General features: G+C 41.1%; 4 protein-coding genes across 7 annotated transcripts in view; all 4 read right to left on the reverse strand.

Annotated features, from left to right (window-relative positions):
- Positions 1 to 11,577, reverse strand: part of foxk2b (forkhead box K2b) — a 14,529-nt gene extending 2,952 nt beyond the window's left edge. Inside the window, exons 1-9 of the mRNA XM_077556427.1 lie at positions 11,077 to 11,577; positions 5,637 to 5,831; positions 5,339 to 5,492; positions 4,889 to 5,035; positions 4,620 to 4,813; positions 1,571 to 1,779; positions 1,230 to 1,475; positions 946 to 1,122; positions 1 to 856 (exon numbers count right to left, since the gene is read on the reverse strand). The exon at positions 1 to 856 is cut by the window's left edge and continues 2,952 nt beyond it. Coding sequence (XP_077412553.1) covers positions 681 to 856; positions 946 to 1,122; positions 1,230 to 1,475; positions 1,571 to 1,779; positions 4,620 to 4,813; positions 4,889 to 5,035; positions 5,339 to 5,492; positions 5,637 to 5,831; positions 11,077 to 11,372 — 1,794 coding nt within the window. The 5' untranslated portion in view covers positions 11,373 to 11,577 and the 3' untranslated portion in view covers positions 1 to 680. The remainder of the gene's footprint in view (positions 857 to 945; positions 1,123 to 1,229; positions 1,476 to 1,570; positions 1,780 to 4,619; positions 4,814 to 4,888; positions 5,036 to 5,338; positions 5,493 to 5,636; positions 5,832 to 11,076) is intronic.
- Positions 11,578 to 14,704: 3,127 nt separating this feature from the next.
- On the reverse strand, positions 14,705 to 19,420 carry tmem238l (transmembrane protein 238 like). The gene has a single exon (XM_077556429.1). It carries the CDS (start codon positions 19,019 to 19,021, stop codon positions 18,326 to 18,328), a length of 696 nt encoding a protein of 231 aa, XP_077412555.1. The 5' UTR covers positions 19,022 to 19,420; the 3' UTR covers positions 14,705 to 18,325.
- Positions 19,421 to 19,496: 76 nt separating this feature from the next.
- Positions 19,497 to 22,432, reverse strand: pirt (phosphoinositide interacting regulator of transient receptor potential channels). Its single transcript, XM_077556430.1, has 2 exons — positions 22,217 to 22,432; positions 19,497 to 20,488 (listed from the first exon to the last, which is right to left on the reverse strand). Exon 2 carries the CDS (start codon positions 20,483 to 20,485, stop codon positions 20,078 to 20,080), a length of 408 nt encoding a protein of 135 aa, XP_077412556.1. The 5' UTR covers positions 20,486 to 20,488; positions 22,217 to 22,432; the 3' UTR covers positions 19,497 to 20,077.
- Positions 22,433 to 24,609: 2,177 nt separating this feature from the next.
- shisa6a (shisa family member 6a) lies at positions 24,610 to 59,149 on the reverse strand. 4 transcript variants are annotated; one of them, XM_077559645.1, is made up of 9 exons: positions 59,090 to 59,149; positions 57,260 to 57,987; positions 48,373 to 48,533; positions 46,569 to 46,658; positions 45,195 to 45,263; positions 29,455 to 29,520; positions 29,122 to 29,142; positions 28,025 to 28,153; positions 24,610 to 27,901 (listed from the first exon to the last, which is right to left on the reverse strand). In XM_077559645.1, exons 2-9 carry the CDS (start codon positions 57,814 to 57,816, stop codon positions 27,282 to 27,284), a joined length of 1,713 nt encoding a protein of 570 aa, XP_077415771.1. In that variant the 5' UTR covers positions 57,817 to 57,987; positions 59,090 to 59,149; the 3' UTR covers positions 24,610 to 27,281. The 4 variants fall into 4 exon arrangements, with proteins under 4 accessions (XP_077415771.1, XP_077415770.1, XP_077415774.1 ...); XM_077559644.1 differs by having other exon boundaries at positions 46,569 to 46,661; XM_077559648.1 differs by lacking the exon at positions 29,122 to 29,142.
- Positions 59,150 to 72,089: the final 12,940 nt, after the last annotated feature.

The raw sequence follows: 72,089 nt of genomic DNA on the forward strand, positions 1-72,089 counted from the left end.
AAGAAATTGAGGAGCTTCATGTAGTAATTTATAAGCAAGTATGAGGATTTTGGGGGGAGGAAGGTTAAATTACTTGTCGATTTTCATTACTGTTCATAGGGGAAGGACACTGTGGGCAAGGAGAGCTATCGATTTTGAATAGATGTCTGACAAGACAAAATGTTTTATTATTTATGCTTGAATGCAATAGTGTGCTATTAATTATCCTCAATTCTCTGTTAATTCCCATAAAAAGTTTGCAATTCGGAATATTCCTTTACTTCCCAGATTAACTTCCAAAGGAAATGTATGGAAAGCTTCCCATGGAAATGTACGCAAAACTTTCCAGAAAACAAAATAATAATAACAACAACATTTCCAGAAAGGAACGAAAACTTTCCGGAAATGTACTGAAAAGGTTCTTGAAATTTACTGAAAACTTTCCAGGAATTCAACAACAAAATTCCAGAAATGTTTAAAAAAAAAATGTACCCAGGGATTTTCTAGAAATTCCCGAAAAATTTTCAGAAATGTATCTGAATTTTGCCAGAAATTTTCTGAAACTCTTCCAGAAATTTTCCACCCCTGTGGAGCCCTAGAGACAGGTAAAAGAAACGACGCGTGGTGATGGTGGTGGTGATTGGGGGAAGGGCGCTCTGCGGTGCTGGGAGGGGGTGCGGTGGGCTTTTCCGTTAAGGAGCTTAGTTGTTACCGTTGTCCGCTGGCCTTGCCTCGTCCTCCATTTTGGCCCGTTTGGCATCCGGCGGTGCGGCGGCGCCTGCCTGCTGGTCACCGTTCTGCCGCTTGGCGGTGGGCAGCGACGCTGAGGCGGAGGCGTGGTCAGCAAGCAGGTGAAGCGGGCTCGCCACGGACAGACCTGAACGGCGACAAACCAGCGTTTAGTCCACTTTTCGCGTTGCGAAGGTGACTAAACGTAGCGAGTCGAAGTGGTGCGCGTGTTCTGACCGCTGCTCTGTATGGCGGTGGTGATGCTGTGGTTTCCGTTCTGCGTGATGGTCTTGATGGGCAGCTGGTGCTGACCTAAGATGGCGATGGTTTGCAGCGGCCCGGACGCGGCCGAAGTCTGGATGATGCGTCCCAACGCGCCCGTGGCCATCACGGTGGGCACCGCCTCCACTTTCACTGAGCGGACACATATTCCCGCACGTTTTGAAGGCTGATTGGTTTGAAGACCAGAGAATAGAATTTCGGTCGAGTACCATTGCTGCATCACGTCACACCTGACCCACCTTTGACGTCAGCACGTTCCCCGTTCTCCTGCAGTTCACTCTTGCCGATAACGGCAGCCGGCTGCGTGATGACGGCGGTGGCGCCGGCGGGGATCTGCTGCAGCACGTGGACCGTCTGGACTGTTTGGACCGGCTGAGAGGAGCTGGTGCTGACCGGCGACGCCATGGTGTAGGTGACCGGCTTCATGCTTTGAGGTAGCTGACCCTGCAGCGCGATCAGCACCGGCTGGTTGCCGACTGGAGAGCCTAGAATGGCGTCGTCGGATTACAGATTACGATGGCAGCGATTCAACATGATTTTACCGATGATCCCATCCATTAAACACAATATTGAAACCAACCAGGTGTGTTCTGTGCAAAGCGAGCTTCTTGGATCACGGCCAGCTTGGGTTGGACCACCGTGGTGGTGGGGGCGGCGGGGGCTACTGAGGACGAGGTGTCCATCTCCAGGGGGACAGGCGAGCCCTCTCGGGACAAGCTGTCAGGAGTCTGCACGCCGCTGGAGTGAGCCGACAGCACCCCCGAGTGGTTGGGAGAGGCTGGGGCACTCCTGGGGGAGAAGAAATATGCGATCAGTCTAGTTTCCCCAAGATAGAGAAAGAATTTCTAGAATCTAAAAAAGCACTTCTGGCATCCTTTTGCTTATTCACAAATCCTTATCTTTGGAAGTAACTTTTGAATGGAAGGTCATACAAGGATCAGTTGAACTTTTGCCTCAACTCATTCACTCCGAGCCATTTTTACTAAAGCAACCCCCCCTCTCCCTCCCCTTCAACCCCCTCTTCTGTGGGCCTTGCAAAATCAGTCAAAACAGCCAGGCTGTTTTACTGGATTTTGACTGATTTTGCAAGGCCCACAGAATATTGTGTTCTATTGCTATAAAAACATGGAAGCTACCAAAAGACTCTTCTTTCATCTGGATTTTTTTTTATAACTCTTTTACTGCCAAAAACGTTAAAATGACGTTTAGTAAAAAACCTACGGAGGAGCGCCAAAGACGTTCACAAGTTTTTTTGTTTTTGTAAACTGGTGGAGGAAAGCCTTGGCCAGCTGTGCTGAAAGTATCAAGCAGATCTAATTAGTATAATGCCTATTTTTGGCCCCTAGATGGCAGCGATGACTCTCTTTGGACAAGATTGGGTAGGCGTCAGGAGAAGACATGAGGCGGAGCTAGAGTGTTGAGGGGACAATGGCTGAGGAAGCCATAATGGCGACCGGTTGCAAGCAGCTCACGCTTGAGCATTTTTTTCAAAGACGAAAAGCATCGACCAATGCTAAAGAGCACATTGATGACGACGATGATGATGATGGTGACTCCGAGGGTGACGCCGAAGTTGCAAGCGTTGACGCGACGGCTATGATCACGTCATAAAGCCTCACCGGCTAGCGATGCTAACGCCGGAAAACGCAGAGCACAACCGAGCACGCTCAGGCGGACGTTCAATCGGACGACGGAGAGTGCCCCGAGTCCAATGCATATTCATCGGAGAAGTGGGTACAGTCTGATCACGGAGAAGACACTGGTTATGGACTACGATGCCACCATGAATGGAGCGGATAAGATGGATCAACCACCCGGTATAGGAACTGAAGGACATGAGGAAGCCAGACGTAACACCACCGCAACGTCACCGTATCATGATCCTGAGAGTAGACTTGATGGCAACATGGCCAAACACACACTGCAGTATATACTTGCTATTCCCCGGAAAAAAAAGCCAGCAAGAAAGTGTAGTGTCTGCACGCTAAGGGGCCATCGCAGTGAAACTAATCTGTTGTGCAAATCCTGCTGCGTCGCCTTGCACGCAGGGGAGTGTTACAAAAAGAAAAACTGTATTCGAAACATCCACATAATTGTAAATAATACCACAGTTGCACACATTTGTAAATAGTTTGCCAAATTGTTTTGTCAAATTGTTACACTGTTGAATGCAAATAAACGTATTTTGCTATCAAAAAAACACTTTCTCATTGTTGGTGGTAGTGTTTTACAGAAGTAAAGCACTGTTTAGGTGTTTGTGGCATCATTCATGGGAAAAAAAGGTGTCAAATTCACTAGACTGCATGAAATATCGTTTCACAAAAAGCTTGATTTCTCCGTATTTTGTTTCAAAACAGAGCATTTGGGTGAAACTAACCATTTTCTATTGTTGATTACTGAAAAACGGAATAAGGTAGAAAGAAACTTTTTTTTCTGATGAAAGATGAGAGTCCAATCTTTCATTTGGTAGTATGTGTGTTTCCATAGTCCAAACAGAAAAATTTTCACCAAATGTCAAAAAAGTGACCATAAAATGTCAAAAAAGGAAGCGGAAAAGCAGAATTAACATGAAATTGCCAACAATGTCAGAGAATTGAACAAAAAATACAGAAAAGAAAATGTTTAAAAAGTAACCATAAAAAGTCCAAAATCAAAATAATTCCGAAAATGCCTCAAATTTGTTAAAAATGTCAGAAAATTGAGAGCAAAAAAAGCCAAAAAAATGTTTTAAAAAATACATATAAAATGTCAAAAAAATTGAGAAAATAGGCAGAATTTTTTTAAATAAAAAATATAATATGAAAAATTACCAATAATAATTTCCAAAAACAGAAGAAGAATAGCTGATGCTGCTGTCCTATTTGTGTGTTGTGGTGTTAAAGGGATACTTGACTCATTGAGCTATTTTCACCAGTAAAAAGTTAATATATTTTCCAGAATGAATAAGATAACGTCATTATTTTTTATGTACAGTTAATACTTTTAAAAACCAATATTTCCGCTTGCTGTCGACTGAAGAGGACATCACCTGTGCTGAGGAAGTAGGTAACGACCAATCATAGCTCACCTGTTTTCTGGGTTTGGTCAGCGAACTGAGCCATGATTGGTCGTTACCTATTACCTACTTCCTCAGCACAGGTGATGTCATCTTCAGTCAACAGCAAGTGGAAAAATGTGTTTTTAAAGGTATTAATTGTACATGAAAAATAACAAAGTTATCAAATTCATTCAGGACAAAATATCAACTTTTTACTGCTGAAAATGGCTCAATGAGTCAAGTATCCCTTTAAGCGTTCTCTTCAATTTAGAGGCTGTATCAAATCCTTCTGTATGCTCTAGCATAAAAAACGTAGAAATATCTTTTTGGGACCATGGCAATATTTAAAATAGAACATTTTTATACATTTTTGGGAGCAAATAAGTTAACATTTTTAGGGGTTAGCTTTCCAACAGTACCAACTGTGGCCTTCTACGATGTCAGTTGGTTTTCCTAGCCAAGATTTTGGCAGTCCTAGGGTCCACAATTTGTTACTGTTTAAAATAACTTTTAAACAGAGGTACAAGGGGGTATCTTTTCAACGGTACGCATGTCCTTTTGTGTCGTTTGATCTTCCGAGTGCCAGTCTCACCTGGAGGAGAGCGGTCCATGCGGGGTCCTGAAGCAGGGGACGCCGCGGGGCCGTCGTTTCCTGAAGGCTTGCTCAATCAGCTTGCCCTCGGAGCACGGGTCTATCCTCCAGAAGGAACCTTTGCCAGGCTCCTCCTGCGAGCGTGCCACCTTGATGAAGTAGCGGTTGAGCGACAGGTTGTGGCGGATGGAGTTCTGCCGGCGGAAAGAAGGGAGGAAGAGCATTAGCAGGGCCCATCAGTCAACTGGAACGCCGTCAATCAAACTGACCTGCCAGCCCTTGTCTGCCGTTCTGTAGTAGGGGTAATTCTTGGTGATGTGGTTGTAGATCCCGTTGAGCGTCAGCTGCTTGTCCTGCGCCAGCGTGATGGCCTGAACGATCAGCTGAGCGTACGAGTAGGGCGGCTTGGAGTCGTCCTGACCAAAGAAAAACGTCCATTTCAGAGTCGTGTACAAGCAGATGTGGCAAAGGCCCTCAGTTGCCGTGTGCCACGTCAACAATATTTCCATGACAGCAATTACTACACTGTTATCCCCAGTGCTTTATAGGCCTGGCGGGCTGCCTTGCTTCAAGCTGGCTAAGCTTTACAGAGCACGCACAAAAATAGAAAAGCTTTTCAACAAATGGCCAAGAAGACAAAGTGTGTTAAATTTGTTAAAAACACGTGAATATGTCGGGTTTCGCTGCACTCGTTTAGGATGCAGTCCACGGGGACTCACCTTGGGACTGTCCTCGCCCGACGCATCCTTGTCATTCTCGGGCTGAGAGTTGTCGTTGATCAACTGCAGTTCAGCCGAGCTCACCATGCGGCCCCCCATGCGGTACCCCGACGAGCCGGCCCCCCGAGGGCTAGACGGGCATGAATTTGCGGCGCTGATGAGACACCAAGAGACAACGGTCAAAAACGGTGGCTGATCCAGACACATGCAGTCAAGGTAACATGACGTGATGTTATACACGTGCGTTGTGGTTGCATGTCGGGGGATCACGGATTCACGGGGGTAGCGCGGCGGTTACCTGATGGTTCCGGTGGGCGAGGGCAGCGGACTCATGAGGTGGGCGAGGTTATCGGGAATGTTGATGGTGAGCGGCGCAAATTGAGGCTGCACCGGCTTGACGGGAGACTCGGGGGCCTCTCGCCTCGTCTTCCTGCCGCTGGACAGAGCCGTGAAGGTGATCTTGATGTTGGTGCTGGGGAACCTGAACGTGCACCTGAGCGGACAGGAAAGGAACAGATTTTTACAATTCATGATCCTCTGGATATTTTTTATTTATTTAGCACTAATACCAATCTAAAATATGCATGTGAGGTACCAACGTTATTAAAGCTACTGAAGGCAGAAAATTCCATTTCGAGACGTAATTGCCACCCGTTGACGAAAAATTAAACTGAGCCCTTCTTTACATGCACAATGCGCACATGACGTCACATCCGCAGCCAGAGGGTGACCCGAATCCAGTCTGAAAACTATTGGCAGGAGACTTGCAGGAGTGCCCATTGTGAACAGCAAAGGTGTTAATCTACTACCGTATTTTCATGACTATAAAGCGCACTTAAGTCTTAAATTTTCTGAAAAATCTACGGTGCGCCTAATAGTGAGGTGCGTCTTTTGTGTGCAACGAGTTCCAAAATCTGTAAATGTTGTTGTGCAACATCAGTAAGCGCCCCACTTGACTGTCTGTGTGGGACACAGTGGTGTGGAAACATTTCTGCCCACACATTGCCTACATAGAGGAAATCCGGCCCTGGTTGAAGACTGGCAGGAATAAGAACCCAAAAGACTCAACTGAAATATGACACGAGTCTTTCGGTTTCTCATGCCTGCCAGTCTTCAACCAGGGCCCGGCTTCCTGTATATAAGATACAATTGGGCGTCTTGGTGCTCACTGCTTTCGCTTTATGGAAATGCTAGAGCGAGTTACGCCACAATTTGTGAATGGATTGTGCATGTTTGGGCTAAACGTGTCTGCTTGCACTAATCGAGCTTTCGCAAAAGCCGGCATCATTTCTGAGGAGCCGCACGGTAACAAGACTGACTGACAATGACGAGAGGGAACCTGACGTGTTTGATGGAGAACTAGCCCAGCTGATCGTTTCAGATCCAGGAGATGAGGACTTTGAGGGATTTGTGGATGAGGATGGATCAAAAGTAACTCTAGTACATTGTTAAATACTTCAATAAAGTACAACCAAACTCAGTTTTGCTCCGCTGCCTTTTTTTAAAACTACTACATGTTACCATATGTTTTGAGCTAGCGTATGTTTAAGCACCCACAACTGCGCCTTTTAATGCGGTGTGCCTTATGCTCGTGAAAATACGGTAATTAGCAGATGTTTCCGAGTCATAAACGGTCAAATAAAAAGGGTTGTAAAGATATTTTTGTGCAAATTTTTACAAAGAGCAGCTTTAAAGTCCATTTGGGGTTGCCACGCTCATTTTCTACTGTAGTATGTGTGACCTTGAATGTGTGTGGTGTTAAAAGGAAAGGCCTGGCCTGGTGAGTGATGCGTGCGTCATGAAAGTGTGCTTGGCTGTCGTTAGCCGAGGTTCGGCAGTCAGCATGTTGGGCCCGTGCTCATTACGTATTTATTTTGTCACCGTTTGCCCAATAAAACAATTGAAAGTGCAGCGGCTCCCGTGTCTATCCTTGACCACCTGCGGGGGGGATTACAATACACTTTACTAGCAGTAGTAGGCTATACTAACAATGTTACCTTGTGTCAGCAATCATAGACGTGCAATTGTGCAAGCCAGTTCTACTTCTGCTGAGTCGATAGACGCATCAATGTGAAGTTTCGAAGGAGAGATTTTGTGTGGACTTATTCCCGTAATCATTGGAAAAAGCGTTGCACCACAATTTTTTGCGGGGGCTTGCACTTAACATTTTGTCTGTTTATACCAATCACTCAGAATTTCAGTTTCACATCAGGTCTCCAGCATTCACAAGCAAATTGTGCAGGTTTTTTCTGCATTTTCAATACGTTTGGTCATCTAGACTCATTCTAAATCGGAATACATGGCATGTAAACCCGACTACGGTTTCTTCAATATTTTTTCTGTCCCAAAGAAACAATGGCATTGCAAATGAGAATCTGCTCTCAATTGCCTTATTGGGTTAAATAAATGTTTAATAAGTAAATCAAAACAAATAAAATATTCCACCATTAAGGAAGAGTACTTCACCAGTGACTCCATGCAACACTGTAGAGAGGCACTTGTCACAAACGGTAATTATTCATGTCAATATTTGTCGACTGACTGTATTCTCTTCTCAACTGCTATTTTTAATCACACCCGCACACTGTGTTGTATTTTAGTCCATTTCTATAAAAGAAAAGCAACTTTGATGTATTTTTATTTGACAGAATGTGCAGTGTTCCCAATGCATTTCCCTTTATGGAAGAAAACGGTTATTTGTAAGAGTTTTACTCCCCTTTTTAATTTGCGTTTGATTACATCATCCCTGAATAACATGACGGAAGACATTTCTATTTGACCAATCATCCTGACATACGAAGCTTGAGTCCCTCCTTCTTCACAGAACCAATTATGGGCAAACTCCTCTTCTTTTCAAAAGTCAAATTGACACAAACGTCATCATTGGCTCCATTGGCACCCCCGACTTGCTTGCGGAAGATCAACAAAAGAAGACAGGAGAGACTAGAAGGCGGGAATGTGCGGGGGTGGGATAAGAATGCTTGGGTGTTTACATCAGCACGGTGGAATCTAGGCAATACAAACTGAGCTCCGGGACACGGTCGATCGCACCAGTCGCGGCGGGTAAACGTGGATGAGGATTGTTGCAGATTTTATAAGGCATCATGCGACAAACACTTCATTTTGGAGCCTGTACGCATTCACGTTTGTCAATACAAAAGCAAGAAGACTGACAAGAAAATTAAACCTCCCAAGTCGCACATTTAAGACTTAAGGCCGATTTGTGCCAACTGGTAACAACTAAATATAACCTGGATGATATTTTATTTTCAAAATCTTTGGATTTATATGAAATTTGGCAAGGATATTCTATAAATAAACTATTAACTTGTGGGGGGGGGGGGTAATCAGTGAATATGAAATATAAAATACAATAGCAACAAAAGGCATCGCTCATCCTGGAAGAAAAAAATGACCTTGGAATCAACACTCTTAGTTTTTAAATCCCACTGACAGTTCAAACTCATGTAGAAATGTGATCCAAGGGTGGGCAAACTAGATCCTCCAGGACCAGAGCCCTACTGGTTTTTGGAAGGTTCCCTTCTCCAACACACCTGATTCATATGATCAACTCATCAGCAAGCTCTGCATAAGCCTGATAATCCCGTTGATGGGAATCAGTTGTGTTGGAGGAGGGAAACCTCTAAAACATAGGTGTCAAATTCCGGTCCTCAAGGGCCGGAGTCCTGCAGGTTTCGGATGTTTCCCTTCTCCAACACAGCTGATATATGATCAGCTCATCAGCAAGCTCTGCATAAGCCTGATAATGATCCTGCTGATTGGAATCAGCTTGTGTTAGAAGAGGGAAACCTCCAAAACCCGCAGGACTGCCGCCCTTCAGGACCGGAGTTCGACACCTATGCTCTAAAACGTGCAGAACTCCAGCCCTCGAGGACCAAGTTTGCCCACCCTTTGTAGGCCTTTCTATTCGCTTTCCCATAAAACCCATCACCAACAGTAAATATTACTTTCAAACAGACGTGATTGTGTCATAGTTTGAAACAAGCCTTCATCCCAACAGATGAAGTCAAGTGGAAAGTTTGACTATCCATGGAAAATGGAATTTATTTAGGGCATGTTTTATATTTTGCATTCTGACTCATTGAAGGTATTTCAAGCTCATCGTAACTTAGAAAACAACCGAGCCAAACATTTCAATTTAGCTATTAAAAACATATACTATACTTGAACATTTTTGGTGTATTAAAGAAACAAACATGGTGATGACATTCAGAAAGATTACAACACAAATTCTAAGTGATTCCACTTACTTTTCCATAACTCATCAAAATCTTGTAATGCTTTCTAGTAGCCATGGTGCAATGGCATACACCCAAACAGGTAGACTGGAAAATACGGTTACAGTAGTGCATAGTTTTACTACACATGGAAAAAAACATTCATTTAAGACACTGACACATATGTCAGTCTACTGGCTTTTTAACAAAGAGGCCCAATTACCAGAGATAATTACCATGATGTGGCGATTAACCAAGCAGAGCCGTTCACAGCAAACTAGCATTAGCAGGAGAGATGCCGGTCACGTCTGCCCTTAAAAATGCCATCACGTAGAAACAAGACACACCAAACAATAGCAATGACCAGTCAGTGGTGGTCCCATTTTTTTAAATAAAGGGATGGAAATGAAAACAATGTCATACAATCCAGCGATTAATCAAGCAATTTTTAGTGGCATTGCTATTGTAATCTAAAAAATTAACCAGGCCATGACAAAAGCTAATAAAAACAAAGGAAAAGCATGTGTGTGCAAATTTCTTATTATGCTTAAACATAAAAATAATCAAGACTTCTTTTATAGAGGACTCTGGAAATCAGAGAAAATTTACTGCTGTTGAGAGGCTGGAGTTAAGAGGATTTGGACAGTTTTTCGTTAAACAATGTCTCGAAACGATTAACTGATTATCAAAACTATTAACTGTTGCACATCTAGAGAAAATACTACAACACAGAAATGTGATTAGCATTTACTTTTTCATAAACTCGTTGAAAGCAGCTGTCAATTCATTATTTTCATCAAGATTTTATTTTTGCAACGCTCAAACATACACTGAGTGGGAACTTCTTTATGAACATTAGTCAGGAATGAAAAAGTCATAGTAATATAGAAGTCACTGAAAGCCAAAGCAGTTGTGACAAACGCTATTAAAAATGTTAAATGATATGCCCTCTTAACAAACACTTGTTTATATAGAAGGGAGGTTTAAAAAAAAAATAAATAATAATAATTAAGGCCGGGGCGTGCGTGTGCGTGCGCACGCGTGTTTGTGTGACCCGGGGCGGAGACGTTTGGTTTGTTTACGTCCAGCGGCTCCATTCACAAAAACACACCACCACCCAGCTAATGCTAACGGCAGGTTAGCGCCTCCGTCCACACATTTGACACAATAACGACAACACGGCTACCAAAATATAATCTGAAGTGGATTAATAAACACTCCTGAGCCTACATAGGCCTCCAGCCACACACGCGTGAGCTAGGCCGGGCTAGCTAAGCAGCAGCTAGGTGCTAACGTGGCTAACAAGAATGTCAACAAAGACGATGAAGGATACACATTACGGCTAGCAAGCTAAAACACGTGCTGCCCCCGACCTTAAAAAAAAAAGCGAGCCCCCACATCAAGATGGTTGTTTCTTTATTTTCTCGGCTAGCCTGCGTGGCTAACTACCTTAGCATGCACATGTTCCAGGCAGGGTGAAGGGGGCGAAGCGCTACTTACATCGGCGGCAGCTGCAGCGGAGCGGCGCCCCGGCGGAGGAAAACCCCGTCCACGAACACCCCGTTCTTGCCCAGGCAGCGCAGGTAGAAGTCGCCCGCCCCGCCGGCGCCGTCATCGCTGGCCGTGAAGATCTCCAGGTGCCGCCGCGAGATGAAGCTCGAGTGACCCATGCTGACGTCCACGGAGCCCTGCGACGAGTTACGGCCGATGCTCACCGTGCGCTTCTTCATCAGATACTCGAACTCGCGGCCCTCGAGCCGCGCAACCGGCCCGGATGAGCCGCTCACTGCAGTCATGGTGAACGCGAGTCGGCTAAATGAACTAGACACGAGTGGGGGGTACGCGGTGGAGGCCGAAAGCGAGCCGACCTACAAACGGGGCATCGAATTTTAAAGCGGAATTTGGAGGGGAACATGCGAGGCCAGGGACAGCGGCTCCGACCCACCGCCGAGAGAAAGGCTTGCGTTGAGACGTGCTACCTAACGCCAAGGAGGGGGCGTGAATGTGGGTAGATTGACGGAGCCGTCAGCCAATCGTGTGCGAGGACGGCGATGCAGAGCTAAGGAATCGACCAATCGCAGGAGATGAGTAATCCGAGGGCACATTCAAGATCGGTTGGGGGGCACTATCTGCACATATGGGAGGACGTGAGGCAGCACAGAGAGACACAGTCTAACACCAAAACATAAAAAAACAAAACACCAAAATCCATCTGGATATGCCCGTGCCATTAATCGTCAAACCAGCAGTGAAGGAAATAACTCAATACAAATATGGAGTTATGTCTCTAATGAAGTAGATGTTTCGGCTATCTGCACGTACCTGTGTACAGTATTTATTTATTTACGACCCCCCCCCCCCTTTACTCCCTAGTCTCTACATTCAAGACCGTTGAACATTTTTCTGTCAAACGAGTAATGGGGTAAAGTGACCTAGTCCCCAAAAAATGTTACTGCAAGTGGATTTTTTTTCTTCAGGTATCTGTTGTTGTTTTTACACATGTATTTTCTTTTTGACGACTTTTACTCACTAAATTTGCAATGGCTCTTTGAGTATTGCCAAAACTGCGATACAAATATAATTTTCAGTGGTGGTGATGATGATATCGTTTTCAATCGGGTTAGCCGAAAAGGGAAACTTAAAAATGTAGAATACTTTTTAAATTGTTGATTGTAATTTAGTATATTTTTTAAAATCAATAATGAATAGTAAAAAGCTCAAATGTGATGAGAGAAGGTTGCATTTTTACGAGAAAAAAATACTAGGAAAAGTTCATAATTTCCTGCATATAGAATGTAATCTGAGGTGTATAAATATGTATTCATTACAATACAGTTTTAATTTTACATGAATATTTTTATAGTAAAATAAATATGTAAAAATTATTGTCAGAAAATATATTTTAACAATTTTCTGATGGCTGGAGCTAGGATGTTGGCTGGTTGCTTCCAGCATCCACTAGAGGGCGCCACACACCTTCCTCATGCTGTTTGGGTTGACGTCATACCAGTTGGACCACTTTTTGCCAACAGAGCGTTAACGATAACACATAACTTCCTCCTAAGCATTTATACTCTTCATATTTATCGTATTCTTCGACTGTACTAAACTTTTTTTTTTAAATCAACACATCTGTGAAAGTGTCAGTCAAAACACTGAACGTTATTAGAGTTTTTACATTTTTATGTAGGCCTACCTTATGAAGTGACCACCAGTCAGAAGTTTTGAATTAATTTTGCATATACAGTATTTTTACAATATATTTGATTTAAAAAAACAAACAAACTGAAAAATACAAAAATGACTGGACCAATAATTAATTTTCTATTTAAAAATAAATCATCAAACAATTAAGAGAATTAAATGGCCAGTAATATTTTTAAATAGTATGGCTCTGAAAAAAACAAAAAACAACAACTTAGTGACCAATTAAAATAAAAAATACAATAAACAATAATCATTCATTAAATCGTTTTTACTATTTATAATATTAAATAGGATTAATGACTTGGTTAATAATAATTAATAATATCTATGAATTACGGCACTTTTTTTCCCAAATTTGTCAATAGCAGCATTGAATTGAATGACATAAAAGCTTATGAACATTTGTCGTTAAGACATATTTCCTTATTTCACTATCAACTGTTCTCGTATAGGCTGTAAAACATCAGTGGCCTATATCAATGACCTTTCACCTGCTGCTGGCGCTGGCCGACTTAAAGCAGATGATGACTTTGTCTCTGTTAGACTCGCTTGTATTTCATCTGTTTTTTTCTTTCTTTACTGTTCATCTGGTGACAGCACACTTAGCATTAGAGCTAATACATGTCACCAAGCTCTCACAAACCACACGTCCATCATCATCATCATCATCATCATCATCTGAAATGTGAGGAAGACGATTATGATCGGCACCATGGCGACCATTCAGGCCTACAAACACAACAGGGGTGTGGAGGGGGCGTTGGCCTCCCTCAGGGATGATGAGCGAGCAGTAGTTAGATGTGAACGAGAGATCCATTACTCCTCCGCTTCCTCTCCAAATGGAGACCATTAATAATTCTCCTCACCATGTCTGGGAGAAGTCCAGGCGCCGTGCGTGTCTGTTGAGGCGTGGCCGAGGCATTTTGCTTTCGTTGTCCTTTTGGGCTGCGTGTTTGTCAACACGTGTTCAGCGTGTTTTCTCTAAGGGCCAATTGACCATAGGTGATAAATTTCAGGTTACAACGTGTTAAGCTTGACTCCTGCATTGAGCTAAAAAACAAAACAAAACAATTCCTTGTGGTTCAGGTGGTGTCCTTTTGGCGTCTTGAAAATCAAAGTTCCTAAGCCATGTAACAACGCTGCTCTTCTATAACACTGTCAAAAAAAGTGTTAAAGTGTTAAAGGGAAGTCAACCCCCCCCCCCCCAAATTTTTGAGAATAATATGTTTTATGCAGTCCCACTATTCTAAATGTAGTATTCTGATTAATGTTGCGTTAGTGAAATATGAGTTAAGGAGAAAGAATCTAGCCATTTTTATCTATATCAGAAGGCGGCCATTTTGCCACTTGCTGTCGAGTGAAAATGACATCACAGTTGCTCAGGTGTCAGGTAACAATAAACATATAACATATTGTCAAGAAATGTTTAAGGTTGACTTCCCCTTTAAGTGGAAGGATTTGCTTGGTTTTGTTTTGCCCAATGCAGAAGTCAAACTGAACACTTTTTACATGATCACGTTCAGGGTAGTTGTAAATCCTTGCATTATGAAGCCATGGCACTTGGAATGCACAATGATGATATGGGAGCTGGAATATTGTTGGGGTGGGGGCTCATTTTAGCACTTTGACCTCAAATGTGGTTTGAGTAAAGTGGTGTGTTGGTGTTTCCTCTTTTCGGGGCGGGTTGATGTTAGTCCTGTAAAAGCCTGCATGGCCGGTTTGACACGTTTTGATGTTACAAACGAGAAAGAACTGCAAAGCCTTTCAAAAGCAGACATGAAGCATGTAAATAATAACAACATGACTTAAACTGACGTTCCCATTTTGTGGTCCACTAAACCAACAAGGGTGCTCACGTCATGTTTTTTTGCCAAAATGATTTGTTGTTTTTTTGGCAAAAAAAAAACAGCACCAAAATAGCAACATTTCTGAACTTTTTACTGACAGTACAAGCATGTCACTATTTTCCATGACGTGTCGTTCCTAATTCACATTGTTAAAAATTCAAATGGAAACGATGACGCAACAGGGGACAATGTGTTAGGATTGACAAATCTCACTCACACGGCCGTCAACCTAACGGCAAGCTTAACGCCAATTTATCAGAGTACACAAAAAGTCAGGAAAAAGGTAAGAGGATGAAATGAAAAACAGGGATGGTGGTAAGGGATAATGATTATCTGTTATGTGGGAGAAGAGTCATGGCACCGTCCCAGAGCCACCAAGCATCACAAACATTCTCTAAGCTAATGCTAGCTACATGACAAGCAGTCGCCATCTTTGTGGAACTTTATAAAAAGAACTGGAATAAGCACTTCAAACGCCTCTAAAATCTAAAAAAAAAATTCAATTTGCGCCATTTAAGCCCAGTTTCAGGGGACACCATTTGAAATGTCAAGATAATTTTCTATAAGTAATAGCAACCAACAACTTTGCTCCGAGAACAATTTTACAGACACAAAGAACTATTTTTTTCCAGAACACATCATCCGATTTTGAGAATTCTTGCTGTGTTGTACTCAAGCGACCTTTCCACATGACTCAGCGTTTTACCAGTCACTTTTGGGAAACCTTGTCACATTGCTACCAACATCAGCTAATAAACGAGATGACCACACGACAATATGTTTTCCATTCCGTTTCTTTTCCCCTTTTCCTATTTCTTTTTTTAATCATTTGGAACATTTTACACATTTCAGTTATTTTTATAGAATCTATGGAAAGTTTGTTTTAAGTGTTGGTAGTTATGTTATTCTCTTTACATCAAGTCACTGAATAAAAAAAAAAAAGTCTGAGGGCTTGACAGGTCCACAGTTGACAAAAATTATTGACACCCGCTGGACAAGGAAGAACAAGTGAAAACCCAATCGTTGGAAGGCAACAAACTTAAGAATGACCGATGAGTGGGCGCTTCCTTCCCTACCAACGTCAATTATTTGAACAATATCTAGAAATGCTCCAGCTCACAAGTCAAGTGTGATTAACATCAATGGGAGCGCCATCAAAGGTGGTCCCTCAATCCAAGTTTTGGAACCTTCTAGATATTTTCTGTAGATCCATCCTTTCCCTTTGTTCCTGTTCTGTGGACGTTCAAGATGACATCCTCACATGACCAAGCTTCCATCTCACCCGCCGACGGATGAAGCCAGGAAATGGTGTCCGGACCTCGTTTTGCGGTCCAGTTGCTCACAGGATGCTGGTTTTGGGCAGGTCGAGCTCCTCCTCGGGCACCAGCAGACCGCCCATGTACCAGAAGATCCACAGGAAGATGCTCAAGAAGATGAGCAAAGGTCCTGAAAACACGAAGAAGTCCCAGTACCTCAGCGAGGCGAAGATGCCCACCAGGAAAAGCAGGATGCCCACCACATCCAGGAGCACGGCCACAGCCAGGAAGAAGGACGTGCATTTGTTGGGCTCCATGGCCGGACGGAGATGAGCGGACGCCAAGTTGATGCCGAGTTGACTGGACGCCGACTGGGCTGCTATGACAGCTCTCCTTGCACGACTCCTGAGGAATCCTGGAGCGGAAGGGCCGGTTCATGAAGAAGTCCATCTTCATTCCTGAGCTGGGCCGACTTGTTTCGCTGCTTCCTGACGACTTTGACTTTTGTATTACGTGACAATCGCGCCGTCAATCAACATAAAATCAGTCAACAAAACCCCCTTAAAACGTATTACAGTCATTCTCTTTCCATCTCAGGGGTTACTTTCTAAAGCACCCACAAATCCAGCCAAACACAGAACATGACACCACCCCCGCAATCCGTGAAATCCACGATATATAAATGGCCAATTTAAATACTCTTAGGAATATTTTTTTTATAGCATTTACAGCACTTCATTTTTTCAATGTATTTAAACACATTTTAAAATAATACAAACCCATTTAAACACTTATTGGGAGACATCAAGAACAATGGATAAGAGAAAAATATTGTACAAACATTGTACCGATCCCTCCCTCTACGTGTTCACAGTAAACAAATGCGCACTAACAAACTTATCTCTCAATATACATCAATAACCGTGCCCAAAGATGTACATTCTTGATGAACATACAGCCGGCCAGTCACTTTCTGGAGGCGTAAAAGGCAGAATTGAAGAGGATTTCTCATTCAATCATCTTCAGCAAAAACTAGGTGGAACTTGTAGTACTTCCTGTATGGAATTACTCCATATATACACACAAAAGACGTAGGACAAAATAAATGAAGTAGCAAGACTGCAAAATAACATGTATGCCATTAAAAGCTTTACAGGCAGAGAAATAAGTGAAATACCAACTTTTGTGTGCCACAAAGGTTGGTATTTCATTTATTGTGTAATTATCGTGCATCTATAATGAAGAAATATCAGGGTCACACTGAAAAGAAAAAAAGTGAAATTATTTTAAACTAAGAGAGCAAATTTTGTCCAAAGAAGTTTATTTTCTTTAAGTGTCAACTTTAATTTCACACAGTGTAGCATAATAATGTGATGGTTTTAACAAAATTTTAGGGTCCGACTACACGGGGAGTTTGCTAACTTGTTTGCCGGTTTAGTCACGTGACATTTGCAACGTTAATTGTGGTCGACAGCAGAGGGCGATGTTGCCCAACTTGGCGGCCAGATGAAAATGTATGAACTAATGTGTTTAATTCTTATTCCACGAACACAATACTGTATTAATAAATCATATTTAGATGGGTGGAACACATACATTTGCTAATTATAAAAAAATATATGGGGTTAAGCTCCTCTTTAAATAAAATAGCTCCGTATTGTAAGAAAACGGAATGAAACAATAAAAGAGAATGGTAAATTAAAAATAGTAATATTTGTGTGTTGGATGAGTGCTTTTAAGAGGTGTGGCCTAGTGAATGACATCAGGGGCTGGAGTGGTCTACAGAAGCTCCTTTCAAGCGTTTTCTCCATAGTTTTCATTTTGATTTTGTGTTTGTCCCGTTCAAAAACGTCTAAAAGTGCATCTGCGACTGCGGCGTTACATTCGTTGCACAATATTTTTTTTCCCTTCACTTGAGCGGCGTCGTTCACTCATAACTCAAATTTTGCCTCACAACACACGCGTCACTCTGCGTGTGCGCCAGGATCTTGGTGTTTGTCGAGTCAACAAGGCCAAACCGGTTGGCCGGCTGTCACATGACTATGACGGAAAATCAAACCGCAAACATGACTCGGCGGTTCTTCATGGAAACTTGGTTGGGTTGGGGGGAAGTGTGTGTGTGTGTTTGTGTGTGTGTGCGTGTGTGTCTGTGTGTGTGTGTGTGGGCTCCCATTAAAACTTTCTTGGTCACGACTATAGCTTTCAAGTTTGTATCCGGGTATCCTTCCGTATTTCCTAATCATTAAAATGTTTGTGCTTGTGGTGTAGTAGTTTTTAAGGTTGTCATTTACATTCATGTGGCGTCACAGGTGTTCACCTCCATCTTTGTTGTCCTGCACATCCTCCGTGTAGCTTTCATGGATTTATCATTCATTCTTGTAGTTTTCCTTCATTATCATAGCCTTTGTTGTAGTTTTTCATGGTTGTGGAGCACACAAGTCAAAGTTGTTCACCTTTATCTTTGACGTCACAGTCCATGCCTCCATCACAGTCTTTACTGTCATATCTTTCCTCCTTGTTATTGTAATGGTTGTACTTTCCATCATTGGAGTTTTCATGGTTGCGAGCGTCACTATCGCATCCTTTATCATATTTTTCCTTCTTGTCGTCGATTTCATGGTCGTACCCTTGGTTATCGTATCCTTTATTGTAGTTTTCCTGGCGGTATCCTTGATAGTTGTAGTTGTGTGGCAGCGTTTCCTTGTTGTTGTAGGCGGTGGCTTTCCCCCACGTGACCCTGCTGGCCTGATGAGGCCTCGAGTCTCCCGCCGACTGGTCGTCGTGCGCGCGCGCGTCATCAAGCGTGCTCGCGCTGGCCGCCGCCGTTGCCATCTTTCGGCTGAGCCTCTCGGACAATTTGCGCACGATGCGCGCAGCCAGGCCGTCCGTGCGGGTCTCACGCGCGTCGCCCGGCCTGACGCGCACGTTGCCCGCGTACCACATGACCCAAAAGCCCAGACTGATGAAGATGACGAGCGCGCCCGTGAAGATGAAGAAGTCGCCATAGAATTGGCCGTCGGACGCGCGCACGTTCGCGAACACGCCGACCAGCAGCAACGTCAGGCCGACGACGTCCAGCGCCAAACCGACAAACAAGAGCGGTAAACATTTGCCCACAAATCTCCTCAGGTCCATGACGACGACGAGGGAGGACGGAACATCACAGGCCGGCAAAGAAAGCGAAATAACGGACGTCGAGGAGGAAAGGAAAAAGCAGGGGGAGGAGGAGGATGCTCACCTGCCACAAAGGAGACGCCGCCCACTCGGTCAATAGCGGCAAGGTGTCTCCACTATCCCGGATGTCAGCGCGGTGATGAGGGTGGGGGCGTGTACACTACAAAGTTGATGCAAATCCTTTAGCCTTCAAAAACTGATATAAATGTCAAATATCTCTTTGGTGTGTGCAAGTTTAACATGATTTAGCATGCCATTAAACATCTGTGAAACAAATAATTGTGTTTGTTGTGATTTGTGAAACGATTTAAAGGTGAACAACGTAACTCGTGCTAATAATGTGTTCTGCTCTTTTTTTGTCAATGTGTGTGTGGTCTGATTAACTTTAAAAGTGTGTTGATGGCCGGTTGGCGCTCACTTGAGTCTCACGAAAGAGTTGAGAGGAAACGTTTAATAATTCATACAGTCGATCTCATCGCATTAGTCCCGCCTTCAAGTGCACTTTGCCTTCTGAAACATTCCCGAGTATCTTGCTGGCATTCGTCCACAAAGTGCCATAAAAAAAAAAAAAGCGGAGCTCACAATAGTTAGTCCACCCCTCCCAATTGTGTCAATATTTGATTCTATCTTTTCAACACTGAAGAAATGACGCTTTGCTACCATGTCAAGTAGTCGGGATGGACACTTCCTGTCCCTGTTAAAATATCTCAACCCATAGCCTTTGTCTATTCCCCTAGAGCAACAAAAGTGAGCACACCCCTAAGTGAAACTGTCCAAACAGGCCCAAATGAGCCATTTTCAGCGCTCGAGTCAACAGTTTAGTGCATTATATAAAAAAAAGAAGTTTTTAATTGTTTCAACCCAAGAGTCTGCTATATAGTATGCGCTATATAAAAATGTCTCTGAAGTGTTTAGGAAGTGGGGAATCACTGACACACTCCCTACTTCCTGATCACTTCAAGGGATTTTCAATGGCGGAACTATCTAAGTCCACTGTATAAAAACCCTATGGAGTCTTCATGCGTTGAAGGCAGGATGTCGGTGGAAGGCGAGCGGCTTCTTCAGGGCTCGCCGCCTGTTCTCCCTGGTGATGGGGATGAGCACCACGCCCACCACGAAGACCATGAGGCCGATGGAGAGCAGGGCGGGGCCCAGGAAGTTGCTGACCTTGCGGCTGTAGCCGGCGAAGTAGAGACCGCTGATGATGACGCCGCACGCCAGGAAGCTGCCACCCGTCGACATGAAGTGGATGGGGAACCAGAAGACCTCGCAGCGGCTCGCCGGTGTCTCGGCCGTCCACAGAGAGTCGCTGCGGGAGAGGCTGAACACCGTACTCTCCGTGCGGCTGGGCGGTGTCAGCTGGTCGCGCGACTGCGAAAGCGTGCACTCGCCCATGGCGATGTTCTCGGGGCTGCCCGCCATCATTTCCTACACGTGGAAAATATGAAAGAACAACACAAAAATGGGTTTTTGAAGCAAGGTGGTCCATTCTCAGGGTGTGATACACAGTCTCCCCCTAGTGGTAGATGAAAGAATCAGAAAGAGTTCATTGCCGTTTTCACAGCATAGTTTCCCATATTGTTAGCCGCCGTTTGACAGCATTTTCACTGAACTTCCGAAAATATTGTGTTCTAGAACAGTATAAGCAGCAAGCTCACCAAAAAAACAACATTCTAGTATTTCCCATTCTTTAGTAATTAGCAGTAGAAGCCATGTTTGCTTTCACCAAAAACACCACTTTCTGACCAAAAATCAGAAAAGAAGAAGAAGAGTGTTTTTGTGAAAGGGCATCTTGACTTGATGCCAAAAATGGCTAAAAACAACAAAACAAGCAGAAATGGCTTTTGATGTCAAAATAATTATTTATTTACAGAACCCGCACTGTTCACGGGGCATAGTCATCCCATGACTAGGAAAAATCCGCAAATAATTGACACCTATCATAATTACATAAAAATACAGGTAATTAAAAAGTGTCAATAAGTGATGATATACAACACTTTAATACTATAATAATGTGTTTTCCATGTTTGAATCCACCCCCAAAAAAGAAAGAAAAAAAAAGTAAAATATTGAAAAATGCCATGAGTATGAAAATCCGTGGGTGCTGAAACACGAGTATGCGGGCGGTTATTGTACAACAGCAACGCTGACTCCCCGCATAGCTCAAGTCGACCATACATTTACATACTCTGTTCGTGTATGGTTGCCTTAACTTGTGCAACAATGTATTTGCATTTCTTTACCCCATAATTGACGGGACAAGCCGAGATTCACCACGTATTCTTTGTTTTCTACTCAAAAGGGATCTGTTAGTCATTACAGTTATGCAGAAGCAGAATTTCACAGAAAGACCCTGAGAAACATACTTGACGAATATATTCGTCAGTGGCAATAAACGGTTGCATTCAAGTTAAAGACCAACAGCGCTTTTAATACATAAATTGTAACTCTCAGTGCTTTACATAAATTATAATCAACAGAAGCATCCTCAGCAGTGAATGTGTTCAATTATGACGCAATTCAAATGTTCACTAAAAAAATATATGTTTATATACAAACCTTTCTACTCAGGCACTACAGTGATTCTTTTGTGTACCACTAGAGGGCGATCACGCAGCACTGGTGGCACTCGTAGCACCCTTTTGAGAATTATGCTTTGTAATAAATTTACTCGGATTCATTGTATTTCACTTTTTGAATTAGAATATATGAAAATACAGTTGACTCACTCACGCAATACTTATTTTTTTGTGGGGGTGGGGGTGGGGGCCAACTTCAATGTTTTATGCATTGGCATTTAATCCCCCTTGTTCAAGAATTTTTATTAAAAAAATTTTTTAAAAAAAATACTGCAATTTAAATGAAATCGTAAATGTTTGCATGTAGCAGTAGAGGGAGCACACACATGAAGAATCACTTTGCTACGAGTATGATGAATGAAAATGGACACAATTAACTCTAAATGTCGCAAATGACATAAAAGTTAATTGAAAATCAAGTCAAAGTTTTCTAGGATGCGGAAATTCAAACATCCCCTCATGACATCATCACGATCATCATCACGATCATCATCATCATCCTCACTTAGCATCACTTCGCATTGGCAGCGTATCCCAGTTTAGCGCTCTATGTGGAGGAATAAAATCATGTTACCTTTGAATAAAAGTTTCTGTCGAGCGTCTCAGCGAGTCTTCACGGAGCATCAGAAAATCTCCACGATGTTTGTGAGAGGCGGAACGCACTGGAAAGAGCCGGAAGGTTTCCTGTTACGGCAGCATCCCGCACTCCTCCCTCCTTCATCTCCTCCTCCTCTTCCTCCTCTTCCTCCCTTCTAGCCGGGCCGAGAGCTTCTGGCACTTGGATCCCTTGAGGAGGTCCATGGACGCAACTCGCCAAGGCGTCAACTGTGGGAATGGCAGCGTATTATTGAAAATGACATTATTTGTTTGTTAGATTATTGATACTCAGACAGCCTTCGGCCATTGTCAATACGTGTGTGTGTGTGTGTGTGTAATTATGTTTGTGTGTGTGTGTGTGGCATCATCACACTATGATGCTGACACACTTTGCAGTTACACACTGACATTCATATAGTATACAACAGCTATACTATTACATAGAAACAAATAAATATGAATATAAACAACAAAACACAACATCCATACTTTGTTGTTTACTTTTTAAATGTATTAACACACACACACACAGACAATTTATATTTTTACACTATTAATATTTTATGTACTTTTTGTTTAGTATTTTTTAATGCATTTTTTTATGCATTACCATCCACACATTTACCATATATATTTTTTATACTGTTAATATTTTGCACTTTTGGCATTGTACTGCAGTATTTAAAAAAAATATTCTATGCATAAATAGTTACAGACAAAAACAGTTTTTGTATTATTTTTATATTGTATTTTTATGTTTTAACAACATCAAATATGCATCCACTATGAAGTAACACACACACATGCACAGTTGAAACCAGTGGTTCAGATTTGTATGTAAAGCCAATTTTGTGTGATGTCTTTTGGTCCAGCAGAGGGCAGCAGTGCCCTTCAAAAATATTGCAGTAAGGTCCATAGCGTGGTATTATGAATGAGAATAAAGTCGGCTGAATCAACACAATTTAGCAGAAGATATTTTGAATGGTACATATGAAGAAAAAATAATAATTTTGAAATGCAAATAGCATGTAATGTGTCTAAATTGTCAATCCATCAGAACTTCTCAGCCAATGACATGATCAGAAAGCCTGAAACAAGTTGCCGAGTCAAATAACTGACAGGTAGGCAGAGCTTCAGCACAGTTTAAGATTAGTATCTCATAACAATGCTGTAATGTTTATGTATGATTGGGAATTTCATAAGGTTTCCATGACAACCAGGCTGCACAGCCTCAGGCTAGCGTGTTAGCACGCTATCGGATTCAGAGAACATCCCGCTTGGCCCCTTCATTAACTTCACTTGCTAATTCTTCAGCTAGCGATCAATGCTATTGATCACCCAGGACGCAGCGCATTTACATTGTCGTGGCAACTAATGGTCACCTTGGCGTCTTCAGTGCCTCCCGGCTAAATGCTAATAACACCCTCAGGCTGCCTCGACAACATTTTAAAAGTCTTAAAAAGTGAAGTAGCTATTTTGAATTCGTAAAATTGGCCAATCATGGCCTGGCTTGATCCCGGTCATGAGCTTGCGAATAGCGATTCACAAATAAATGGCGGAGGTCCACTGTTCATGTGATTTCTTTGCTTTTCACTTTTTAGTGCATTAGCAAAAACCTAAAACGTGTCACACCGCGGTGAGGTTGTCGTCATTTCCTGTTTTATTTTGAAAATTCTGACTCCTCTCGTTTCAGGTCACTTGCCTTTCCTCGTGTGGTGTCAGTGTCAACCCTGATTCCTGATTGTGTCCACCTGTTTCCCATTACCCTCGTGTGTTAAATGGTATGCGTCTCCCCTGTCTTGTGCCTAAGTGTTTTCGTCAGAGCCACTAAAGCCAGTTACCGTCCACAGCCTTGTTGCACTGTTCCTTGAGAGAACTTTGGTTTGTAACTTTGAATAGCCACAGTATTGTTTTAGTTAATGAGTGATTTTGGTTTTGATTGTAGTTTAGACTTCCTCCCTTTTGGAGCGCCTTTAGTTTAACTTTGAATAGCTTTTGTTTTCTCCTTCTCAACGAGGAACTTTTGTTTTGTTTAATAAAAGCTGCTTTAGCCTCAACCTCTATCTCTGCGTCTGGGTTCTAAAACTGCCACGTTGTGTCAAAACGAAGTTTTCATGTTGTCATGTTTTGTGTCGAAAATAATTTTAATTCTTTTTGGAATACTAATGTGCTCAATGAATTAATTTATGCAGTGATTCACAGGTTTTGATACACACTGGCATCATATTTATGAATGACACATGATGACATCCATCACACATCTGTCTGCCTGGACCTCGAATCAAATTCAATCAAATCATGCTACGCTACCTGCGCTAATACTTAAGACAGCTTCGCTTGATACAAAAAGAAACAAAAAACAAAAGCCCATCAGCTGTACTTTGTTTATTGACTAAACTCCATCGGGAATTACTTCCTGTCTGACAACAATGTGCTGAAAGTTCACACTTGTCCTTTTCTTCTTCTTTCTTTTACCTAAAAGCGTCAAACAATTCCCCGACGCAGGATGAGGATCCGCAGCCACATTCACACAACCTTTGCAATTCTTCCGATCTGCTGAATGTGAAAGTCCACTATAGTCATTCCGTATACTTGATGTCCATGTATTAGGCCCCTACTGGTAAGTATATTGAATAAATTCTGAAATGGCTTTCCATATTGAGGGCAGAGTACTAGTAGAACAACTTTGTCTTACTAGTAATGTTTTTTTCCACTGCTGTATATTTTTCCACACTAGTAGGACAACTTTGGCATAGTAGCCCGACAACTAGATTACTAGTGAGGCAAAATTACTGTTGAGCATTTTGGTGATACTAGTACGGCCCAAGAGGCTTTCAGGTACTTGACACATATGAGTTGGGCCTAAAAGTGTTAATAGTGCAGCACAGTAGTTTACTAGTCAGGTTTATTTGCATACTAGCAGGCCAAAAGTTACACTGATAGTGAAAAAAATCTACTAGTGCTCCCTAGTCATTCTACCATTGTGTTGTGTATGGAATGCCATTATTTGATATCCTACTAGTGTGATGAATTTTCTATGTACTAGAACATTTTAGTCCTCATTAGTAAGACAATTCAGCTCAGACAATTGAGATATTTCTGTGCAGTAATAGGACAACTACGCTACTAGTGAGACAAAACTGTTCAGTAGTTGACAACTGCATGTTATTAGTACTACAAACGACATTGTAAAATTCTATTAGATAACATCTACTGTAGTGGTTCATTGTAGTACAAGTCATGGACAGATGTCAGCTAGTGCAGTTTTACTTCACTAGAAACCGTTCTTCTATTATTGCACTGAACTAGTGAGGTCAAAGAGATTGCTAGTACAAATAAATAGCCAATAAATCCGTACTTAACATCACTTTCACGTTTTATGATAGCAAAAACAAGTGCCAGTTGCCAGTCAATCAATCCAACACTCATCAAACGTAATAAGTTGATTTTTATTGAAGTTTGTTAGAGAAGAATTAAGATCAAGTGAGGGGCACTATGAAAACGGAGGACATTCTAGTGGCTGATTGGCTGGAAACAATAGGGAGGGACGGGGCTTAAGAGCCTCTCACATACACAGACACACACACACACACACATACACACTGTAAGTATAAAAACAAAGCAAAAATTTAACACGCGTGCTTGCTGTCAGAATCTCTCCCGTCCGATCAGATGTAGTTTGACACAAACGAGACGAGAAACAGTGGACATTGCCAAGGAGCCTGATTGGCCGCCATCTATCTGATTGTTTCCGCAAACCCATGGACGCGGAATAACCCCAGTGTTGTTAATAAACGATGAACATGTGACGTAAACGTGAGCTTTATCTATGTTCAAAAGTCTACGTTAAAGAAAGAAAGTTAGAGAGAAGAAGAGCGTTTACAGAAGCTTATATACAATATTTCAGTGTAACCGCGTGAATGCTAATGATGATGTCACCTTGATGACGTTAATGATGATGTCAACACTAGCATGAAGTTGTATTAATGTGAATGTGAGCAAAAACATTATTCTAGTACGCTAATAACAGAACTAGCATCGGGTTGGCTGTGCGAACGCTAACTTAAGTTAGACTTTGTGTGGCTGCATGAGGAGGGCTAACAATAATGTCACAAAGTTGGCATTATTTTAGCATTTTAGGTAACAATGACATCATCGCTAGCATTTGTGTGGTAGCGGGAAATGTAATAATAATGCTAAGAATCATGTCGCTAAGACAGCATTTGCACTAGCATTCAGAATTTCAGCTAATGATGCTGTCATGCTAGGATTTGCATGATCACTAACAATAACATCACATTTGCAAAGATGGCGTCTTTAGCACTTGTCACTTTAGCTAACAATGACATCATCACGAGCATTTGCGTGACTGCGTAATGCTAATAATAACAGCAAAATCGCTACATATTTTTGATTTTTGAATTTTAGCTAATGATGACATCGTTGCTAGCATTAGCAGACAGCGAGCACAATAACAATAATGTCATAACAAGATCATTTAGCATTTGCTTATTTGCAAATGGTGACATCATCACTAGTATATGTGTGCTGCAGGAACTAAAATAACGGCAAAATTACGTCATGTAGGTTTGGAATTAGCATTTTAGCTAACGGTGACATCATCAGTAGCATTAGTGTGGCTGCTGTGTCATTTAGCATTTTAGTGAATGATGACATCATTGCTAGCGTTTGTGTGCTGTGGGCGTGAAAATAATGGCAAAATTGCATCATTTTGGAATGAGCATTTTAGCCAATGATGACATCATCACTAGCATTTCTCCGAATACAGGAATGCTAAGAATAACACAGTAAAGATGATGCCATTTTAGCCTTTAGCATTAGCAGTTTAGGTAATGATGACATCATCGCAAGCATTTGCGTGGCCTTGTGAGCGCGATCGTGATGTCGTCTCTGTGCGGTTGCGTGAATGTCACAAATTGGAGGATCGGTCGCCACGGCGAAGCCCTTGTGGTGCTGTTCGCCGCTACGCCAGAAGGCGACAGAAGGTGGACGAGCAGGAACAGGAAGTGGTCCCTCCGCAGTCAAACGGTGACCTCGTTGGTCGCGTGATGATGTCCCGCGCTGAACTGCAGGTGGTCCACGGTGTGTGTCCGGCGTGAGGCAAAGGCCTGCCTCTTGGCGGCACTGGCGTGCGTGTTGACGCTGAGCGTGTTGTAGGCGTCGCCGGGTTCGGACAGCATTTTGCCCATGCGGTGGCGTTCGTGGACGGGCGTGGTGGGCATCAGCATGTCGGCGTGGGACATGGCGCGGGCCATGGCTTTCTGCCGGAATTTGTCGCGGCGCATGGCGGGAGACAGCAAAGGATCCTGGGAGCGCAGGCGCTCGGCCGACAGCAGCAGTTCCTCCGACGGGTGGCGACCGCCCCCGTAGGCGGCGGCGGCGTTGCTGTACGAGGGGAGACCGTAGTCCCCGCGGCGAGGCGTCCGGGGTGGGGAGAGGACGTGGTCCTGGGACATGGCGCGCTGGACGCGGCGAGGACGCTGACGCTGATGTTGATGCTGATGCTGATGCTGTTGATGATGATGATGATGATGCGATGGCGGTGGGTCGGCGTTCAGTTTGGCCATGTGGGCGTGGCCTCGGCTGCTGAAGTCCGCGTGGTGATGCTTCCTAGTGTAGAAGTCGTCCACTTCCTTGTCACCTGGTGCCCAAAAACATTGGCGTCACAATCATAATCATAATGACATAATAATAAATATGAGGAACATTTTTCACAGCATGTAGCATTAGCATTTTGATGATGATGTGTGTGTGGTGAATTTACTCAGGTCAGCGGAGAGCGCTAGCTCGTAGGAGGGCGGCAGGTGGCTGAGATTCTGGAAGGATCTGGACAACGACAGGTCGTACGGCTCGGTGGCCGCCGTCAGGATGTTGTTGCTCCGCGGCGCTCGCTCTGCGGGAGACCAGGATGCAGAAAAAAAATTAACATTTCATAACATGATTATCATAACAACCAATTGTCATTATTGGTTTCGCAATGCCACTAAAAGAAATGAAACAGTGCTAAAAACATTGTAAAATGTTGACAAACGGCAGGACAGCTTAAACCAACACCTCCAGTTTCATCAAATTGCTGAGAAAAAAATAAGTTAAAAAAAATGCATTTAAATAGCGTAAATGCATAAAATTGTCGGAAACGTGATACTTTGTTTTGTGTTTCTTTTCCATGCTTTGACAAGTTAGCGAGGAACTCGATAAGAACATAACGGGGCTGCAGAGGTACATTTAAAAAAAAATAAAAAATTACAAAATAGATTATTAAAAAATTAAGACAGATACAAAGATAGATTGCATGGATGCATGACATGTTTCAGTTAGGGCTTCAAGCTTTTGCCTGTTAATTAATTTCATTATAACTAATTAGGCAATTAAACTATACCTAAACCATATGTTTCAGTTAGGGTTTTAAAGTAGGGTTTCAAGCCAGAGAGTTGGTTTCAACTTTTGTTTATTATTTTTATTTGTTTGTTTTATTTGATGTTGCTATTATTATTATTATTATTGGCTTTTTTTGTGCTTTAATTTTATTTTTTTCTAACTTCTTCAAATAAGGGTGTCAAGCTTCTGCCTTAGAATACATTTTTTAAATAAATAAATGTCATATTGTGCATTTTTGTTACTATTTCTAAAATGTGATTATTTTTGAATAAATTAATCAGCCATTTTAAAATATGGCGGCAGTTTTTCAGTTCCATTTCATGCTGAAGGTTGAAATATAAAAAGCTTAACTCAAGCATGCAATTTGTTAATCTCATTTCCATGCAATGAGCTGTCGGTTTAGGGGCTGGTTGGTGGGGCCTGCAAGTGACAAGGACATACAAAGACAAAATAGTGGCAGTGGCGGCGACGAGGTGGACTCACCGTGTCGCATGTGTCTGTTTGCTGACAAAAGCCAAAGAAGAAGCATCAAGGTACACATAATACATGGCAGCCTATCATACCAAGCAGATGCAATCTGATTGGATGCTAAGCTAAGTGCAATGATCGTGTGATGATGCCATGACATCATTGCGTTTACTTTTTAAACAATCATAGCACATTATGGCAAACACAAGACACCAGTAGTGCCCCTAGTGGTAAGGAAAAGCATAGTTGATGACCTTGGGGCAATCTGATTAGACACTAAATCACGTTTTGTATGAATTTGACATAGAAGTACATTTAAAAAAAAAAAAAAAGGAATAGCTTTCTTACCCAGCTTCGGCGTGAGAGCGGTGAGATCCACGTGGCTGTGCTGGTAGTCATGATGATGGTGGTTTCCTGTGGGCGCAAATCACACACACACATTTTTTAAAATAAATTATTGCATCAAACACAACAATCCAGATGTGTGACAGTGATGTCAGCGACACAATGAGTTGATTAGCTGTTGGTGTTTACAGTTCACGATGAAAATTTGAAGCTGGTGGATGAAATGTACAATGGGATGACAACAGAGGAAGTATATATGTGCAACAGAATGATGACACAGACAGAAAAAATGTGAGACAGTCAGGTGTAATGTACAGCAGTATGATGATACAGGAAATAAAACTGTGCAACAGGAAATGGAAAAATACAATTTGATATGTGTGCTCTTATGCACTGTTTTAATTAAATAAATGTTCTTATAAAATGACAGTAGAGGAAGTTGAAATGTACAATGTGCTAATGATACAGGAAGTTGAAATATAATGAAATAACATATTGATACAAAAAGTAAAATGTACCACAGAGAGTACAACACAAGAAGTAGAAATGTGCTACAATCACCTAGTAATGCCACAGAATTATTATTATTATTAATTAATTAATGTATTTGTTTGTTAAAAAAAAGAAGAATTTCATTCAAGTAGTCAATTCCTTATTTGGTCAAACCAGGAAGTTGTGGTGAGAGATGGCAAAACAGTATGCAGAAGCGTTGTGGTATTTACTATTGTTAATTTAGGTGATCACTTCTTTATTTGGACACAACAGGAAGTTGCAGTGCTATGAGGCAAAACAAGAATTAGAAATGTGCAATATGACAAAAATAAAAACAGGAAGTATATATATTTTTTCAATTATTATTTCCATGCAAGTGCTCACTTCCTTATTTGGACAAGACAGGAAGTTGAGATATGCGCTCCCGGGAGTGGCGGAGTCTCCAGCGAGGATAATCACAGATTTATCTGATGTCTTCTTTCTTATGTCAGAAGGAACATCACACAAAGCTGCCGCTATCCTTGCTGAGGGTCATGTGACTAGGCAGCCACGCCTCCACAAGTCCATCGCAGGCGCTGATCCCAGGGAGCTCACGGAACCTTGCCGTAAGCAATCAAGTTTGACAAATAAAGTAACAAGTTTCGGGATAACATTAACAGGAAGTAAAAATGCACACTGGAATGATTAATGCAGGAAGTTGCAATGTAAACTGGAACGAGGATGGCGGGAGTATAAATTGTGCTGCAGGGAGTTGATTTCTATGTTAGCATCACAATCATGGGGTAAAATGTGCAACAGTAACTTGTAAAGTACGACAAGAAGTTTCAAATGTAGAAATATGGCAATGTCATAGGAAGTCTAAAATGTGCAACAGGAAGTCGACATTTACAACATAATAGAATTAACAATGGCATGATGACACAGGAAGTAAAAATGTCAGACAGGAAGTAGACATTTTCCCAACATTCTCAGCTCACACCAGGCATGTGTCCATCAATCTTGCCAGCAAACCAATCAGAGTTCTCCTGACATTGCCTGGAAGTCCCGCCTCGCCCGGCGTCCTGCTGACAGCCAATCAGGCGTTTGGCTTTTGCGCGCTGATGAAAATGAGTCTTGTGACATTTGTGCGGCAACACTGTGTCACCATTTGGGTCCGTGTTGACATTTGCGGCCATCCCGCTGCGCCCAATCGTTGACATTATCACCGATGTGCAAGTGGAGCGCTACAACCCATTTGACGACGTCCAATCAATTGGACCGGATCCCTCGCGGCCGGTCTCTTCATCAGATGCTAATTGAACCTTCACCTCGTTAATTTGCTTCATCATACTGCTTTGTTCGCATGCCCGATGAATACTTTCTTCTACCAATTTTTTGGTTTTATTTCCTTTCGGTGATTATCCTTTGAGCAATTGTTACTCGCCAACAGCGACCAGTCGTCACATCAAATACATTACAGCTCAGACAATATGCTAGGAAAAAATGGCTCTCTATGATTGGATGCACAAAAAAGTCTCAAGGACCCAAACTAGAAACTGAACAGGAAGTCAGCCATTTTGACTAATTCTACTTAGAAAGTTCGAAAAAGAAAGCCTCCAACAGTAGTTTTAATGACCATCACCAAATTGGGAGGCCACGTCTATCATGGCAGGGTGCACAAAAAAAAAGTCTCCAGAACCAACACCAGAAAATTAACAGGAATTCTGAATGCCATTTTGGTTTAATGTCTTTGACCCAACCCAGCAGTGTTACACTGCACATCATTTATGAGTCCAATTTTGAGTCCGTTTATGTCCAAAAACACTTGCTGCACGAGCTTCAAGGTACACATTACTTGTACACATTACATGTACACAAAAAGAGACAAGAAATGTCAGGTTGATGCCTTGTTGTAAGTGAAACCAAGTCAAAAATGAATGCGCTCGGGTATGTCTTTGATGCGAAGACTCCTGCTGTCATTGAACATCCCGTTTTCACTTTCATGTTGTTCCCATTTGTCCGTCTTCCGCCTTGCTGCTAATTAGACGCTCGCGCGCTCGCTAGCTCCTCAGCAACATTTTTCATGTAAAATACATCATGGAGCCTGAGAGGAGGCCAGACACACGCACACACGTACACAGTGGGAATCAAAGGTGCAAGGGAGTTAATGGACCAAGTGATGAGCTAATGAGCCCTCGGTGCCACACGTCTTCCACTCTCGTTAAAGATCAAAAGTTTATTTATTATTAACATAAGAATCAACAAAATGTCCTACACAACCTTTGTTATCCGCTGCCGGCAAGCGGGAAGTAGCTTCTCCGGTTGTAAAATATTAGACTATCGGTTGGAATATTTATCAAAGACATTTTCACAGCCTGGAACAATCCCTCACATAATAATCATCATCATCATGAGTTCTGCTTTTGGCGTGCACTCCCACAGCAGAAAGTCAAAGAAAAAGTCCTCCACGTCAAAGTTCGTCACTTCAATGTGCTCCAGCTCGTTAACTTCAACCTGAAAAGTGAGAACCCCGTTTCCTGTTTAAACGTCCTAGCCGCTGGCATGGGGCCGCTAGCACTAATGCAAACAGCCTTTAGCCTGAAGGAAACGCAGTGAGAAAGTAAATCAATAAGCAAAAACACACAAAAGGGATTTGCATTCACCACAGGAAATTGCTAGGATGCAACAAAGGCAGTGGAAATGTGAAGAACACAGCAAAACTAAGTAGAAATATGGACTGAGCAAAACAGGGGGTGGAACTAAGAAGTGCGAATGTGTTAGAAGCAAGGTTATTTTAGGTAACTAAAACTAAGAAAATACCAAAAACAAAAATTCTAAACATTTTCATTAACCCTGGAGAACCCACGGGGTAAAATTTGGCCCCTGTAAATTCTGCTACTCAAATAACAAAGACCTTTTTTTTTTTTTTTTTTTTTTACAATTTTAACTTCAAAAGTCCAGAGTGCCACTTCTGACCCCTGCATGGGGTCATCTAGTGGATGAATATTGCACTTACATGAGCCAGAGTGGTGGTGACAAGATGGCTGGCAACATGCCAATTTTGTTGAGCTGGAAATCAATCCAAACAAAACCATCTTCTCAGCAAACCATCAGATGGTAAAATTGTGTTTTTTTTTGTTAATCTATTTCATATCATGTTGCGGAATGCCGAGGAGTATGTTTTATATATATATTTTGATAAATTAGCAACTCTAAGCTAGTTAAAAAAAAGGGTTAAAATTGAAAAAACAGATATTTTGGTGTTCAGTGAACTTATAGCAGTCATTTAATGTATAATTCATAATTTTCCAAAGAAGAAAAGGGTTCTTGGGTTCTCCAGGGTTAATGAAATAAATTAAAAATGAAACTAACTGAAACTACATTTTATGTTTACAAAGGTAACTAAAACTATTACAGCGAAAAATGTCCTTTGTTTTAGTCTTTGGTCATTAATTTAATTCCTGAATCTTTGGGGTTGATTTTAAATGAATTTACGTTTGAAAGTGTGTCACACAGAAGTGATGTCATCTAGCAGTAGCCAATAAAAAAGCACCTCCAGATGACATCACTCCTAGACGACAATTTTGTGTCCTTGACTTTTGGCTCCAATGGCTTGGCTCGCCTACGAAATGCAACGCTAGGTGAAAAATGAGTTACTTTTTTCATTTTACCATGATGTTTATTCAATATTGCACACAGTATTACACATTTTTTTTAACGAAAACTAATACTGAAACTAACTCAAACTAAACTAAAACTAAGCATTTTTAAAATAACTAAAATTAATAAAAATAACAGAACTGCCTTGAAAACTAATCAAATCTAACTAAAGTCAAAACAACAAAATTCAAAACAAAATAAAAACTAACTAAAATAAAAATTCCCAAACTATAATAACCCTGGTTAGAAGGCAACACAGGAAATGGAAATATAATAGAAAACAACAAAACAGTGTAGAAATAATAAAAATATGGGTGTAGCCAAAAAAGGAAGTAGAAATATGCCCAGAGACAACACAGGAAGTAGAAAAAAGCCAGAAAGTCTCAAAGTAAGTGGAAATTTGCAAAAACACAACAAAACAGGCAGTAGAAATATGAAGCGTCAATGTGCAATGAAGAAGAAAAACAGGAAGTAGAAATGTTCAAGGAGGAAACCCAAGAAGTCGAAATGTTCAAGGTGACAGCAAAACATCACGAGAATGTGCAATGGGAAAACAGGAAGTGTAAATGTTCTAAATGATGATGTTACAGGAAGTACTAATGTGCAAGGAGACAACAAAATAGGAAGGAAACAAGTGAAGTTGAGTGAGGTGGATAAAGAGGTGATGACGATGAAGCAAAGACGTGATGAAAAAGCGTTGATAAAAAGCTACCAGGACATCTTAAAATACTTTGAGTAAGTGGGGCAGTGCACGTGGACGTGCACGTGGCGGCACTGAGCGTGTGCGACATAGAAAAGAACAAGTCACCTGATGTCCACATTTGCTCATCATTTGGTCAACTTGTCAACAAGCACAGCGCCTACTAGAGGTCACTTGGCTGCACTGCAATATTCATCTTTAGTTGGGTTCTGTTTTAAAAAATAAAATAAAATAATCGAAGCCAACAAACACCAGATCTTCTGTGATCCCTGTGTAAGTTATGGAAAGCAAAATACAAGTATTTTGTTCTCAAGCGTTTGTGTAGAGTAAATGTGCTAGGAAAATAAAAAATAGAAACTGAAAAACAGGAAGTAGAAGTGTGCAAAATGACAATTACAAAATGTCAATATTTAGTGTTGCCCACATTATTTTCCACACAAACGAGTCACATGAGACCTGGAAGACGAGGATAATTGGGCCCAATTTGGACAATTTCATCTTAGGGGTGTACTCACTTTTGTTGCCAGCGTTTTAGACGGTAATGGCTAAGTGTTGAGTTATTTTGAGGGGCCAACAATCTACACGGTTAAACAAGCTGCAAACGGACTGCTTCACATTGTAGCAAGTATCCGTAGTTCCACTTAAGTACAGAATGTGAGTTCTCTTGCCACCTCAGCCTGTACCAAAAAGGCTCAAGTAAATTTTCAGTAATGCAACAGTAAAGTGAGTAAAGCATGCGAGAAGCTGCTCATGTGCTGAAAAGCAAAAATTAGGACCAAGCCACACAGAAGTGGAGCACATGCACTTTATTCTGCAGCGAGGACGCAACGACCCAAATAGTGTGCACCCAATCACCTCGTTTTTTTTTCTTTTTCTTCTTTTTTAGAGTGCTGCTCATCTCTGGTGACTCAAATCAAGGAGGAGGACACCGAGATCTACGCACACTTCAATTTATGTTCACTTCTTCCCTTTCTTGACGGTTACAAGCACATTAACTCAATCAGAAATGTCCACTTGTTGTTGTTGTTGTAAGCAGTTAGCAGCTAATCAGACATACTGTATCTAAACTACAGCAGAAGATGGCTAAACATCATGGATTGACAGTCAGTGGAAGTGACATCACATTTCCTATCCAAACATCACAGCGGTTAGCATAATGCTAGCATAACTGCACTACCTAGCTAAAACAGTACGTTAATCAGAAAGCAAGAACACCGCATCCGTTCACGCCAAGGGAATGTAGAAATGCGCAAGAGGAGGAGAAACCAGGAAGTTTAGTGCCACAGGAACAACAAATGTAGCGACAACAAAACACAAAGAAGTAATGGTGGACAACCCAGGAAGTAGAGTTGGACCCAAGTAGCAGAAGAAGTCGAGTTTGGTGTTTCAAAGTGGGCCAGGAGTCGACGAGGGGCAAAGATGCCATTTTGCGGCTGCCAAAGCCCCGCCTCCTGCGCCCCCCCCCCTGCCCCTCCCTTCTGGTAAGGAGGTCAAGTGCTCTTATGGGGAATTTAATTTGCTTTGCACTCTCCCTGCAGCGTGCCCTCTTCCTCACTTCTCACGTCTTCTTCTTTTACTTCTTCTCTGTGTGACATTTTTACCGACAGGCGAAACAATAAGAAGAATGACACCATTCATCGAGTGGCACACTTCCTGGCCATTATGTCAAACTCCACTTTTTATGGACAGAACAAAAGCAATCCAAAACTAAACAGTTGACTTGGATTTATGACCCTCAACTGGCATCCCCTGCTATACACCATTGATCACGCATTTCCAAGTACATTAAGGTATATTAATAATGTCATGAAATCCAAATTTCAATGCTCACAAGTGTGCATTTTGAATTGTTCAAAGATTTGACTGATTTATGACACTTTTTTTTGTCAGTCCCACGGTCTAATTAAGCCACTGTATTAATAATTTTATAAAGCCCATATTTATAATGTTCAGAGCTGTTCATGTTTTGTTTACAAAACAAACAAACGTTGATTTAATTGATTTATGATTGGTGGCTCAATTCTCTAATAAAGCCATAAAACTTACTTCTTCCAGTGGTACTTTAGTAATGTCATAAATCTCCACTTTTAATGATTGCAGGTGTGCATTTTTTTTCATCCATCCAAATGAATTGATTGATTTCTGACCCTTGACTGACAGCCCAGCCCTCCAAAATAGCCATAAATGTCTCTAATATCAAAACAGTGAATTAAAAATGTCATAAAATATTACAAGTGAGCATCAAAATCTGGGTTTTATGACATTCGTGTAATCCTTGGGATTGGGGCTGTCATAAAAGGGTCATAAATCAAATCACAGGATCACACACTTAAACCACAACTTCTTTTTTTTTATTAAATCTATTTATCTGAGTACCATAGTTTGACAGGTCTACATTGGATTGCTTTAGCGCATTTTATGGAATTATTTTCATCGACGGCTCCACCCATCATTAGGGCCATTCGTCAAATATTAAAGTGGTAGTGAAACCCTGATTTTAATGTTCACAAGGGTCATTTTATAACACTGTAGCCCAGATTTATAGCCCTATTGGATGGCGAGACTGTCAATTTAGTTTTTGACACTAGCTCTATTCTTCTTTAACTCATTCACTGCCATTGACGGCTATAGACGTCATAAATTCATTTCATTTCATTTCATTAGTTTAACATTTTAGTATGAAGTATTTGAGTATGAAAACCTATTAAAAAAAATACATTTAGAACAGATATAAAATTTGTGATTAATCGTGAGTTAACTAGTGAACTGATGCGATTAATTATGATTACAAATTTTAATTACCTGACACCCCTAATTTTTAACAATCTTTTCTTTAAAAAAAAAAAAAAAAATCGTAATTATTTTTTTCCAATTTTTAATAATCTTTTTTTTTTTAAAGAAAAGATGATAAAAAATTAGGGGCATCAGGCGATTACCATTTTTAATCGTGATTAATTGCATGACTTCACTAGTTAACTCACGACTAATTACAAATGTTATATCTGTTCTAATATAATAAAAAAACATCTAGGTTTTCATACTCTTGTTAACAAAAGTGGGAAAAATGTTAAACTAATAGAAATAGTTAAAATGATTTTTTTACGTCTATAGCCGTCAATGGCAGGGAATGAGTAAATTTTTTTCAAACCAAAATTCTAAATTTCTTGGCTTTCTTCGAGATTGTTCTCACTCGCTTCCTCTTGACTGAGTTCGTTCAAAGCTTTTGTCCATCTGTCCGTCCTTCAGGAAACGAAGCGCCCGCGAGCCGAATGAATACGCCTTTAACAATTACGTTTGTCGACTTGTTGAATGATAATCGATGGAAGAAGCAGCAGAGGTGAAGGTGCTATGAAAACATTTTGTGGTCACGTGGCGCTTTTCACGCGCTTGTCATGATGCAGGGAGACCTTCGACAGCTTTGACAACAGCCACAGAACAAGAAAAGAGCTTGTTCAAGGTGTGCCTGTATGCGAGTAAGTGTGTGAAGAGCAAACGTGTTGGCCTTTTGAAAGAAGAGACCTTACCCCGTGTTCAATCAACTGCTGGCAACAAAGCACATACAAATAAAAAACAGATGCAGGCTGCTCAAAAGGTGACAATAAAAATGCGCAAGCATTTAATCAAATGTTCTCTGCCAAATTTGCCCCACAAAACATTCATGAATTAATTTATTGTGATACATATTACAATATTAGTCAAATACACATTTTTATTTGATTTAATATTTGGTAAAAAATTATTATTATTATTATTTTTATTATTATTAATGAATTAATTATTGGTTCATTGGTTTATTACATACAGTATTTGTATAATTAACTTTTGAAATTTTATTGAATAATTGTTGAATTGATTATTGCAATTTAACAAATAAGAACATTAATAAAATAAACACACACTAACTTTTTATTTTTGTTTAAATAATTGGTTCATTGATTTATTTTACATGGAAATTGATTTATTTATCAACAATTGCATACTGCAATTTATTGCGAATAAAACAAGAATAAAGGAAATAAAAATATTTTTAATGAATCATTGTAAAAGTCAAGATATTACAAAACTAAACAACTATGTATATAGGTTTAGCATTTCCATTTGATTAAATAATTGGTTTATTGTTTTTCTTACATCAAGATTAATAAAATAAAGTATTTGACATTTTATTATATCTGTATTCATGCTAAACAAATTAAATATAAAACATATGAATAATACATTATTATTTTATTATTAAAATAAACAAATTCACATATGTGCAATTTGGTCAATTTAATATTTTTCCACAGATTGATGCAATTGGTCAGTGGCGACGCGCGTGTTAGTTGTACAAATGATTGAACGACGAAGAGTTGAAAAGGGCTCCGTGTCTTTGAAGATGACACAATGTTAACGCCTCAACAAACACGCAGATTTTTTTTTGCAAAAGCGTGCATGTATATTACGTGCTCGTACATTACGTGCGCGTCAGGTTGCATTAGCGCCGACGCTAACGCTAATGAGATGGTTAGCATGCATCTCACAGTCGTGAAGAGCTTAAAAGCCTTCAAGTTGAATTGATTCCCAAGGTCACGTTAGGCCGTTGGCATGATGAAATATGACTTTATTGAATATTACATTTGCAAATGCAAGACGGATGGGCGGACTTGTTTGTTTTTCACGAGAGAGGACTCACAGCCTTGTGATTAACCCGTTAATATTTATATTTTCAAATAAGCTTTGACTCGCCTCTCAAAGGAGAACTGTTAAGTTTGTAATGAATTTAATTTAACACCAGCTTGATCTTTGGACGCATATTCAGTCTCATCTTGACATAATTGGAGCTGTTTAGCCGAGTGTTGTGACGTAAATTAATTGTGAGTCAATTCGCGAATCAAACCGGAATTGCAAGCCAGGAAGTCCAAAAATGGATAAGAGAAAAACAAGATTTTGGATCAAGTCAAAAAAGAAATTCTCACTTTGATCTCGTCTTCCTGCTGCTTGTTTACACGTTTGACTGCTTCGAACTATGTGCTTGTGTACACTAAAACTGGATAAAAACGGCTGGATTTTGCTGCTTAACTCATATTCCATTAATGTAATATTATTACTAGTGGGGCTGCATAGAACATATTATTGTCATGATTTTTTTTGGGGGGGGGGGGGGGGTACTTCCCCTTTAAAACTCATTAACTGCCATTGACGGCTATAGACGTCAAAAAATTCATTTGAACTATTGCTATTAGTTTTTGTTAACAAGACTACGAAAACAGAAAAAAATACTGTTTATTTAGAACAGATATCAAATTTGTGACTAATCGTGAGTTAACTATTGAAGTCATGCGATTAATTACAATAAAAAAAAAATAATCGTCTGACGCCCCTCATTTTTTAATATTTTTTTAATTAATTTTTTTTATTAGGGGCATCAGGCGTTGACATTTTTTAATTGTAATAAATCACATGACTTTACTAGTTAACTCAAGAGTATATGTTCTAAATGTGCAATACATTTTTTTCTAGGTTTTCATACACTTGCTAATAAAAGTGGGAAAAAATGTGACGCTAATAGATATAGTTCAAATGAATTTTTGACGTCTATAGCCGTCAATGGCAGTGAATGAGTTAAGTGCAACGTGTTTACAGTAAAGCAGAACTATCTTACGCAACTGCACGTCTACCCTAAAGTAAACTTAGTTAGCTAACTTTGCTCACTTCATATAGCCTCACTGCTAGTTAGAATGAAATAAAATTCCTACTAAATCCACAATATGACACACGTACACAGGTTAGTCAACCTGCTAACTAGCTACCGGATTAGCCAGTTAAAAGCCATACATTAATGGCAATATAAGCGCCACGATAAAGGAGGGACTACTGTACAGGCTACAGCAGAATGGTACACTAATGACATTAACACAAGTACAGTTGAAGTAGGACTCATGCTGCTGCCGCTGCTGCTGCTGCTGCAGTGTGACCCAAAAAAGGAAGCAACAGTGGGAAAGCAAAAGGAAAGGAAAGCGTCCTCATGTGGGCCAGCACAGATTGTGTGCTTCAGGGACACCACAGGCTCAAATAGAGCTTCACTGCATGGGAGACAAACACTAACACCCCCCCCCCCCCAAAAAAAAAAACACTTTTTGAAATTCAGTGCTTGAAATGCAGCTTCACTTTCCACGCAATGCATGAATGTAAATAACAACAACACCAAAATTAATTGGCGTAATCCTGCTAACTAACAATTAATAAAAAAAATAATAAAAATCCCCCGTAAGCGCCAAGTTTCTTCACGTCCAGTGAAGCTGCTCTAAAATAAGCGCAAATGCAATCAGTGCTGTTATTTTTGTTGTTGTTGTCATGGGTTCATCTTGCTGGTCTCCTCGGGCTGACGATGATGATGTTGACGATACTCTGAAGCCCCCAGATCACAACTTCAATTAATTTCACAGTCAGTGGCACCAGCACTGATTTATCGGTGCAGATTGTGTCTGTGTTGTTGTAGTTATGCCACATGAAGCCCAGCACGAAAAAAAATCGTGCAAAGTTCAGACCCCGGAGCCAGTTTGACTTCCATATGACATTTTGTATCATGAGTAGACCCCCATAAAGTCTCAAGAAGCCATGCCTGAAAACGTAAGACACAGGGAGTCCACCATTTTGTCTGGAAGTGGACATTTAGGATCAATTTGTTTGTTCAGACAGATTCCGCCCCTGAAACCAGTTTGACTTTAAAATCTCAAGAAGTCATGCCACTTCGAGGAAACAGGAAGTCTTTGGACTATTTCCAGACACCCTTCAAAGGAAAGCTTGTTCTTACAATTTTGACAGATTGCTATTGAATTTAATGCGTGCATAAGAGACAGACAGATAAATTATGAAAATAATATGGGGATGGCCAATAACAATAGTGCATTCCACAGTCGACGGCGTTCCTCATGTTTTTTCATTGCTCATTAAAAAAACATGATTGAAAAAAAGAAAAAAAAACAGTATGTACCTACAGTATGCAGTCATGTTCCTTCTAGTTCTGCGGAGATGAATGGAGCACGGCGCTGTGTGTATCTCTCTGTGTGTATGTGTGGGATGAAGGGTCACAGGAAGCGAGTGGGCATCGCCTTCCTTCATTCACAGCAAACATGACTAATGACGCCAACCTACTGGTGACTTTAACTTCGGACGCAATCATCAGCATTCTTTGTGTGCACATCCTTTGTGTGTGTGTGTGTGAGGAGTCTGATTGCAGCCATACACCCACCGACAATAGCCCCTTTGTGCGAAATTGGTGCATCAAAGACAGAACAGAAGAGGATGCATTTATTGGCCTTTGCCTTTCACCTCAAAGTCGGCTCTTCAGATAATGATATCGGCTCCGCCGTCTGATGTGACAAATCAAACTTCACACCCCTGTTACGGCATTTCTTTCCGCCTCTCTTATGGCTGCAATTTGGTGGGGGGGGACTTTGATGCACAATTGAATTGTTTTCTTTACTTCCGGCAGGTGTCGTCAATACATTTGTCCAAACTAAACATTTATATTCACTTCCTGTCAGTGTCCCAGTACTTTTCTCCAAAACGGGCATTTTCTTTGCTTCCTCAAGGTGCCCAAATATTTTTGTCAGGAGTCTCAATACTTTCCCAATTGGTGTCCCAATACTATTGTCCAAATGTCACACTTCTTCAAGGTGCCTCAAAACCTTTGTGCAAACTCCATATTTTCACTTGTCCTAATGCTTTTGTCTAAATTCCTCATTTTCGCTTCCTGCCAATGTCCTAATACTTTTGTCACAAAATGTATAGCATAACAATACATAAGTGTGTGTAATTATATACATACAGTAATGTCCGTGTGTTGGTGTCTCTCATCGAGGGTATTGATGTGATGCTAATGCACACGCTAACAGGATTCAAACGTGTCAAACGTGACATTCAGTCATTGCTCACTTTGGATGGCAACGGTGAGCAAACCACGCCGCACTTTGTTCCAGCCTAACATAGATGAGATGAATGCACATACATGTTATGTGGAGGCCTATATGGCGTCGCCGTGGCAACATGTTTACATTATGATTCATGCTAACAGTTTGCACGCGAGTCTACACAAACACACACACAAAAAGAGCCTGGATCTGCTTCTACTGCAACACCACACAAAATGTGATCCACTTCAGCTAATTATGAATCTGATTATGGGATGCCTCCAAATATGATCCTGAGTTCTGATCCTGTGGTGTGGCTTGTCTTAAGGGTCTTTTTCACTCTATGACCTGATCAGAAAATGGTCACCGTCCGACTATCGTAAATGTTAAACCGGTTCAATATTTATGATCAACAGATCCCACAACGACAACTACTACTGCTCCTAGCACCTCTTCCGTGGGAGTTACGTTCCAGAACAAGCCTGCAAAAAGTAAACTCCATCATAAAGACTTGAATACACCCTCAGCGTGTTTTTAATGCATTTATAACATTTAATTTTTTTAAGATCTTGAAATACACTTTTAGAACATTATAAACTCATTTAATCACATATTGAAGAGGGAGCAAGCGCTATGGATAACCCCAAAAAAGACAAAGTCGAAAAAATTGTAACAACTGTAATAACATTTAACAAAAAAAACTTTTTTTTTTACTGTTACCTTCTAGATCCTCAGCAAAATTGCTTCCTACTTGGCCATGCTCAATAAATTAAATTAAAATCAATTAAAAAAATAACCAACAAACACCCAACTTATGTATTTGTGCTTGGTAGAGGTAATAAGGACAAAATAACAAGATGAGTCCAAGAAAAGAATGGCCACCTTTTTTCTTGAGTCGATCACTCACAAACAAACATCAAAAGTGTTGATGATATGATGGTGGTGGTGATGATGCCACATGAAACAAACTGCAGCAAGGTCATCGCAAGTGGATGAGGAAGAGGGCGAGCAAGAAGGAAAAAAGGAGTTTAAGGTGGTGGGTGTTGGGTAGCAATCCCCTCGGGAGCATCTTGAGAAAAAGTCCTTCAGCAGGAAGCACACGGAAGCCGACCATATTTGGCCATGGAGCCATCCCATCAAGTGCAAGAACTGCTATTGTAACATGCACCTGTTGATCTTTGACAGGTCACGGGTGAATCTCCATCCAGTTAAAGAGTCATACATCTTAAGAATGAACTTATCATACATAGTTATTTAAAAAAAAAATCATAGTAGAGTAATCACCTATTTATTAATGTCAGACAGGCTTTAAGCACATTTTGTAATTCATGAATTGATATAGACAATCACTTCAGTGTCGTGGACCTTCAAATTCATCAACTCAAATCCAATTTATGCCAACAGCGAATATATTTGTCAAGAATGCTTTTCAATGAATAGGCGTGGATGAGGCCCAGCTTGTCTGTGAAACTCAAGCTTCTACATCATTGTAATGACAAATAGATGCCAGTAGATGGCAGCGTTGCATCACTTTTGGATTTGAATAAAGCGAGCGTTTAAGTATAAGTGGTGAATCTCGGCTCTCGCATTGATTATGATCGTTTGATGCAGTTCAACACCATGTCAAAAAGCCTCTGATGTTCAACTCGAGCCATTGGGTGAGTCAGCATCACTCACGCTACGTTTCCTAGTTGTACATGTGTACATTTATATTTATTTTGCTATCACAAGACCTTCCTCAGTCTTGTTTTTGTTGTTTTATAGTTTGAGGTGTTTAAGCAAAAAATATTAACATCAAACATGTCAACGGTAAACTTCCTCCTCACAAACTTGGCTAAGAAACTAAGAAAGATGATTCTGATGTCAAGTGAACATGGATTCAAATGTGGGGACGGGCCTGAACAGAACCAGAACCAGAGCGAGAACCTCCAGCGGAACAGCACAACCAACCAGCACAATTGCAGTTACCCCAAACATCAACTTGATTTATTAAACGTGATTTAATTGTTTTCAAATGTCACATGATTTACTCTCACTAAGCAGCAGCTTTGACATTTTCATATATATTTATGTGTGTGTGTGTGTGTGTGTGTGCGTGTGTGTGTGTATGCCCTTTCCAAATGCTAATTTCATTTGTTAGTTCAGACAAAGTAATGGTGCTGTGCCGCTTATTGATGGAAAATAATTGTTATAGTTTATTAGGCAGAACATGTTTTGGGCTATAAGGTCACTTTTTTGTGTGCTAATTTTAAATGTATTTTCCAAACAACTTCATTTGATCAAGACAATTAAATGGACCGGGGGGTGGGTATTATAAAATCCCAACTCTATTATGTTGTGTAAAATATTTGAAGTTAATAATTGGACTTTTAAGTGGGAAGTCAAGTACAAGACCATCCAAGTGGACTCAACCACACAATATGAAAATAAAAACACCCACAGAACAGTAGTACTGAATATTGACTTACTTTCCCCTTTGAAATGAATGGAAATGTCATTAATCTGTTCCGGCCGTCCCCCCCCAATTTTTTTGTTTTTAATCAGAAACACAAAAATACAGTGAAGACATAATAATTAACAAGAATATGAAGACTACAACAGTTTTTGTCACTTTTTCTTTCACTTCAATGGACATTGTGCTGTTCCTTCTGGTGTGTGCACTTTGACCACCCGGGAGCAGTATAATGCTTACATATGGATATACACGGAGACAGCCGTCACTACTCGGTAAGATGCAGAATTAGTTGGTCTTCGCAGAGAATCAAGAATATACGCCCGTGAGGATTGTTATATTATCTGTCACGCTGTCGCGGCTAAAAGGGTTATAACACCACAACCTCAATGCTAACTTGATAAGCTCATCTATGGTGTTTTGTATAGTTTGTGAGCATTAAGCTAAGCGGACTTTCCAGAGGCAAAGCTATTTGAAATACATGCCTAATTCAAACAACCAATTTAATGAACAAGGCGCCCCAGCACCGTGGGGGAACGTTTGAGGGAACAATTCTTGGACGTACCGTACGAGACAGGGAGGTCCAGCTCGTTCTGCCAGGACATCTGCGCCGACTCGTCGATGGAGTGCTGCGCTGTAACAACAAACACGAGATGAAGAAGAAGAAGTGTGGATGAGAAGCTGATGAATCAGACCAGAGAACAATGGCGCCTGCCGTGATGCGTTCACACTAGCCGCTGAGGAAGTGTCACTTTGTCACATGCAAAATGCCACTTCAAGCCACTTTTGCTCTCAGACATCACTCACAAATGCGTAAAATGTTGCATACAATCATATGCATAAAATACACTCAATACATACATACATAACTATTTTACTCCCATGACTTCAATCAGAATCAGAATCAAATTTATGAGATTTGACACATTTTAAAATATAAGCCCGATTGATATGGATGCACCAAAAAGCAATTTTGGTTAGAAGGGGACATTTTGGACAAATTCATTCAGCAGCATTGTCTACATTTAGAAAAGAAAAAACACTGATCGATATGAATTTGGCTGGACATGTCAATCAAAACAGGACGCAAAAACAAAAAAGTCTCAAGTACCCATGAATAATATTGAGCTGGCAGCCAGTCACTTTGGTTTGAAGGGGTAATTTGGGGAAAATTCTATCATTAGCACCCCCTTGAAAAGTTAGAAAAACTAGTACTTCACAGCAGTTTTACTGAATAAAACCTAGTTGAGTGGAGACGTTGACATTTTTTGACAATAATATGTTCTATGCAGCCCCACTGGTCTAAATATGGTATTCTGGTTAATATTTCATTTTTGGAATATGAGTTAAGCATCAAAATCCAGCCATTTTTATCCATCTCAGAGGGCGGCCATTTTGCCACTTGCTGTCAACCGAAGATGACATCAATGTTGCTCAGGTTTCAGCCTTAGGCAACTTCCAATCACAGCTAACCTGTTTTCTGAAGCTGAGCTGTGATTGGTTGTTACCTGAGACCTGAACAACTGTGATGTCATCTTCAGTTGACAGCAAATGGCCGCCCTCTGAGATGAATAAAAATGGCTGGATTTTGCTTCATAACTTATTTTTCACAAAGGTAATATTAATCAGAATGTCATGTTTAGAATAATGAGGTCACATATAACATATTATTGTCAAGAAATGTTTAAGGTTGACTTCCACTTTAACAGGACTTGCCTGAAATCAAACAGGCAGTCAGCCATCTTTGTTTGAAGTAGCCATTTTGGGCAATTTTCAAGGTTTGTGCAGTATTTTGACAAACACCTACTATAAAATTTGCCAAGCTTTTTTTCAATTTTATGTACACCGTTCAATGTGGACAAAGAATGAAAGTTTGAGTATTTTCAGTAAATAATAATAATATATATATATATATATATTTTTTAAAGTAGATTGTTACCTTTGAGGTGTCCTCTTCCGAGTGTGACAAAGCCTGACGAGATGAGCATGTCTGCGCCTCCACTGTGAATGGTTTCCATCCCATAATGCCCTGCTGACACACACATACACACGCATGAAAACACTTGCACACATGAGCTGGTAACCATAGCAACATGATGATGCCATCACTTCATTAGGTACACCTGCACAACAGGAGCGTTCACAGTGCGGAGGAGGCTTCTTACTTTTTGTGCTTTTTAATGAAGGAAATGAGTCACTTTGGACGCCTTCCACCTTTTCGCCATTGAGAAGCCGAGTGACCGGACAATCAAAGACATGCTGTGTGGGGGCGCGCACCAATTACACCCCCAAACATACACTTGACTTCTACCAAGTCAGCACTAATCAATACCACACATACACACGCGCACGCACAGACGCACGTATGTGAGCGTGACTGTGGTTGAGCGAGGCCAGAGAGAAGGTTTTATGCAAATGAGCCAAGGCGTTTTGCTTCAAACATTTAATTCATATTCTGTCTTCTTTCACAAAAGATCAGCTAGGCCAGAAAGGTTAAAGCAGATATATTATGCCAATTTCTTTGCAATTTAAAAATAACTCTCAGGTGTGTCTTTGACATTCCTGGGTCACAAATCCACAAAGGATCAAGAATGGCAGCGTAACTTAATTCATCCTCTTGTCACACTTGGCTCGAAATCGCTCAGTTTTGTGAGTATTTTTGAGTCTGGCTTTCGTTTCCGGCTTTTCGTTGACGACGGGTGTGTGGCGCTAGGGCGTTACGATGCAGCGAGGGCTATTCGGCGTTGTCAACTTAGCCACATTTTTGCTACCATGACAACTTGGGGTGAAGTTAGGGCGTTGTGATGAAGTGAGAGTGAATCAATGTTGCCAACTAGTCAACATTTCCAACCGCTCTAGCGAATATTTCTCAAACAGACAACTAGCAAACAAATGTAGCCACTTTTTCGTGGCGCTATCCGAGACATGCGGTCATTGTGACATGCCGGTCCAGACTGCCCCCGGTGGCCAAAGTGCGAACATCAGAAGAAGCAGCAGAATGCACATTGAAGTGAAGCAAAATGTGTCAAAAAAGATTTGATCTGTTTTGCTATTTTTCTTAGTGAGAAACACATCACAACTTTTTTTTGTTATTTTTTTTAGAGGCTGGAATAGATGAATGGTTATTGGATTAATTACATTGGGGGAAAAATTGAGAATATTTCTGAAATCACAAGTCAGTCAAGTCAGACTTGGTTGTTTAATAAATTTTAAAGTCACAAAATTATCTATTTTTACTAGCATAATTATGAACCTGAATATTCTTTTTTTTGTCATAATGGTAACACAGCTATTAGCATTTTGTTTACTCCAAAAAAAAAACTCCACCAGTGTAGAGATGATGACTTTCTTTGCTGAGTCACCCAAGTGTTGTTTTCACTTACAAAAGCGAAGTCATCGAGCGATGACGTTAGCGCGTTAGCCTTTTAGCTGGCACGTGGTGATCAAAGTGTCACGTTCCAGGGAGGTGACACCGTTGAATCTGGGACGCATTAGTGGGACACTTAGTGAGCGGGCGAGAGCTGATGCCCGGAGCGCTGACGGAAAAAGTAGTTTTAGGTGAAAGAGAAGACCATTCGCACCCCAGTTTCAGGGTTCACTCTAAGCATGATTCAAAGTTGGACTTAAATCTCGTGTATAACTAGTAAGACAACTTTGTCAAACTAGTAGGGCTTCTATATGCTCTTTGGTCTCACTAGTAACATGTGACAGACAAACAACAGACAGACAAACGGCCGAGTTACCGTGGTTGGAGGACATGGCGTGCACGGGCGTGTAGTTGTTCTTGGCGGTCCGAACGGGCGTGTCGTCTTTGGGCGACCCATCCATCATGGCGTCCATGTTGTCGTGCTCGTACTGGGAAATGGGAACTGGGCCCTGCTGCCTCAAGATGTCCGCCAGCGCTCTGAAATCAAACGGCGACGGTTAGCACCTTTGACTGCTGCTAGGAAAATGATCCAGTTTCACCTTTAACTGGTCCTAAAATTCATCTACTGCAAGTAATGTGTCTATGTTTATCTATCTATGCAGTAATGGTTGTCGTTCCTTGCAGAGGATAAAGAATAGATGCCTGTGAGTATTGCTATATTATTTGTCCACATGCACAGTTTTTACTCAAATAACTGTTGCAAATACATGACCTGACCACTGCATGTTTCTCATGTCAAACATGTGCCTTGTCTTAATAAAAACAGTGAAACATTGTGCTAAAGTGTTGACATGAGTGTAAGTCATTACCAGCATGTTTTGTGAAAGTGTGTCAATCAGGACCTAAAGCCAATACGTACTCCACTTTTCCACGAGCGTGTGTGACTTTGGGAGCCTCTGTGAGTATTAATAGCGATTCCCTTCCAGGAGGACATCACTTTAGCTCAGTACGCTATCGCCAACACGGGCAGCCTGATTGGTCGCATCTCACTTGCGTGCAATGTTGAGCGAGGCGAGAGATTGGCAAAAGGTGTTGAGGAGAAAATATAAAAAGCATCAAATATTGTGTGTTGGGATCATCTGATGGTCCAAATGTAAATCTACATGTCAGTCAGTTGATACATGTGAAATGCAATGGGCAAACAAGTGAGCCATGAGGAACACCACAAGTCTGCTTTGATGTTCCTTGAACGCCAAATACAAAAACTGTTCATGTGTGTGCTAACTCACTATTAACTTATTCATTGCCATGGACGGCTGTAGCTTCTTTGCATACATTCCTGAAAGGTTTTATATGAATAGCTGTTCTTTTGACTGATAAAGTGCCGTGAGTAGCTCGCTATTTAGCATTAGCGAGTCAGACAGGAGTAGATCATGACGATTCTTTGCACATTTATAAATTGAAGCAGAAATCATTGTCATTCAAATCATTTTCAATCAAAAATCGTTCTGAATCAAAAATCGATTCTGAATTGAATCATGAGACAGTCAAAGATTCTAGACATAATGGATAGTGACTGACGCCGGTATTTTTTTTGTTTTTGTGACTCCTCGAACTTTAAAACAACAAAAAAAAAAGACTGAGAATACTTTTGATGGCAAAATGATCAATTCTTTACAGATCTACAACTATAAAACACGCTGACTCATCAAATCTCTTGAGTTGATCAGTAGCTTTTCGACATGTCATTGCCATTCACATCATCTTTCCTCAAAATCGCAACACACTTTCTATGACCTACCACAACATACACTCTCTTAATCTATACTGTACATAAACGTCTACTGCGCGTATACATACTGTACACTGTGCCTAAATCTGTTGGACTGCCAACATGTTGGCATCTCTCGCACTCGGAATCGAGAAAGGTTCACCCCCTATCTTTATCTTCTACTCAAACATTGTGCTGACCTCAAAGTCGAAGTGATGTAACGCCGCCATCTAGTGACATTTGTTGGCCATTACAGAGGTTCACAAAGCTGAATTTTACAGACAAGCTGGGTGAGACCCTCTTCCGTGCCTACCCGTTGAAAAACGCACTTGACCAAAACATAGGTCGGCGCTGGGAAATGCTTGCATCTCAGTTGAGGAAAGTAAAAGGCCCCGAAGCTATTTTTACGCAGTGCATTATGGGATATATTGCTTATACTGTACTGACCATTGGGTGTTCACTACATTATGAGATGCAATGTGGGATACATTGAGTGCACTAGACAGTGGATAGGGAAGGATTCCTAACAGCCAATTTCTTTTTGTATTGAATGTCAATAGATGGTGTACCTAATCAAGTGGCCGATAGACATGTGATCACATCTTGTTCTTCTCCTGCTTCTATTTCGGCCAAATTGGGCCCGTCTGGCCCGTGACGTGAGTGCAACATGAGAAGGCACATGCGCGCGCGCACACACACACGCACACGCAGCATGCACTCAGCCAGGCAGGCAATGCATCTCTCTCTCTCTATGCTGGATACAAAAAGCTGATCAATAATGAGAGAATTCAGCGGTTTAGTCGTGCGTTGAAGGTCACACAAAGCAAAAGGTCTGCCAGCGCCTCAACATTCTGCTCAGCTGCTCGCTCTCTCACTCACACAATCATCCAGTGAGAGGACGGAACACAATTAAAGAAATTTGACTCATTTGCTTTGGTAGCAGCTGCTAGCAGCAAAGTCGACTTTTTGGATATGAATTTGCATCTGAGAGTGAAGCGATGAGAATTCTTTCTTGATGCACAGTATTTATTTACAACATGGATCAAATGTGATTTCTTCATTTTATTTTTTTATGAATTTGCAAAAATTGCAAAAACAGCTTCTTTTCTTTTTCATATATGACTTCATATAGCGCTGTGTACAGGATTTCTGCTATGAAATTCTACACACAACACCAGATAATCACAAAGGTGATTTTTTTTTTTTGCATTAACTAAAAACAAACAAACAAACAAAAAACACACACCCAAAAAAACAAATGAATATAGATTAAATTAATTTCACTTTACAAATTCTGCCCACAACACTCCACAGTGAGCAAGTAAATCTTTTTTCAACTGAATTTTGTTAATTCCTTGAAAAACTATAATAACTCACATTAAACCCATTTTGTGAATAAGGATGTTGCCACTAACACTGTGAAAATTGAACCAAAAAAGTATTCACAGCTGTTTCTTGTTTGCTTTGAATAAATATGGATACGAAATAGGGGTGTTGGAAAAAATCCATTCGGCAATATATCCCGATATTGCAGAGCGCAATTCTCGATCGATTCGACATGATCGGATCGGATCGATTTTTAAACATACATTTTTTATGGGAATATTCAACAAAATGTCTTAGGGTTAGGATTCACACATTAAGCATGGAAGAATGCTATGTTAATGGAACATTAAGCCTTAATATTTGATTTTAGTACTGTTCAAACATGAAACAGACTGCTACCTGTTTGTAAAATGCAGTTGCTCAGTTATAAGCCTGAATTTTCTGATAAATAAATACATTTTCATACAAATCTTAGAGTGTACATGTACAAGTTTACTGATTAGTATTTTCTAAATTTGAGTTTGAAAAAAATCGCAATAATCAATTTATAGATTCGTATCGGGATTAATCGGTATTGAATCGAATTGTGACCTGTGAATCGCGATACGAATCGAATCGCCAGGTACTAGGCAATTCACACCCCTAATATGAAATCTACAAATCTAAAAAAAATAAAATAAAATAAAAAAACTTGTCACGATGAGGTGTAAAATTTTGAGAAAAAACTAAATTAATTTACAGCATCTTGAAATAAGGTTAAAATGTGTGAAAAAGTGAAGCATTGAATATTTTCTGGAGGCATTGTAACGTCATATGGACAAAAGTATTGAGACACACAGTTACCAATCAATCAAGCAATCAGAGTTTGGACAATTGAATCAAAGGACAATTTCCTCAAGGTCTTTCAGGTGGAGTGAAATGTGTTGTAGGGACTTTCAAAATGTACACGTGGTGTAAGTTGTGTGTAAGTGTGAGTGTGTGTGTGCCTTTAACGTTTGGTCACAGCAAGTGACTCAGATGAACTTGTGTTAGCGAGTCATTTTGCAGGGATGCATCATGGGAGGGATATCAGGTGTCATGTATTTGCTGCTCAAATTGGTGGCCGGGCATGAGTCAGCAATGACTAAGACATGTTGTTGTTTTTTATTTACAAAATACGACTAAAATGTTTTAACAACAACAACAACAACAACAAAAAAAACATACCCAAGTTGTTTTCTTGTCCAAAACAATGAAACAAAGTATGTATTTTCACGACCATAAGGCGCACCATAAGGTGTAAATGCACCGGATTTCCGACTTCCGGGTTTTCCGTTTCCGGCCACGGCTATCTCATTGTCAGAGTCAGTCTCGTCGTGTCCTCAGAAATGATGCCGGCTTTTGCGTTCGCCCAAGCATTCACGATCCATTGACAAATTGTGGCATAACTTGCACGGTGCTGCCTCCCACTCTTGGTAAAGCTGTGTTCGCCAGACTCATGGAATGATAGCAAGCTCTGCATTCATTTGCCGAACTTTATTTTTCACAGCAGCTGAGAGATGTGCGCATTTGAGTCACCGAGATAAGGAAGGAAAGGTGATGCGTGGGGCAAAACCAATCTGGTGTCTTTAGTATGTGGCGTGATCAGCTTAGCCACACTGTGTAGATTTGCACAACTTCAAAGTGACTTTTGCGATGTCTGTTGCTGTAAGTGCCCGCTCTTCAATAAAGCATTTAAAAAAGAAAGGGGGAAAAAAAGGAAACAATACACTACTGTATGTAGTAGTTAAGCCCGGAAACCCCTTTGCATTTGGTATGTTCCATCTCCCTCACTCCCTGAGCGAGCAGACCGCTCTGTTTTGGAGAGAGCTGTCACTCGAACAATTAACTTGTAAGTGGCTCGTTAAGCTCTGAAACAAGCAAAAAAGCATATGCTCACTGAAAATGCATGCTTTAGTGCCATGGCGTAAGTTTGAACACAACAAATCACGATTGGCAGAGCGAACACGTGGGGCAGGGGGAGAGGGAGAAGGCCTGGAGAAGTTAACTCTTAAGTTCACTCTTCCGGGTTCAGGTGGCGGAGTGGTGCCGTCACTTGACTACCATGCAATTTGGCGTGGGTTCGCTTCCCCCGAATTCATGTAAGTCAGGTAAGCCTTTCTTGTATATACGCAATGTGTGCGGGAAGTCCTCTCACACAGTCAGTCAAACTTTGGACCTTGATTCACACGCAAAGGCGCACCTCTGTGGTGGCCCTGATGTGCAAAACACAAAAACGTGAACACATCTGCAAACCAAAATACAAAAACACAAATGAAACACAACAGCACACAAAAAGTAATCAAATCAAAAACAAAAAACTAAACACAAAAAAATGGCAAATGCAAATAAAAACAACCAAACGGTAAACACAAATCTAAAAACACAAAATATAAATCAAACAAAAATATCAAAAAATACACCACAAACACAAATGATGAAACACAACATTTTGCTAACGTTTAGGGGAGGGGAGGGGAGGGGAGATCCGAGCAATGTGATTGGACGAAAGTACCTCCCTTCTAACAGCACAGTTAAGCACAGTTTACATGTGCTTAAAATATATAGAAATAATAGATATTACAGTTTTATAGTATAGCATTTAATTTAGTGAGATAGTTGGAGAAAACAAACATCATTTGGCACAAATGAACTAGAAATCCTCAGCTAGAATGGCATATGTTGGGTGGATGGAAGCGCGGTGGTTCAGTGTAGTGGAAAGGCATACGGCACTACGACCAATGTTCATTTTGCGAGTGGATTCGAGCCTCGTTTTTGGAAAAATCTTTTCTGGCACTTAATATGATTTATTTTATTTTAATGTAATATTTGTTCCAAAAAATAATTTGTAAAACTAAGAGTTGTTTTAAAATTTGTAGGCAAGGTAAATAAAAAGAGAACATTTGGTTGCTAAAAGCGAGGCTCGAACCCACTCGCAAAATGAACATTGCTCGGGAAGCTGCGTGGTTTAATACTACACTGGACTTCTGCTGTCCAGCCACCCTATAAAAGATATACCATCTTATGATTTCTAATACACCTGCCATGTCTCTTCTCTCCAACTATCTCACTAAATGAAACGGCTAACGCTACTATCGAACTGTAATACTGTATCTATTATTTCAAAATATTTTAAGCACATGTAAAACTGTGCTTAACTGTGCTGTTAGTAGGCGATACTTTCGTCCAATCACATTCCTCGGATCCCCCCTGCCCTTCCCCCACGTAAACACCACTTCCGAAATGTTGTTGTGTTTCGTCATTTGTTAATGTGTTTTGGGGTTTTGTGTTTGCGTTCTTACCTTTTTGTGCTCGTGTTTTTTTTAATTTGTGTTTGCGATTACTTTTTGTTTTTTTGTTTCATATTTTGTGTTTGTGTTTTTTTATTTGTTTGCGATTACGTCTTGTTGTTTTGTATTCTGTGTTTGTGTTTTTTTGATTTGCGTTTGCGATTACATGTTAGTTTTTGTTTTTGTTTCTTGTGTATGTGTTTTTTTTTTATTTGTGTTTGCGATTACGTTTTTGTGTTAGCGATTTAAAAAATAAATTTTGTAGTCGTGTTCACTTTTTTGTTTTTGTGTTTTTTATTTAGTTTACGTTTTTTGGTTTGTAGTCGTGTTCACTTTTTTGTTTTTGCATTTTGCACTTCAGGGCCACCGTACACCTCACGATTTAAAAAATTTAAGACTTTAAAGTGCGCCTTATAGTCGTGAAAATACGGTATAACTAAGTCAGTCATTATACTTTTTTCAACTTGAAGCCACCAACAGGTTGCTGGTGGAACAGCAGGCGGCCAACAAAATTAAAGTTGGTCTCTGTAATTGTGCCATTTCCTTCTAAACTAGATCTCTCCAATAATATACGATTCAACATGTACTGTATCTCGATATGTTGCAAAGTGAAAAAAATCGATTTGATGTACTCGCATCTTTGACATCAAAAAGTGATTTTCCGATGCAAGCCGGTTTGTTACACCCCTAATCTTATCTTAACCTTATTTTAAAATGATTTTTTTTCGCACTACAACAATTAAATTAAGAAGACTAAATCATGTTCTGTAGCACAAAACACCACATTTCCTTTTCCTCCCCAACAACAATGAAACTAAGCATGACTATGTTGTCTTCTTTGTTAGAACAATCATGTAAAAACATTACAAAGTCATTTTCTGCAGGACGAAACATAACAAAGTCATTTGATTCCCTGACAATAAAGAAACAAAAGCAAGTCATCTTCATTGATACGAACTAACTTCATGGAAACAATGAAACCAAACACGAGTAAGCAGTTTTCTTTAGCATGTTTTCTTCACAGCAACAATCAACCAAAATGTGACTTAAATGACGTTGTTTTCCAACCACAACAAAACAAAGCAAAGTCGTCTTTGGTGTTCTTCTTTGGCAAAAAAAAAAAGAAGGAAAAAAAAGACATTGACGACAAATAGTGTGTGCGTGTTGTGTTGTTCAAAGTGTGTGTGTGCCATCCCGGGGCGACGTGGTCATTGCGTCTTGTATGTTTTTATGTTTGCGCTCGGGAAGAAAATGAGGCATCCTGAGGACTCAACATGCTGCCATTATGCAAACATCAGCAGCAGCAAGACTATCGGTGACATTTTGCGTTCACCATGCCTCTGGACATGCGCGCACGCACACACATGCACAAAGGGTGTGAGCGCAAGAGACGTAGGCCTCATCATCGCATTTTTGCATCCTCATTTTCATCACGTTTTATGTCATCAAAGTGTGTGGATGATTGGGAATATATGCTGAAACTGATCTGGATGTTGTCATGAGACTGTTTAATCGTATGTTGTCAATTTCCATATTCCGTCTCTAAATTCGATCGACTTTATAATTATTATATTATATTATATTAATTTCATCAGACGTTTTGTTATTTGATTGTAGTTTTTCCTTTCTCAAGATGTTGCTGAGGAAATTAGTCGCTAAACTTGATCAATTGTGGGTATGGTCACATGATGTCACACTTTATGACAATTAATTAGGGCTGGGTTTAAAAAAAATCTTAGAATCAATATCGAATCGATTTTCCGTTTCAAGCCCGATTTGGATTCATAAAACCATGAATCGATTATTTTATATATCACTTTTTTCGATAATTTCTTAAAAAAAAAAATAAAGGCCAATTTTTTTATTTTATTTAACAGTTTTCTTGAAATTTACTATTCAAATGAATGTAAAATATTTTTTTTACATTTACGAAAGACCTGACTTAATGCACTGTAAAACAATTGAGAATATTTTTAATTCATATTTAAAATTATTTAATTAGATATTATATATTTTTTAATTAAATATTTAAATATTTTCATCTTATCCTTGCTGATATCAATGTTTGTGTACCACTTAAGTGATTATAACATCTTACTTACATAAAAAAAATGAAATCAGTTTTCACAAAACCAGTTACTGCCTCCGCAAAATTTATTTAGAGTTTAATATTTTTAGCATGTACGAAAAAAATCTAGATCGAATCAAACTGAACTCATGTAAATCGATACCCAGCCCTACAATTAACTAATTTGCTCTCAAAAAACGTATAAATACGTTCTATTTTAAAAAATGTTCTCCCAAAGACATATTTATACGTTTTTTATGTTTTTTTTATGCTAGCGCATACAGATGGCTTTGATGCAGCCTCTAAACTGAAGAGAATGGTTGAAACAATTGTAGTTATTACAAAAACGGCCAACGGGTGGCAGCAGAGTATAAGAGTTCAACCAGGGCCATGTTGCAAAAAGCTCTTTTCCCCACTGTTTTAAACAGATTTGTGAATAATGATGAAACTTAGCTATGTTCTAATGCTAATTGCTGCAAAACGGAAACAGATACAAATATACTTTATTTTCCTGATGAAAGAAGAGACTAATCTTTCTTTTGGCAGGTTCCATGTTTTTATAGCAATAAAACACAATATTCTGTGGGCCTTGCAAAATCAGTCGAAATCCAGTAAAACACTTCAGTAAAAATGGCTGGGAGTGAATGAGTAAATATGGTCTCATTTTTATAATTTGCTCTTCATTTTAACTTTAACTTTTGCTAAAACCGATTTCAAGTGTTTCATGTTTCAGTGGAAAAATCTCGTGAGTTATTTACGTGAGCGTCCCGGCGCATGCGCGCTGGCTCACCTGTGCACGTTCATCTCCTGGGGGGTCTTGGTGGCCTTGTCGTAGGCCACCTTGGCGGAGATCCCGACGGCGACCACCAGCGCCACCACGCCGCAACTGATGTACACGGTGGTGTTGGTGCGGTCCAGCTCGGGGTCGTAGGTGTCCCCGGTGGGCGCGGGCGAGGGCGGCTGTGTCTTGATCCAGTCGGGCGTGTTGTAGTTGGTGCAGACCGTCTGCTCCAGGCGCTTTCCCCGGTCGGCGCAGCAGAAGCGCAGGAAGCAGCTCCCGCAGCAGAAGCGGTGGTCCGTGTTGTTGCAGCCGAATTCTTTGTCTAACTGCCCGCTTACGTCGTAGTAGCCCAGGCACGTGTCGTGTTGGAGGGCGGGGGCTCGCAGCTGCGTGACTGCACCCGACGCCGGTACGGCCGTGCTCCCGCTCGCCCACTTGGGCTTGGCGGAGGTCCTGGCTCCCGGGGGGCCCGCGCCGCCTTTGGGGAGCCGCTTGCTGGCGGGGGCGCAGCGCACGTCCGGGCCGAGCAGGAGCAGGAGCGGCAGAAACGGCAAGAGGGGCTTCATGCTGCCCCTCCCTGCAACTTCCCCGGAATAGACTCACACCCGGGAGATCCTCACGGACGTCTTGACTGCGGGTCCGAGCACGCGCGCCGCGCCGGAACCTCCGGACGTGCACCGCCGCATCCTCTGACACGTACGTGCACTAGGGATCAGGTTCCTGGCTCTGAGAAAGTCCTTCACATGAGAACACAAACACTTGAATCAATGATCACTTCAACATTAAACACCACACCCTAGTCATTTAACTAGCACACCCTTATTCTACTAGTGAGCAGAAATGTCACATAGTCGTGAAAAAAAAATCACTAGTGGGACAGTTGTTCTACTAGTGTGCAGAAAAGTCCAACAGTAGCGGCAAAAAAGATCACAGGTAAGTGATACTACTATATACTGCACAGAAGGAAAGTGGTGGGGGAAAAAACTTTTCTAGTAGTGAGACAGTGGTTCTACTAGTGCAGTGAAATGTCATACAATACAGGAGAAAATGTTACGAGTAAGAAGACAGTCGTCCTTCTACTATAAAATACGGTGTTGGAAGGCAGCAGTGTAAAAACACACAAAACAACACTAGTATAACAGTTGTTCTACTAGTGCACCCTGATCATTGAACTAGTGTGCCGAAATGATATAAATCGGGGTTATCCTGTACAATTTGAAATAATATACAATAGTGGTCAAAATGTCACCAGTAGAAAGACCTGCTGTAGTTGTTTACTAGTGCGCTCTCGTGTTCTACTAAAATGCAGAAATGGCGGGCAGAAGTGGAAGGCAGTAGTGTCAAAAGTGGCATTCTACTAGTGTGCAAATATGTCGTACTAGTAGGAAAAGCGTCACTAGTAAGATGATATAGTTGTTCTGCTGCCTTCGTCGTTCTGTGTAGCAATGTTGTACAGCAAGAGTTGTACTATTAGCGGAAAGCAGTAGTGGACAAAACATTACGAGCAAGACAATGTAGTTATTCTACTAGTGCACACCCTAGTTTTTCTACCAGTGGTGCAAAAATGCCATAGAGTAGGGGTAGTCGTGGAAGGCAGTAGCCGGGCCCCCAAATGCTACTCGTAAGATATAGTGGTTCTACTCGTGCGCAAAAATGACATACAATAGTAGAGAAAGGCTGGAGTGGAAAAAAAAACATCACAATAGTAAGACAGTCGTTCGACTAGTGCGCTGAATTGCCTTTCTCGTGCAAACAAGTTGATGGTGATAAATTATGACGTCACTTTGCCCTCCTTAAAAGAATCCGAAAAGAAGATGATGAAGAAGAAGAAGAACTTACCAGCGGCTTGACTGCTCTGATGATCAAACTGAATGAGGAGTGAAGGAGAGACGAGACCCGTAACTCCCTCCCTCCCTCCCTCCTTCTCTCTCTCCCTCCTTCCCTCCCTCCCTCCCTCCCTCTCTCTCTCCCTCCCTCTCTCTCTCCCTCCTTCCCTCCTTCCCTCCTTCCCTCCCTCTCTCTCTCTCTCTCCCCAACGTCATCATTCAGGTGGTGCCTCTTCCCTCTCTCCTCCCTTGGCCGTGTGCCGAGCGCTCCTCTCGCTCTCGCACCTCCGGGCTGGGCGCAGAGAAGACAAATGGCGATGCTGCTGGCGCCCAATCCTGTTTACACGCACGCGCACGTCGTGCACGCACGCGGGACAGAGAAGAACATACAGATGTTAGCGACGTCCCCTTACTGCGCCGTCACCTTATCGTGGTGTTCGTTTATTGGAGTTCTGTGCTTGTCATGGATTGTCCAGAATGAACACGATGTCCAAAAATACGTCTGTTTATACGTGCACTTGGTCCCCAGGGCACCCAAGGCTGCAGTTCAATGACCGACTTTGTGGTCGGCTCATCTTGGACAAAATGAACACTGGGACGGAGAGAGCGGTAGAGCTGTCAACTAACTAATCAACACCCGGTGGTGTGTTGAGTAAGCCCCTGATGCAGAACACAGTTCGAGGAATGCCGCCACGTCAGGTGTAGCTAAATGTTTGACTCCGCCCACACGGATTTTCAACCTCGAAGCACCTTCTTCTTTCTTTCTTTGTTGTTGCACTTAAATCTAACCCTAATCCTAACCCTTCCACATATTGCTTGAACACTTTGTTGAACAACGAAAACTAAAAACTGACCGAAACCAAAATACTAACCTCAACTGTTCAGGGATGCGCTATCTGCTGGGGACATGTAGTACTGCACTTCGGCCTCTTCCTCAAACCGTTTAGTTAGCTCCGCCCCGGCTGACTGAGGGTTGAGTGTTTGTAATTTTCGATGCTCCATGTGTTTAAGAAAATAACTTCATCATCAGTAAATCTGACAACTTTGTTGAAAAAAAAAGTTTAAACTATTTTGAAAAATCTGTGTGGGCGGAGTCAAACGTAGCGGCACGCCTCGAACTACACTCTGCATCCAGGGCTACTTGGGTGTGTTTGCTCCGATGGTGGGGGAAGATGCCGATCTGACCTGGCAAACACAACATATTGTGAGGGTCTGCGGGAAACATCTAGCAGAACCCAAGAAAGAGTCTGAAGTCCTACTTCCAGCAGAACTCCATTCAAGGAGAGCGAGGAGACATTGAGTCCAAGTGGACCATGTTCCGCACATCCGTTGTGGAGGTACCTGTCATGGCGGCAAGCATTAAGGGATTCCATTAAATTGAAGGAGTAGTCTTATCTGGCATTTTTTGGTCTGTGGAACTCCAGAAACTAGCGCAGCCATTAGGGGAGTGCCAAAAAATTGATTGTCATAAGAATTCAGAATCTATTTTAAATGTCCCAAAATCAATTTTATTTAAATTATTTTGTACTGTCTTGCCTTTGTCTGTGTGTGCCTTTATTTGGAGCGCTGTTCATGTAGTACCCGGTTTGGCCACCGAGGGGCAGTGTGGTTCCACGCGGTCTAATACACTGTTAAGTTGTAGCCACATTAGAGAAAAGAATGAAGTCACGATAAAGTTATTCAAATAAAAACAGTTTTTTTGCTGTGTGGAGCCGTTCTTTTGAGTGATAAAATTGCCGCGAGTAGCGCGCTAATTAGCATTAGCGAGTCAGACTGGAGTAGATCATAACGATTCCTTGCACATCTATAGATTGAAGCAAAAATCATTGTCCATCAAATCATTTTTAATCAAAAATTGTTCTCAATCGAAAATCGATTCTGACCCAAAAATTGTGAGACATTCAAAGATTTTCCCACCCCTAGCAGCAATGACAGTCACTGAGGCAAAAACTCGGCGAGGCCATGGAAAACAAGTGGACGCTTTGGGGTACTAGTGAACTGAACTAGGGACGTTGTGAGTCGTGGGAAGAATTCATCACAATTTCCTCAATTCCACTGACACGCCTACCCATGAGTCTTTAGACTCTGAGATGAGCTCTCCTACGTCTGGGGTTGAAGTTCCCAAGGTGGTTAAAAAGCTCCTCGGTGGAAAAGCCCCGGGGCTGGATGGTATCCGCTGAGAGTTCCTAAAGGTTCTGGATGTTGTGGGACTGTCCTGGTTGACACACCACTACAATATCGCGTGGACTTTAGGGACAGTGCCTCTGGATTGGCAGTCCAGGGTGGTGGTCCCCCTTTTTAAGAAGAAGAGGATTTACAACTACAGACTCCCCTCACTCCTTAGCCTCACCGGTAAGGTCTTGCACTTGCCAAGATTTAAAATCTTAAATTTAGAAACTTATCTTGTTTTAACGGTTATTTACTCATTTTAAAATGTTGGCTTTCTATTATTATCTTATTATGAGCACAAACATGTCTAGGTTGTCTCAATTAGTCTGGATATCTTCAAATAAAGCAAATTACCCTTAAAATGAGTTACAATGGTTCTCTCAGCAAAGGTCTCATCAAAAATTATTTTGATTTAAGAATCACACACTCGGCATCTTTTACATTTATTAAACAGGTCTCAGATATCAGGTCTCTATTTCAAATGCATGACGCACATTTGTGGCGGCCGTGGCTCAGGGTATAGAGACGGTCGTTCAGTAATCACAAGGTCGGCTGTTCGATCCTCACTCTCCCCAATGTGTTTCGTTGTGTCCTTGGGCAAGGCACTTCACATACATTGTCTTCAGTGCTACTCACACTGGTGTATAGAAGGTGAATGCTTGGTGGTGGTTGGAGGGGCCGTAGGTGCACACTGGCAACCACGCTTCCGTCAGCCTGCCACAGGGCAGCTGTGGCTACTTAAGTAGCTCACCCGCAGTGTGAATGTGTGAGTGCATAAATAATGTAATCATTCCATTGTAAAGCGTCTTTGAGTGTCTAGAAAAGTGCTATATAAATCTGATGCATTATTATTATTTCACATAATTGACACAGCAATGTAACAACAAAATGTGGATGTGGAGAGCAAATTGAACCAATAAACATCAGTGGTAGAGCTACGTGTTAGCCAAGGATGGTCAGGAATTGGGCCGGGCCGGCGGGCCTAAATCAAAATGCCAGGGCCGTTTATTTGTGCCAGCACAGACCTGATCACGACTGCGCTACTCACAATTGCATATCATGAAAATACAGTTTACCCAACCTCAGAAAAAGGTCGTCAATTGTTAGCCGTGCGGTATAGTTTCACTTTCAACTTCTTCTGGATGAGTGTTTTGGCTTTATGCCATTACATGATCCTGGTGTGTTTGTTTTATGTACACTAGATCATACTATAGCTTTTGACTAGGAGTGGGAATCTTTGAATGTCTCACGATTCGATTCGATTCCGATTTTTGGGTCTGCGATTTGAATCAGAATCAATTTTCAATTATGAAGGATTTTTGATTCAAAATGATTTGATTGACAATGATTTTTGCTTCAATTTATAGATGTGCAAGGAATCGTAATGATCTAAGCCAGTCATTAGCGAGCTACACGCGGCATTTTTATCACACATGTATATATATATATATATGTATGTATAATTAGAATTTCATCTCATTGATTTAAAATTTTTCAAGATCTCGTACAAACCCAATTCTAAAAAAGTTGGTATACTATACATAATATACTATATACTATACAATTGTGAATCAAAACTGAATGCAATTATGTGGAAGTGCCAAATTTCAATATTTTGCTCAGAATAGAACTTAGATGACAGGTCAAAAATTTTAACTGAGAAAATGTATAATTTTAAGGGAAAAATATGTCTATTGTAAATTTCATGGTGCCAACAAATCCAAAAAAAAGTTGGGACAGGTAGAGAGAGGCTGGAAAAGTCAATTTCACTTACACGATTACACAAAAAACAGCTGGAAGACCAATTACCACTAATGAGGTCCATTGGCAACTTGATTAGAATATAAAAAGAGCTTCTCGGAGTGGCAGTGTCTCTCAGAAGCCAAGATGGGTAGAGAATCACCAATTCCTCCAATGTTGCGCAGAAAGATAGTGGACAAATATCAGAAAGGTGTTTACTTTACCAGCGAAAAATTGCAAAAAAGTTGAAGTAATCATCATCTACAGTGCATAACATCATCCAAAGATTGAGAGAGTCTGGAACAATCTGTGTGTGTAAGGGTCAAGGCCGAAAAATCCTACTGGACGCCCTTAAACGACACTGCACTGCAAACAGGAATGCTTACTGTAAGGGAATTCACAGAAAGGGTTCAGCAAGACTTCCAGAAAACATTGTGGGTGAACACAATCCACCGTGCCAGCCGCCGTTGCCAGATGAAACGCGACAGTACAAAGAAGAAGCCATTTCTAAAGCAGACCAAGAAGCGCAGGCGTTTCTCTGGGCCAAAATGGAGTGTGGCAAAGTGGAAACCTGTTTTGTGGTCAGACCAATCACGATTGGAAGTTCTTTGTGGAAAACTGGGGCGCTAGATCATACTGACTAAAGAGGACAAGATCTCGCATTTCTCAACACGATAATGCCAGACCACATGCAGCAGCAATTGCAACATCATGGCTGCGTAGGAAGGAAAAGGATCCGGCCGGGTATTGAAATGGCCAGCCTGCAGTCCGCTTCTTTCACTTCTAGAGCACATTTGGCGCATCATAAAAGGGGAAGGTGCAACAAAGAAAACCCAAGACACAAGAACAGATAGAGAGACGCGTTTTAGACAAGAATGGGACAGCATTCCTATTTCTAAACTTGAGAAACTTGTCTCCTCGATCCCCAGACGTTTGCAGACGGTTGTAAGAAGAAGAGGGGATGCCTCACAGTGCTGAAAATGGCCTTGTCACAACTTTTGGGAGATTTGTTGACCCCATGGAATTTAAAAGTTTGTTAGTTTTAGCTTAAAATGATACATTTCTGAATAAAATATTAAAATTTGGCACTTCCACATAATTGCATTCAGTATTTATTCACAATTTGTATAATGTCCCAACTTTTTTGGAATTGGGTTTGTACTTCATTAACTTGTTACTGGATCGCTGTTTCATTGTTGCGCCACCAAGTGGCGCGCGCGCCATGTTTCTAGCTAGACAGACCCACGGCGAAGAAAAACAAAAAGAATCTCAGCCGTGGTGTCACTGTAAGTCCGTGGCTGTGAGCGGGAATCCAATGTGTCTGCGGTCTGCGTTTCAGGTCGGTAAAAGGTGCAATGTCAATTGTCAGTTGGGTTGCTAAGCATATGTGATCTTTGGAGATGGTTTGAGTGAAGAAATTGTAACAAATTATCCTAAATGTTGAAGCTAAGTTTCTAATGCTAACGGTCTATTAGCAATGAGAGCTCGGTCCTGTATGTGTGCTATGTTGCTAATATGCTATTAAGCTAACCAACTGACACTGAAACAGGACATGAGGGTTTAAGTACATGAAGAATGGATATATATATATATATATATATATATAAAAAAAAAAATATATATATATATATATATATATATATATATATATATATATATGATATAGTAACACTGACTTGCATATGAAAGGCCGTGTATTGGAAAGGTTTATGCTGATTATCTGCATTCGTCACGTCCCCACGCGCTGATTGGCTAGCTAACAGCCAATCGGCGTGATCAAATGTCACATCTGGCAAAAACACCCTCCAAACGCTAACCCACGTTTTCTAAGTTAATCAGCGCGGCGCCCACCGACGGTTACGCCTGGACGCTTTCCGACTCATGACGTCGGATTGGTGTATCTGGGCCTTTTGGCGCCACTCCACCCCTCCCCTCCCCAAGAAACTGTAGTGTGGAGCGTTGGTCCCGAACACTCCACACTGAAGGTAAGTCATTATGGCATTCATTTATTGGGATTTTTCAGATGACATTAGTGCCGTGCAATTGTTATATTGTTGGTCCAGGATATAAAAGGACCCTCATTGGCCTTTTGATAAAAAACACTTTTGTAAAACCATACTGGGCTTCTTTTCATTCATTCATGTTTCAGTATATCATGTATATTTACTTTTGTTTCCTCCGTACAAATGAAAGTTGAAGTGTTGAAATAGCTTGAACAAAAGCTTATTAGGACTGTGACATGTCAGAGCAGGTTATAATTGTATTACCTGAGGTGATTGTGTTCCAGTCAAGTTGTACTTGAGCTTGGAGTCCAAATAAAGATTGACACTTCATGCTCCGTTTCAGTTTTTTATTTTCCATGAATAAACCAAAAAATCTTTTAAGAATGTTTGCCTTGATTTGATGCTTAGAATATGTATTTTTAGCTTATTCTAAGCAACAATAAAAGCCATTTAACCTTTTAAAATAAGTTTTTAAGGCTTATTTTAAGATTTAATTGACTTGTTTTGTTGCTTAGAATTATTTTGTCAATCTTAATTTAAGATAAATATAGATTTACACATTTGTCTTATTTCAAGAAATCTATGTTAGCAAAATTACCTTGCTGCATGGACATATCATTTCACTAGTTTCAAGTAATTTCCCCTTGAAATAAATGTTTATATCTCATATTTAGACCCTGCGTTTTTGCAGTGCAGAGAGGAGGGTCTAGACTGGGTTCTGAATTAATTTGTGATATTGTGGTCTTTTGAGTTCGTCATGTCATGATTCACCAAGTTAGTTTGGGATGTTCACGTAACAGAGGTCATGATGCTTTGAGTTAGTTTACGACTCAAATAAATTATTCTGTGATCTCATGATCCGTCAATTTGGTATGCGATGCATTGCATCGGTTTGTGACATCATGATCCATTAACTAGGTAAGTGATGCATTGAGGTTGAGTTTACCGCGTGGCACCTTTTTCTCGCAGGTGACTATATAGGTGGCGTCGTTGCACTTCATGTGCTTTAAAAGCCTTTTGTATGGTCGCCAAGAGTGCTTGAGCCCACACGCGCTTTTATCTTCCCGTGGAAGACCACTCATTCACGTTGTTTGTTATCTTCGCGTCTGGCGGGAAGCGGCCACGAGATTAATTGAGCTAGCTCTTGCTCGCTCCAGAGGACGAGCCGCTATGGAAAGTCCTTTAAGCATTTGTTCAACATCAGCTTATGCTCCATGTACTAGTACACTTTTTGTCTTTACTATTAAGAAGAGTATTTAATGCACTAGCGTGTAACTTCCTAGTAATGTTTTTCCCATTCCTGCCTTCCACCATCTGAGCATTTATTCAACACCCTCGATATCCAGTTTAAGGGCCATGTACTCGCATGCTCTTTGACCTCACTAGCGAAAAAATTCACAGCACTAGTAGATCCAACTATGTGTCATAGTAGGTATGTTTCTTCCACTAATAGTGTCACATTGTGCCTATGAGAGTAGTCTGACTATTAAAAAATATATATGCTCAAACCATTTCAATAACCTTGAAATCCAACTTGGTCCATGTAAGAGTATTTGTACCCTTTTTGTTCTCAATATTAAGATAATTCAACACATACTAGTAGAATGACTGCATCTTACTAGTAATACTTTTCTGCTACTGCCTTTCACTACATTTCAGCTTGGAAGACATCGTTACCATACTAGAAGAACAACTACACGTGACTAGTAAGGCAAAACTGTGCACTACATGTACTACTACTCATATTCCAAAATTTTACTTGTTAACATCTAGCACTTCTCTAGTACTGCAAGAAATTAGCACCCAGATGTCAACTAGTACACAATTTTGCCTCACTGGTAACATGTAGTTGTACTAGTAAGCCAATTTTTTTCTATTAGTTACAGAAATGCCATACAGTGGGATCAATGCAGTAACGGAAAAAGCGTTACTAGTAAGACACTGTCTGTCTACTAGTACTCCCTAGACATTCTATGATTATGGTGATATTGAAAGCAATTTAAGAATGTATTCAATCCCTACTAGTATGCTTAGTCGTCTCTAACTCTTTACCCCTTTCACTAGAACTGCTAAATGTTACCAATGAGGCAAAACTGCGCACTAGTTGATATCTGCAAGCTACTAGCACTTTTATTGACATTCTAAAATTCTACTAGTTAACATTTAGTGTTTCACTAGTAGTATCAGCTATGCGCAGATGTCAAGTAATGCAAAAAGATGAAAATGGCATCAGTAAGATGCTGTCATTCTACTAGTGTGCTGACTTGTCTTAATTAACTAGTGAGAAAAACAAGAGTGTACTAGTCATGGAGAATCAATGCTGACACGGCTTGCTGTACAATATTTCTGCAGTCCTTGATTTTTTTTCTTCCTATGGGCCTTTAAAAACATGTATCTTTGCTGTGTGATTTTCATTTCTCTGCTCGATTAATCAGAGTTTAAGTCACATTTGTCTAAATGCATTAAATTAAGAAACTTTTTTTTTGACACGCTATTTCTTGCGTTTGCGGATATAATGTCCGTCTGTCTCACCTGTCGGTGAGCTCGGCTTCCTGCGCATTAATTATTTAGTCATACATTATGCAAATGAGCCATGACTCTTCACGCATGCAAAGCGTTTTGACATTTTGATGAGTCTCATTCTGTTTGTTTTTTGTTGATGGAATAAATAAATACATTTACAAGATTTACACAAATCCTACAACATTTCTGTAGAAATGCATCGAATGATGTCAGAAACAATTAACACTCGGCGCACAGCCACATTACAGGTTAGTGTCTATCTAACATTTTAGTAGGGATGGTCGCGATAAACCCCCCCCCAGAATAAGTATTCACACTTGAGATGCAATTGCTACCACTAGTACTTTTGATACAGTACCTTTAAATTAACATATGACAGATCATTATGAACAAAGACCTTTTCTTTGCATCAAACTGCCTCAGTGTAGCGCCAACTACTAGCGAGGAGGACTTACTTGATGTCATGACGCTTTGAGTTACGGATGTCATGTAGGGCAGCAATAACTATTCAAAATTCCAATAATTTGTTTACAAAAAATAGCTCAAACTCAGTCGGAAAAGGGTGGAGTGCCCTCTCCAGGTCGGGGATGAGATCCTGCCCCAAGTGGAGGAGTTCAAGTATCTTGGGGTCTTGTTCACGAGTGAGGGTAGGTTAGAGCGGGAGACCGACAGGCGGATCGGTGCAGCGTCTGCAGTGATGCGGACGCTGTATCGGTCCGTTGCGGTGAAGAAGGAGCTGAGCCGAAAGGCAAAGCTCTCGATTTACCGTTCAATCGACGTTCCTGCCCTCACGTCGAGCCGCTACTCCTCCACGTTGAGAGGAACCAGTTGAGGTTGCTCGGGCATCTGGTTCGGATGCCTCCTGGACGCCTCCCTGGGGAGGTGTTCCGGGCATGTCCGACCGGCGGGAGGCCCCGGGGACGACCCAGGACACGCTGGAGAGACTACGTGTCTCGGCTGGCCTGGGAACGCCTTGGGATCCCGTCGGAGGAGCTGGGTGAAGTGGCTGGGGAGAGGGAAGTCTGGGCTTCCCTGCTAAAGCTGCTGCCCCCGCGACCCGACCCCGGATAAGCGGAATTAAAAAAAAAAATTGAAGACGGAGCTCAACCTCAAAGCTTTATTGAACAAATGGCAACCCACAACACTCAACAGGCCAGGCACCACTTTTTAAAGCCACACACATTCACAGTCACAGATAAACAGCTCACCTGTTTTTTATGTGTGATCATATGATGCCAATTTCAATCACTAGTAGGTGTCAGTTCAGAACAAAATGGCAGCCCTCTGGGAGGGACAAAAACAGGTGTTATTTTTCTGCATAATTCATATTCCACAAATGCAATATTAATCAGAAAATCATGTTTTGGACTAGTGGGGAAAACATGCAACTTATTATTGCACATAATTTTTTAAAATTCTTTTATCAGGTTACAGCAGTGCTTAATTATTTTTTGTCAGGAAGAATAATGTAAACTGTAGTGGATGTGCAACTACTGTAATGATTTCCAGAATAACCGGATAGTGGATCCCACAAACGCAGAGACACAAAGCGTGTGGATTGACAAATTTAATTGTACACAACAGAATTCTCCAACACAACGCGCTGGACGAAGCCAGGAGAAAAACAGTTAACAAAAGTCACTTGCAAAGTATGCAAGGAAAATAAAGTAACAAAAATACACCCGAGAGCTGTAGAATTGCACAACGCGAATAAGAAAAAACAAAATACAAAACGCGTTATACTAAAAGCGACGTAGGAAAAACACGTGGATACCAATCACTCAAGAGTAAAGCTGAGGGAACACAAAACTACGGAGCAAAAAAGGCTCAACAAGCACTAAGGCAATAAGCTGAGGAAACAACATAAAACTACGTGTCAAAAGACTCACGTGAAAAACTGAAACCAAGAAACGACGCAAGGGCTAGGAAGTCAGAATAAAGCTCTTGGGCAAGGACGTAGCAAGGTCAATACTCCGACGGGGAGTGTCGGCAGTTCCAGTCCTTATAAAGCGTTCATTTGTGAATGAGAAACAGGTGCGGCGCAGAAGGACACGCCCCTCTACTCAATCAGAGACTGAAAAAAAAAAAAAACCCACGCAATGAGAGCACAACCATAACAATTACACACTACTGTAGTTCAGAAAAAACCTAAACCCCCCAAAAATTGTAAAACATGTTCACTGACATTAACCCCCCAACACGAAGCACCTGGGGGGCCCGCCCCCCTAGTTGAGAAGAACTGGATTGCTCTCGCAAGAGAGTTAGAAAGTGAGTTAAAAAGTGCAATAATGAAGTGTTTTGTTCATTAGAATCTGATCTGAGGTCAGTCAACAGAGAAACAATTACTTTGTCTTGTTTTGATTTTGACTAATAAGAGCAAAGAGAGACTTTTGGCAGTGTGGAACCCTGTCAGGATTCTTTTACTTCCCACTCTCGAGTGCAACAAGGAGACCGTGAAAGTCCTCATGAGTGCCAAAGTGTGTGAGTGCAGCACAAATGAATAAAAGTGTGCAATAATCAATTGTTACGCATGCAAAGTGCGGCCGGGGGAAATTAAAACTCCACTTTGATGAAACGCCGCACACAAAAGCACAGGAGGACCCACTCGGCGCTGGAACAAAAACCTACTGGGACGGCAGCCACAATCGACACAACAACGACGGTGCGTGTGCGCGCGCGCGCGCGTGTCTGTGACAGCAGGCCTTTTACAATAATGCGCGGTGATAAAAGTTTTAATTGGCAAGCATTTGTGGATGTAGATGAAGGCTTTCTTTGAAGCACGGATGACAATGTTGTCAAAATGGTGACACACTAATCGGCAAGTGTGTTCCCCTATGGGTTTTAACAGCATAGAGGCTAGTCTCAATTTAGAGTTGCGCATTTTCAATGTAGTCCCACATTGTGTCACAGTATGCCGGGCAGCACTGAGCTCTACTGGAAGACAAGAAGCAGTAGCAGCAGACGTATTGTTATAGTTTTTGTATGTGTTGCTGCTCCATGTGTGCTAAAGGGGAAGCCAACCCCAAAACACATCTTGTGTTAGTGGAAAATGGGTTACGCAGCAAAATACAGCAGTTTTTATCATTATCAGAAGGCGACCATTTTGCCACTTGCTGTCGAGTGAAAATGACATCACAGTTGCGCAGGTCTCGGGTAACAATCAATTGCAGATCAGCTTCAGAAAACAGGTGAGCTGTGATTGGTCGTTGCCTGAGCCCAGAGCAACTGTGATGTCATCTTCAGTCTACGGCATGTGGCAAAATGGCCGCCCCCTGGGATGGATCAAAATGGCAGGATTTGGCTACATAACTCATATTCCACAAATGTAATATTAATCAGAGTGTCATGTTTAGACTAGTGAGGTCACATACAACATATTATTGTCAAGAAATGTGTAAGGTTGACTTCCCTTTTGAAAGAGCCCTTGATTGAAGGTTTGATATTACCCAGATGCTGATGCTAATTTCTGGGAGCGAGTCTATGGTGTTTCACATTATATGTTAGCATTAAGCTAGCGGACTTTTGTGTGCCAGTCTTTCATTACATGTGTGAGTTCTATAGTACACTTCATGGGATTGACAAATACGTTTTTGCTTGTGGGCTAATTTCCAAGACGGTGGCAGTGAACTCAGCTCAATGAGGTACCGCAAGAATTTTAGACTGCAAGGTCACGTGACTTCAGCAGCTTGAACCGGAAGGAAGCCGGCTCGTTGACTACCTATGCTAGTAGTTGCTTATTTTGTTCTCCTTTATCTCCGGAAAAAAAACATGCCGAGTAAACACAGCTGTTATGGAACTTGCGGAAACGACTCCAGACAATACAACCGTCCATATATGAAGGATGAATTCTTTATTTGTTTCCCAAAGCCAAAACTTCAGAGGGATGAATGTGAATGTGGATCAACTTGTGCGGACCTCTAAAAGAGCAGTTAAACGCCAGCGAAGTGAAGCCTTTCACTTTCATACGTAGTAAACGATGACAATCCTGCTCTTGCTGGCCACCGCCATCCCGAAGAGGTAAGCGATTGTCTTTATATTATTTTTATTTTTTGGCGTTTGGCACTTCCCTGACTGCCGGACGACAATAATGAATGCCGAGAACAATGCTAAAATGGCGTTGTCGCTGTTGTTCAGACTTGTCTTCCCGCCTGATTTTTATTTTTTTTGCCTTACGTGCAGCTGTGACGCGTATGAAAATGTATCTGTAGGGCTTTTTCTGAATTAAGGAAAGAGGTTTATAAGCGGGGAGGATATAATAATTGAAAGAATTGAGGTATAGCGAGTTTTGTTGGTTGTGCCCAAGAATCTCTGAGTAGAATTGCGATCGCTACACGCACAAAAAAGCAATATTATATATGTAATATATAACTATCAAAGACGTAAGACAACCAGAGATGACAAACAGGGCATATGGTGGCAAAGGAAGGCTAGCCAGTTGAAACTGGAGAATGTCAGTTGCATAGGACGATGTTTTGGAGGGGGAGAAAAAAAAAACTTTACCTCTGGATCAGGTCGGCTCTTTTCCCCGTCTTTTTCAGCCCTATACACTCAAGCCATCTCTTCAACTGAACATTAGTA

The sequence above is a fragment of the Vanacampus margaritifer genome, chromosome 2 (assembly GCF_051991255.1).
Source record: "Vanacampus margaritifer isolate UIUO_Vmar chromosome 2, RoL_Vmar_1.0, whole genome shotgun sequence".
In the NCBI taxonomy this organism is placed as follows: domain Eukaryota; kingdom Metazoa; phylum Chordata; class Actinopteri; order Syngnathiformes; family Syngnathidae; genus Vanacampus; species Vanacampus margaritifer.

Coding starts and splice junctions, on each gene's coding strand:
- tmem238l (XM_077556429.1), bottom strand. CDS start 19,021: ATGGACCTGAGGAGATTTGTGGGCAAATGTTTACCGCTCTTGTTTGTC.
- pirt (XM_077556430.1), bottom strand. CDS start 20,485: ATGATGGCGGGCAGCCCCGAGAACATCGCCATGGGCGAGTGCACGCTT.
- shisa6a (XM_077559644.1), bottom strand. CDS start 57,816: ATGAAGCCCCTCTTGCCGTTTCTGCCGCTCCTGCTCCTGCTCGGCCCG. Junction 48,534..57,259: donor CAGGAGATGAACGTGCACAG/GTGAGCCAGCGC, acceptor GTTTGATTTCAG/AGCGCTGGCGGACATCTTGA. Junction 27,902..28,024: donor AGCGCTCTCCGCTGACCTGA/GTAAATTCACCA, acceptor TTTGGGCACCAG/GTGACAAGGAAGTGGACGAC.